Source organism: Artibeus jamaicensis, unplaced genomic scaffold (assembly GCF_021234435.1).
Source record: "Artibeus jamaicensis isolate MK-2021 breed Jamaican fruit bat unplaced genomic scaffold, CSHL_Jam_final contig_332, whole genome shotgun sequence".
NCBI lineage: Eukaryota > Metazoa > Chordata > Mammalia > Chiroptera > Phyllostomidae > Artibeus > Artibeus jamaicensis.
Genome location: NW_026521788.1, coordinates 11,339,935 through 11,412,023, shown reverse-complemented (window position 1 = coordinate 11,412,023; position 72,089 = coordinate 11,339,935).

The window sequence follows — 72,089 nt, the reverse complement described above, 5'->3', positions numbered from 1 at the left end:
TCACTTTAGGTGGTTACCTTTTGCAGAAAATAAAGGAGAGGATGTTGCTAATTACATCACATAAGAAGGATATTTGCAAATGTAAAGGGAAAAGTGGTTGAACTGGTTACACTCATCCTAGGGAGGTTTAGCATAGATTTTAGGCAGTTACTTTAAAGATATGCAGTAAATGTTTGCTACCTCAATTCAAGGTGAGGAAGTTTTAGCAAAAAGCAAGTTTCAAAGTTTCTTAGGTACAATGCAGGCCTAATTCCCCATGGGAGAACTTATCCATGAGCGTGGGTCCTGTGTACTGGACCTCACTTTCCACTGGCCTTTCCAAGTGGGAGCTGGGGCCACACCATGCAGAATGGTCTCCTATATGGGATGTTAAATGTTAAGACTAGTACAGGAAATGGAGAAGCCTGAGAACTTATATTCATGACCCATGGACATGAACTAAGCAGGGTGAGGGCCGATCGCTGGAGGGAGAGGGGTATTGGGCAGAGGGTGGCAAAGGGGGAAAATTGAAGCAACTCTAATAGCATAATCAATAAAATATACTTAAAAAAGAGTTCTTTGCTTAAACCTAATAATCATGGATGGCAACATAAACTCAAATTAAAATGATGTAGCAAAGAAGGGAAATAGCTCTTCAGTATTACTAACCATGAGTCCTGTAGAGTTGTGCTCATGTGAACACTGATTATAGAAGGGAGCTTTTCTATAAGAACTTAAAGGAAGGATAATTGGGATGAATCATTTTGTTAGTAGATATTTGGAATCTAGATAATTCGTTTCCCCTTCTTTCTTAATAAATTACATATTTTATTAAAATATTAACTGTATAATATCTAATATGCAATCTATATTTAAAAAAATTTGTATCTAAAACTGTTCGCGAGTGCTTTTGCTAAGACCCGCCACTGTAATCTAAATACAGAGCGCTGATAAACAAAATATGAATAGATAAAATTTAAAAGGTAGACATAAAAAAAAACCAAAGTAAGTATCTCCATGGGCCAGAAACTAAAAGATATAAAATGCTAAAGCCAAAGTCTTTTCTCTAATTTATACATGGAAAGGCAACCTTCTCATGTATGGAACATTATACAAACACAAGCAGTAATCTCCGATATTTATAAGGCCTCTATTTGCAAGTAAGAGAGACTTCTGTAAGGTCCTGTAGAGTAAAAATGCCTCATTCTACACAGTAGACCTGACCTGGCTTGCTTCCTGAAATGGAACTCCAGCTCACAATTTGAAACAGCAAGCAGTAGTGTGGACTGAAGTGCCCATTTGCTTAAATATTGTCTTTTTCCTTGACACAGTATCCAGGCTGCCTATACAATTTGCAGGGCCTAGAGTAAAATGAAACTCTGGGCCCCTAGTTCAAAACTCATGAAAAAGGTGTCATTAAATACACTAAAATATAAACCTTTTCTTTTCATGTGTGGTCTGTTTCTTATTTTATATTTTCTTTCTATTTATAATACTATATCGTATAGAAAAATTCAAAATCTAAATTTTTGGAATAATTTTTATGTTCATCTTTATGCAGTAAAATGACAATTTAAATGCAAATATGAAAGTATTTAACTCATACACAAAATCACAATTATATAATTCATATTTTATAATATATCCATGCATTATAGATTTTATTACCAACAGAGTAAATGCTGCACCAAACTAAGTCAATGATTATATTTAATTTATCGGTGTGTACACTTCCTACTAAAACTCTCTATCCTCACTAACTAATGGGTAAAGAAGGACTAAAAGGAAAAGGAACAGTAAGTTGCCTCTCTTCCCTTTCCTTCTGCATCTTCATTTTCAGCAAGTTGGCCAATACAGAGAAATAACATCTCAGTAAGAAAGGATCTGAGGGGTTCCCTGGTTATTCAGGTTTTTTACATAAAATTATTAAGAACTTTAAGACTGGGAGAGCATAGCATTAACGCAAGGGAAGGGCCCTTCTGAGTGAGTGGCTCTGTGCAACTTCAGTTACTTGTCTAAGAAGCCCGCCTGCCACTCCCGCCTTGGGCTACCCTTTCTGGGCTATCAGCATGAGAGTCGAAGGGTAGAGGAAGCTGCATTACTACTAATAGAAGGGGAAGGCTGAGTAAATGGGTCTCAAGATCAATATGGACTGGGAACCAACCATTTCAGATATGTGAAAAACAAAGGAACTTATCCAATGACCATTATGGAAATTAATTTACTCAGGAAAGATGAAGACAATAGTAGAACTTTAAAAATATGTTTAAAATAATTATAAGCTCTCAGAACATAAGAGAAACAATTTTGTAGATAGGCGGGAATAAGAATTACAAATGAGGCCCTGGCTGGTGTAGCTCAGTGGATTGAGTGCAGGCTTGGAACCAAAGTGTTGTGGGTGCGATTTCCAGTCAGGGTACATGCCTGGGTTGTGGGCCAGGTTCCCAGTGGGGAAAGGCAACCACATATTGATGTTTCTCCCTCCCTTGCCCTCTCTCTACAAATAAATAAATAAAATCTTAAGAAAAAGCATTACAAATGGAAAAACAAAGTACCCAAACAAAAATAGATACATATAAAAAACAAGCAATTGGAAATTAAAAAGACAAAATAAAAAATCATTTTGAAAAATGCAGCTATGACATAACACTTTAATAGAAATAATTGAAGCATAAATTAGTGGTTAGGATTCTAACATGGAGAAATACATCAGTCTAAAGTATTATATAACTTATAAACACCTATATATAAGTACATAGATTTTAGGTACTTATAAATAAATAAATATATATATATATGCATATATATATATTTATCTCCAAAACATTAACAGAATTTATCATACTGATTCAGACTGGCATTTTTATGAGGTAGTATTATACATGGTATTCCAGTTAAATTTTGACAGTTGTAGTTAATAATGACACTGAGTTAAAGTCTTTGTGTAAAGAAAGAAATTGCTAGCAAAATTATTAAGACATAATTTCATTAAAAAACACAATGTATTTTTAAAGTTTAATTTATTACAAATAAAATAAAAAATACTGGGAATATCTGTTGCTTATTCTACTTTCAATTTTTACATGAGAGTAGATTTACTTAATAATCTCCATCCATAATTCATCTTAATTCTGTGATTCTCAAAAGGAAATCCCATTGTGATAAATGTATCTCCACATATTTAATTCTCAGTAGGCAGTAAAATATTTTCTCTCATTAGCTGTTCTCACTAGCAAAATAATTCTTGTGGTGATGCATAGCTAGCAAATCTCTTCATCTTGTTTGGGGTGTGATGCCTTTTGTATGGAAGAATAAGAAGCAGTAATAATGATGATGTACACTGTCCTGTAGGTTTAGATGACATCTGTGTGTTTACGGGGCCATCTTGTTCTCTCCATTATCTTACCATCTGGAAGTTAAATTAGTGTAGCCCTCTGGGGGCCCCATTAGGGGTTCCAAGTTTTTAAACTAGTATCCAAAATTTTAGAAAACAACCAGTCAGGACACATGATGGTACATCACCAATTATTTATAAATTTGCTGAACACTCTTCTAATCTCTGCCCATGAGACTCCAGGTAAGTGGTTACTAGGACTAATTTACCTAAACCTGGAGGCTGTGGTCTGCAGGAGGCAACATCCGGCGAAACTGGAATGTGGTTTTTGTGGAGGATAACATGGAATATGACTTTTAACCTGATATGTTGGTAATATGTTTCTACCTCAGGTCAGAAGACAATCAGTTTGTATTATTGTCTCCTTATAATTATTAATTGGAGACCCCAGAATAATGATTCAGAAATTCCATTTTGGGTTACATTTAAAGTCCAGGCTTTTTTTCTTCACCTATTGTAGATGGTATTGGACTCAAAATTCTGACCTTACTTCACATGAACTTGTGCCTATTAGCACTTATGATCTATAAATTCTAATTTTGACATCTATGCAATCGCATAATTTCACTTCATTGACATTTGAAAAGACTTGTTTCAGAACATCTGTTGGCACCCATTTCATGCTTTGAACTAAATAAAAAAAAGGTATTTTTAATCCAGACTGGTGTGGCTCAGTGGATTCAATGCTGGCCTGAGAAACAAAGGGTTGCTTGTTTGATTCCCAGTCAGGGCACTTGCCTGGGTTGCAGGCCAGGTCTCCAATAGGGTGTGCACAAGAGGCAACCATACACTGATGTTTCTTTCTCTCTCTTTCACCCTCCTTTCTCCTCTTTCTAAAAGTGAATAAATAAGATCTTTGAAAAATAAATAAGAGGTTTTAAAAAGTTTTGTTTATATTTAAATTTCTTATAACATATTTAAGGCAAAAATAGAAGAAAAACATAGTGAGCAGTCATGTATGTACCATCCAGATTAAGAATAAAAGAGACTTGAAGTCCTCTATGTACTTCACTAAGGCTTCCATCTCTTTCCCAAAAATACAACCACTACTTTTTGTAGGAATTATTTTATTTGTTAAACAGATTATATGTGGTACTAGAGATGGCAAATGGTAAACAGATTGATGTGTAAGGTAAAAAATTTTATATAATTGAAAAATCATGAGATATGTTCTGAATAAAATTTGAGTATAAAGCAAGTCTCAGTTTCTTACAGATTATGAGGCTCTTCACACACTCTGTCTTCTCAAATATTCAGGATGTTTTTTCATCAAAAATCTTGCTGAATGTGGCTGGAACAGTATGTATTTACAAATGTGAAACATTTAATTGTCACTCTATAAATATTTGTCAAGCGAAGAAATTAAGAAGTTCCAAGCTAAGAAGTTTGCATCATTTCCTTAAACCACGAACTCACTGAGATTGTAAATGGCAAATTGTTTAGTATTTATTTTCTACTTTGATATTCAAAGAAATGGATTTTTCCCTTAAAGTTCGGGTAGCTTCCCACACTGGTCTCAAGGTGACTTCTCAGTTCCCAATATCACTTAGAGACCAAAGCTGTGGAGAGGGCTCTCCTCCTCTCAGGTTTTCTATACATGAGGTGCTTCCTACAATATCTCTTTTTCATATGTATTTCTCTCACAGTCTCTTGAGTCAGAGCCGTTCAAAACTAATCACTGTCAAGATGAATTGCATCACAATATATATTTTAAATTTTTTATTTTAAAATATAACGCTTTAATTTTTTTTATTTTGAAATAATCAGAATTCACAGGAAGTTACAAAAATACTGCCATTTTGTAAATTTTGGATGTTAACCTCTTGTCAGATATAACATAGGTGAATATGTCCTTCCATTCAGTGGGTTGTCTTTTCATTTTGCTGAGGATTTCTTTGCTGTACAAAAACTTTTTAGTTTTGCCCTGGCTGGTGTAGCTCAGTGGATGAGCGTGGGCCTGCGAACCACACGATCGTGGTTCGATTCCCAGTCAGGGCACATGCCTGGGTTGCAAGCCGGTTCCCAGCAGGGGACTCATGAGAGTCAACCATACATTGATGTTTCTCTCCTTCTCTCCTTCTCCCCTTCCCTTCCTCTCTAAAGATAAATAAATAAAATATTTAAAAAAAACTTTTTAGTTTGATGTAGTCCCACTTGTTTATTTTTTCTTTTGTTTCCTTTGCTCAAAGAGATATTTCAGAAAAACATATTGGTATGAGAAATATTCAAAATTTTACTGCCTATCTTTTGGGAATGCCATATAAATGGAATCATATAGTATGTGGCCTTTTGCTAATTTTCCCCACTCAGCATAACATCCTTGAGGTCATTTCCAGTAGTGTATATTAACAGTTAATTTTTTTTCATGCTGAGTAGTGTTCTATAATAAGAATGCACTGCAGTTTGCATAGCCATTCACCTGTTGACGGGCCCTTGGGTTGTTTCTGGCGTTTGGCTGTAAGACATAGTTTTGCGAACAGGGTTTTCTATGGATGGGTGATACTACGTGACAAATGCTTGTGTGGGTGAAAGCACATAGGGAAGGCCTACCACCTGGGGTCATGAGCACTCAGGAGGAGTCTTCAACTTTATCATGGGCAGTAGAAGGTAACGTTTTTAAAAAAAAGATTTTATTTATTTATTTTTAGACAGAGGGGAGGGGCAGGAGAAAGAGAGGGAAACATCAATGTGTGGTTGCCTCTCGTGTGTCCCCTACTAGGGACCTGGCCTGCAACCCAGGCATGTGCCCTGACTGGGAATTGAACCGGTTCAGTTTACAGGCCAGCACTCAATCCACTGAGCCACACTAGCCAGGGCAGAAGGTAACATTTTAAAAGGAAAATGATGATTATTCATAATGACAGTGAAGCCAAAGAATAAATAGTTCAAATGAAGGTGAATAGTCCAGTTGGGCTCGTTAGAAAAGGTGATTAGCACCTTATAATGGATGGTTTTCTAGTACATTTGGGAAAGGGATCTGACTTTGTTTTGCCTTTCTAGCTTGTGTCCTAAGGCCTACATTGTTTCTTTAATTACTTGATCTGATAAGGGAAGCACAGCCATAATCTAAGCTGTCCCTGGGAGGCAGATGTCTTTTAACCTTGACACCAGCAGGGTCTTTCAAGTAGCTTATAAACCAGTCCCATTACATAATAATAATTATTATTATTACTTTATATTTTAGATTGACCTTCTGATAGAACTCTGATTTAATGCTTTGAACCTCATTTAATGCTTTTCCATTGCTTTCCTAATGCTTGCATCAAGGGACCTCTGATTTACTACTGCTCTGTGCACATGTAAATTCAGGAACACAGGTCAGACGCTGAGCATTATTTAAAAGTGTTCTCTCCTGCGTGAATGCACAGGTATCAGAGATGAGATAGAGGCAGGAATGCTATTCAGTGAAGAGGAATCATTTTTACATGAATAAAACTATGACATTAAAATCTGTCACTGAAATAAATAAATTAAATGGAATTAAGCATTAAAAGAACTCATTTGTGTTCAGACAATAGCGTCAAAGACAAACAAAAATGTTACTCTGAAAATCTAAGACTGTAGTAAAATGAATGCAGTTTCTCAGCTGAAAGGGTGAAAGAATAACTCCTTATAGTTTTTCTTAGTTAATTTCTATGCTCAAAATTTCTTTATCTTAATAACATAAAGGATTTTTATGGAGTATGTCATGATTTATATAATCATTTAAATTTTCCAGTTCATTTTAGTAAACATTTTGATTGAATGCTGGTAGCATTGTACCTGTTGTAGTAGGTATGTGTTTTGCTCTCTATGTGCAGATACACATTTGCCAAAATCTTCTGTAGGTATAGACAGCTAGCAGGCATCCTTGATTTTTTTTTCTTTACCCCCAGTATCTCATCAATCCCAAACCTGATAGGGATAGTTCTGCCTCAAAAATATTTCTCAAGTTCACTCATTTATTTCCCTTTCCACTTACAACATCCTTCCATAATCTACAATTATGTCTCACCCAAACTACTGGAACTCTCCACACTAATCACTGATGTTGCGAAAAATGGCCCTGCCAGCAAATAGACTATATTTGGTGGAACTTAGAATTGAACTTAACCACAACTTGTAAAAGATTACTAAGAGTCACAAAGTGGATTAACTGTACCAAAGCAGAACATGTGAGGCACACCAAATACAAATCCTTCTTAATTCACACGTTCACTGATAAGACCTCAGCCCACCAATGTAATAGTAATTTAGCATGAGATCTTGCATTCTAGAGCTATTTACTTTCTTAACTCTCCCCTTTAGAGAAGCACATGGTTCTGCTATGCAGCTTTCTATTTTGCTGAAACAAGCTAATGAAACTAACTTTACCTTGCTTCCAGTGTGTTCCTGGTGGTCTTTCTGCAGTGGGCTTCAACAAGTAGAGGATATGATAAAATTTGGCAAGATATCCTGTGTATCAGGAAACTCCTGATAGTATAAACTCCTTAATAGTTTATATATCTGAAAGTAATTGAAATTTTTTCCTTGCAGCCATTGTGATTATGACTATGAGGAGTGACTATGATGGTCTAAACTATAATAAGATAAGGTAATAAAACATGGCTAAAAATTATTGAACACTTGATATGCCAAACTCTCCCTTAGGGACTTTGCGTGTATACCATTTAACCCACACAATGACCCTAAGGGCAGATATTAAAACTAACCCTGTTTTACAGTAAAAGGAAATGGAGGCACAAAGAAATTAAGCAACTTGCTCAAGGTCATAAATTACTCCATCTTTTATTTTCAAGAGATACAATTGTTCATAACTCCATGAGCATGGGATTTAAAGCCTTATTGATCTGACCTTATGTCATGCTCCACCTCTTGGCACAGTTGTGTTTATCAGAGTATTTTGTACATGGCAGAAAAATGGCAACTAAAATCAGCTTATAGCTTTTATAAAAAAACAAACAAAATAATTATCTTTCTACTCTGAAAACATTCTGGAAAATGGAAGTTTGACAAGCAACAAATGGATATATACATGGATGGATGGATTAATAATTGAAAGTCATCTTTTTTTTTCAATTTTGGTTGGTGTATAAGACATCTAAATGCCTCAGCAAGTATTTTAAAGAATCTTTTTGGGAGGCACAATGTATTTGGAAATAGTAAATAATCACTAACCTTTCATTTCAACCATCAAAGTTCACATGGAGACTCTGCAGCTGAAAAGTGTGGTACAAAGACTGACCTGAGTTCTTATTTCCTGTTTTCCCTCTCTTTTTATCTCTCTCCAATTACTTTTAAAATAGAACTTTTATTTTATGTGCATTTTCTATAAATTGCTACTATATTTTATACTTTAGCGTAGAATAGCATGGAAAATTGAATTCCATGAATATTACTAATCCTAAGTAACTATGTTAACAGATTTCATTTGGACTGTGTTTTAAAATATTTTAAATGCTATTATTGAATTTAGACATATAACATATTATATCTTTGATCACTATCAGTGTGAAAACAGAGAAGTGAAATGTTAATAATTAGCTTATCCTCTGTAGAACATGTCTGTACCTATGTTATAATCCAGATGTACATTTTTTTTTGGCCTTAATAAAAATTGTTAATAGGTTAAAGAATGTGAAATTAACAAAAGAGCATGAAAAAATATATAAAGAGCATATAACCTCTTCTCTTAAATTTATATGTGTCCTGGTTTCATACATTAAGTCCTTTATAGATTTGGGGCTATTGCTTGGGGATTGTGTCTGCCCATTGCAGAGAGCTGCCATAATTTATTTCCCCAGTCCACCCCACAAATGGCTTTTATTTTCCTTTGTGCACCATCAGCAGTTTTTTAAAGTTCTGATGCTAAATTTTATAGTGGCAATGTGCAGAACTTAATTTAATTTTGAGTTCCCAGGCTGACTAGTAATGCTAGTGGGGTTTTAGTATTACTTTATTTTTTAAAAATGCACTACTATTTGAAAATAGGAAGTATCCAAAACAGCAACTTATTTCAGGTGAATGGAGTTGGAGAAAGTACAAAAGAAAGTCGAAAATGGTAATTCAAAGTAATTTTGTTTTTTTCATTTTTGAAGTACAGAGTGTCTGTAGATGTCCTGAATAAGTAATGGGATAATATTAAGGTATTAAATCTCCATACTACGTAAATGAATCAGACTAAGTTATTTTCTTTAACTTTTTCCTTTGTTCTTGCTCTGCAAGGTTTTGGGAAGTTTAGCCTTTTACTTGCTTTTTACATCCTAAAATTATTAGGATGCAAAATCAACAACAACAATAAATAAGGCAGAAATACAATTCTCTTTAAAAAAATACAGGAGAAAGAATTGAAGAAACATATAGTATAATGGAATCAAATTACCTATCCTATGACTATCAAAAATCTGTCTTCATGGTAATGAAGTCACATTATATACTTTTATTCTCAATATAAGGCACAGAAAATGAGTTCTCTTATTAAAATTTGAGACACAGGAAAACTAAGAAGCATGATTAGTTTATTCTTAACAGGTAGCCAAATGTGTTGGCTAAATTAATGGCCACTAAAGGGCCCTGCTGCTTGCTTCAAGAGGTCCAGTCTCATCCTTGGGAGCTCGGTTATCTGATGGCATTCAGGATGCCCCATAACAATCATAAAGTCAGGCTTTATTAGAAACCTTAGCACCCAATCCAAACTTCAAAGTGATATTGCATACATTATTCGATTTCTATGCTTATTGACTTCTCCTAAAAAGGCAGCTTTGTAGCTTGGTCTGGAAAATGGTTTCTCTAGTACAATCCATCTGACTTCAGAGAGAGACAGAGACAGAGAGAGACAGAGACAGAGAGAGACAGAATCCCATGTCATACTAAAGGCTGAAAGGTCTGATATCCTTCCAGGTTAATGATAATTATGCTTTAGCTGTTGACTTTTATTTTGTAATTTTTATAACAACTAAGTCTTTAGGAGATAATTTATCTTTTGTTGCTCACATAACATTTACTAAGTGAGTAATCATGTTTTATTTGAGCAAACATGTTATTTGATCATGAAATTTAAGAGTTAAAGGTAAATACAGACTTTTGAATCTGAATATAGCTTTCTATTTGAGACCAAGGATTCCTTTGTAATGATTTGATTTCAGTGAAATTGTTCAAGTATCATTCTGAAGTAATCTTGCAAGACACTTTACATAACCAATCATCGTCACCTTGTGAACTAAATGAAACATTGACTAGTTTTTCCCACATAAAAATTTTTTTTATTGCAGCTACATTTAAAAAAATGCATTATTTTTATTTCTTTAATAATTTTCTTTATCTGATAGAATGAAAAGACACAGGACCAATTATGTAAAGCTTGATCTTATGTTGAAATAAATAATAAAAATAAAATATAAGAAACATAATATTTTTATTTGAATATAAGAACATTCCAGCTTGCAGTCTATGTACAGAAATTTAGATATAGGTAAATGACCTTTAAACAATCATCATAAAGGCCTAGCTGGTGGGAAGAAATTAATTAGCAAATACTAAGGCCATTGACAAATGCATTAATCTTAATAGTACTATATAAAATGATAAGATTTTGCTCTTTTAGTCAAATATTTTTAAACTTATAATATAAATATTCTTAAACTTATAATGAAAACTTTAAAACTGATATTATCAATACATGCTTTCATAAAAGAGAAAAATGACCAATCAATTTTTTGTGAATTCTAGATAGTCTAGAAAAATTAGATATTTTCAAAGAGCATAATATTTTTACTGGCTCCTGGAATATTACAGAATATATGATGTCAGTAGTGATGCACACAGATAAATTTAATGTAGAAACACAAACCATAAAACAAAGCAAGCAAAAAATGTGGAAGGTCATGCTTCAAGGTGCTGTGGAGTGATTAAAATAAAAAACCTGACATGAAGCCTGTTAATACAAGTTTTTATTTGATTTTGGAGAAGATAGATTAACATGTGAAAAGCTAAATATGGGTAAAAATAAATATACTAGATATAAGATAAGGAATACATTATTTTGGTTTGGAACAGAATCATTTAAAATAATATTAACACATTAATATATTTTTCTATATATAGTATATTTAAAAACTCATTTAATGACAATGTGTTTCTCCCTGAAATAATAATTCCTGAGCATCTGCTACTAAACTTAGTCACCAAAGAAGATTACACATGATAATGGCAAGTGGTCTTTAGGATATTTTGTCATTTCATTTTTATTTACTTGCTTTAAAATTTGGCTCCTATTTATTAAAATACATGTAAATAACCATGAGTAATAGAAAAGATGGGTGTTATCATTCTTGTCATAACACCAATCCATATATACTTTACCAGTTATATGTAATTTATATCTGGTACACTGCCATCAACTAAACTCCACACTTTACTTGATCTCATTAGTTTTCCCCTAATGCCCTTTCCATGCTACAGACTTTCATGTAGGGCACCACAGGGCATTTGGGGGTCATGTCTCCCTAGGCTTCTATTGACTATGACAATTTCTCAGACTTGCTTTGTTTCCTATGACTTTGACAGTTTTCAAGATTACCTGAAGTTATTTTGTAGAATGTCAGTTGGGTTCTGTTTCCTATTTTTCATGATTAGACAGGAGTTGTGGCTTTGGGGAGGAAGTCCACAGCAGTAAAGTGTCATCTTCATCATATTTTACCAAAAGCACAGGGTGCCAATCTGACATCACTGGTTATGGTAACGTGATCACCGGGTCATGGAATGTTTTCCAGGTTCTTAGTTGTCAAGTATTTTTTCCCTCATCGTTTCTATGCTCTATTCTTTGGAAGTAAGTCACTAAGCATGCTACAACCTCGAAAGGTGGGCAGTGAGTTCTATCTCCTTGAGGGAGGGATATCTGAATAAATTTAGGATCAAGCATTTGGTATCATTATTTATTAGATTCTAGCTAGTCAAATAACTGTTTAGTAACCATATGCTATGTGTATGTGTGTGTGTGTACACTTACACATATATCTACTTATCTGAATATAAAGTATGTCTAACAATTTACTTAAATTTAGACTATAAAAATCATTAACAATTCTATGTGGTTTTTATTTTTTTACAATTAAAATGTGTCATTTAAAATTAGCTCTATTTTAAAAAAGAAACTAAAATATGAGAAAAATATAAATATTTTGTTAACACACTTCATCGCATATTAATATTAATCTATTTAAAATTGTAGGTGTGTGGTAGATTGTATTCTTCAGCTTCCTTCTTCACAGCTCATTGCCATATAAGATTCTTGTGGCATTTCATTCTGACAATGGTGCCAGCCATGTGCTTTGCTTGGGGCCGTCAGATGTTCACAGGTGTGGCACAAGAACTGGCTTAGAAAAGCCAAATCATTTGCATATTTCTAACTATACTCTTATCTTCTGTCGTGGCCATAATCACAAGCCTGGTAGCAGGTGGAAAACATGCCCGGAGTCCCTTCTAGAGTCGGTTATAGCACGGTCCAGTGCAGCAGGGCCAACTTGCCCTCTGCTGCAGCCTCATAGATTAGTTTCCAGACAGGTGACTTCCAGATGTGTATGTAAACAAGCTCTCTGGGACTGGTTGACTTCAGCCTAGGTTAGCTGAACCTCACAAAGAAATGAACTAATTAAACATTTGTTGTTGTAGGGCACTAATTTTTGTTTAAATGTTGCACAGCATTATTATGGTAATAAATAACGAATATAAAGCCCTTTTACTAATGTTGAGAAAATGTAGCTTTGAATCACATTAGATTTTCCTGTGTATGTGACATTTCAAACATATAAAGAAATTAACATTAATTACGTGAAAATGTGTCTGTTCAGAAATGACCTTTAAGTGTCATTTAGTTTAATTTCCCACCAGTATAGAGTCACACATGCCATAATCATTTCAGGTGCTCACTCTGACATCGTACGTTAGAATTCCCCAGCGAGAACTTGGCCCCAGGTCTCTGCTCAGACTGAGGGAAGACAGTGTAGTTGCTCCACCTGTCTTCTGTGCTGGATCTTGGGTATATGATTTCCCTTCAAATCCTGTACTTTGCCAAGATATTTGCCCCCACATATATTCACTTCATACATTCTCAATGCAACCGATATAAACCTTCAGATATTTCCTCTGTTTATCTCCATTGGAAAATTTTGTCACATTATGGATTGGAGCAAAAGCAGGTTTACACTTGTATGTATGGAAAATAATACAATCATTAATAAATAACAATACAAGGATAATCTATGTGGTTTTAAATTTTATTTTCTTTATTATTATTATTACTATTATTATTATTATTTTATTTTAATTGTTAAAGTACTGTTTTCTGTCTTTTACTCCCATCCCAGGCCACCTACCCATCCCTCTCCTCCTCCCTCCCATTTCCACCCCCCCTCAGTTTTCCTCCATGTGTCTTTTATACTTGTTCCTATAAATCCTTCCCCTTTTCCCCTGAAATTCCCTTCCCTCGCCCCTCTGGACACTGTCAGCCTGTACTCTATTTCAGTGTCTTTGGTTATACTTTGCTTGTTTAATTGTTTTGTTGTCTGAACAATTTCTGTTAAAGGTGAGATCATGTGGTGTTTGCATGGATGGAACTGGAAAGCATTATGCTAAGCGAAATAAGCCAGGTATTGAAAGACAAATAAACTCTGTGTTTTGCTTACTCACAACTGTAAACCTACTTTTTTCCACTCTGTAACTGACAGACTCTTTGTTCTGAAAATCAGTGAGAGAGCATTACGCTGTCATATTTTAAGTATGCTTTTCAAGGATAATTTCTGAATTTTAGGAGATAAGTCTATACCTCTCACCCTCTTCCTTTGCTATTGAGCTAATAATAGAAGTCATGGTGATTTTGTCAATGATGTCATCATGCTTTTGCATGTAGAAAAAAAATTTTTGCACTGTTTTCCTACCTGAAAGCCATTCTGAAAATGTAAAGTATTTTTTCTCAGTATAATAGAAACCATGTATCGTGTTTTCATTTATACTAATTTTCTACTAACATATCTGATACTAAACCATTTCTTTGGTGTTCTGCTGTATAATTTTTATGGTTTTGATGGAAAGGAGGATAGGCAGCAAAGCATGACAGCTGAGCTAATTTTGTAGCACTCCTACTTTCTCTGATAAAGTTATCAACACGTTCTCAATCTAGGAAGACTAGGTATTGAAGTCTTTTCTCAAAGACTAGCATCATAAATAACAACCTGGATCCTCATATACAGGAAAGGGGCAAGTATTTCTCTTGGGGAGTAGTACATTTAACATCTATCTACATTCTCTTTATTTTGAATTTTTACCCCTATAGAATTGTAGGTCCCCAAGTCATAGCTTAGCCGTAAGTGATAACAAGATCATACTGTGCCCCAAACATTTTTATTATGTGAAAATTTTGAAAAAATAATGATTGATAAACAAGGAGGCAATATCTCAAAATATTATATTTTGTTCTATTTTTTAAACCACATTGTGTGTCTTACTTTAGCCTCAGTCTTAGAAGGGCAACCAGAAAATTTTGGTTGATGACTATCTCTACTCTTTACTTCTCAATGTGGCCTTATAAACCCACATAATAACATTAGTATTCAAAACTAAATTGATTTGCAAACCAGGATGTGCTAGCAGGACAGATGGCATAAAGTGCATACTGCATAATAGGTGTGGAAAACAGTAGACTGAGCAACAGCCTACTTTACTCCTGAGGAGCCTTAGATGAGGCGGTTTGGTCTTTGAGTTCGGTATGAAGTGATAATCCTAGAGGAAGACAATGGGTAAATTCATTTGCAGCATCATGGTGCTAGTTCTAAATGTTGAAAAGTTATATGTCAAGCAAGCAAACTAACTTAAAACTATATACTAACTTTCACAAAACTAACTTTTCAACCACATGGGTGTCCAGATTCACATTAATAATGCTCAGACATCTCGGTGTTTTTCTTAAAAATGGAACTGTTGGGCTGACCAGACCTCACTGTTTGGCCTGCAGTCCTGCCTCGGTTCTCACTCGAGCCTTTGTTCTGCACTGCAGCAACCGTATACTGGTGAACAGCAAAGCCTCTACTCAGTCTCCATCCACAGTCCCAGGAAATAGCCCTTTCTTGGTCACCCCCAAGAAAAGGCCCAAGCAGAGCCTGGATATAGCTTCAGTTTGGCAGGACCATTTGGGTTCTGGATAGCTGGAGAATGGTCTAGAAAGGTTAGTTTAAGATACAGGTTAGCCCATGAACATTTTGTCTTCAGAGAGGGACATGGAAGGAGCAGGACCTGAGTGAGAACCTCTCAAACACAGGACACATCCCTTTCTCTCCATCTCCGTCTCTTTCTCTCTCTGGCCATGCCACGTTCTAAAATCTGGTCTTTCAGACAGACCAGAGTGCTGTGATGTGATTCAAGGCATTCCCGGAGTAGAGGGGCAGAGCCAGTTTACCCTAGGATCAGCAGAGAATCCATATCAGCTGCTGTCATTGTCATTTTCTCCAATCAATAACTAAATTGTACTTGGATTGTTCAGCAAGCATGAAGCCTGCCTGCAGCCAGAGATTCAGTCACTTTGAACTCTCCTGAAAGAGAAAATAAGTCCCTGAGAATTAGGAGTTTACTGTTAATGCTATTGAAAGTAAAACTGTGATAACCTGGACTTTAGTTGAAAAAGACAGTGCTTAAAATATATGCTTATTCACACACAAAACCATGTGCAAATACATGTATGGAAACAGTCATAAGAAACAGGTAAAATCTTAGTTACTTTGTGGAAAATATCTCCTTTTATGTTAGAAAGAGAAAAAAAAATGAAAGGACCAGCGAGCACTCTGGGAATAGTCATGAGAAACAGGTCAAATCTTTCTTATCCTGGGAACAATGTCTTCTTTTATGTTAGAAAGAGAAAAATGAAAAGATGGGAGAGCTAAGAAAGACTATAAAGATCATTTAATTTAGGGGTCTTCAGCACCAAGGGCCTGGGATACCCCAGAGTTTATATAAAATATCACATGTATATGGGTACATACATTGTTTTCTACCATATTCTCCAGATGATCTACAAGCTCAAAAAGAGTCTTGTTGCTTCCACTGCACAAAGGAAGAACCTAAGGAGCAGATAGGCTGGGGACTTGCCCATGGTGGCACAGCTTCTCAACTGTAGGTCAGTGTACTTGAAACTGTGTGGTAGCAGCTGTCTACTTCTTCCTGCTTGGAGTTGAGCTCCACACCACTCTGCTTTCACTCTCCCAGGCATAATGAGTTGCCTGCCTGCATCATCAACCAACTGTCTGGGCCTTTTGTTTTGACTCTTTTATTACTAGGGATTACCATCTTAGTCACACTGATCAACAACGTTCCACCTGGGCTATGCTCGGAGCTTGCATTTTCAGACAACTGCACACACAGCAAATCTGGTTTTTGAGATGTATGCATGGAAACAGTTTTTATGAACCATTCGATTTAGCTGTTTTCTTGCACTGTGTAGTTTTATAAGAAGAACATTTTATGGGCATGTCCACAGCCATCTTGGCCTAATAAAGGCTTTTAGTAAGCAGCAAACAGGGTGTATTTTCTCATCATAATCTTATTCAGTAAATGGCACATTTAAGATTATGTATTCAAGGAGATTTTCACCTCGTTTTTTGTTTTTGTTTTTTCCTTTCCCCATGATGAAATTCAGGTACAGAATTTCTTTGTATTATCTTTTAAATGATGCCAATGCAGTGTTATTTTATTCATTTCTAGAAAATATATATACATATATTTATTTTGGATGCTATATATATTCATTTCTACTTTATCTATAGATATTTGAGAGAGAAAGATATTTGTCTATAAACGCTATGTAGAAAATATGGCCAGCCTCATCAAAATAACAACTGTAAGTAAACTCAAAATGTCTGCTTATTTAACAATTAAGATTGAAGTATTGAATTCAGAGCTGTATTCAAATCATCATCCACTGCTTAATATCTTCATTGTTTCAACCAGTCCTGTACTTTTTCTTAGTTCTCAGCATCTTCATATATAAAATGTGGTAACCACCTCATAAGGATGTTGAGAGTGTTAGATAAGATGGGCTTTGCAAAGCAAGTATTACAGTGTCTGAAATAGAAGAACTCTGGCCAAGTTAGTTATTATTAATAATTAAAAATTTTATTATTGATTAATATGTTTCTAGGAAGAAGTGCTTCTAACTCCTTAAGAACTCTACTACCTTTTGTTCCTTGTGGAAGAAGTTCAAGGAACATAAGATGACTAATCTTTAATGAGAAGAATACTAATGACCTTTTGATACACTTCAGTCTCAGGACAAAGCCAAGTTTTCTTTCTGATCTTTCATTTCCAGACACAGACTCTGTGAGGGGCTTGCTGCCTGAAGTGTGAAGATGAGTTGAGCTCAGTAGGAGCTCAGTGTTTTTTTCTTTTCCATATCCATTTCTCTGAGGCCCCTTTGTTTGAAAAGGAGGAAACATCTCTAGTAGCTGAATAAGCTGCCTTTTGGAAATTCTGGGATAAATGTAACAGCCTCTAAGCTTTTTAATTTCTTTATTGCTAACTTTTCCCCTTACATAATTATTGGAAGCCATATGAGTTTCTGTAACTTTATCTACCAAAAGTTCTAAACAATTATATTTAGTCTGAAAGTGCTTTGAAATCTTCAGACTTCTTTCTATGTGGAATTATAGATTTGCTTTTTCAAAGATTAAAAAAGAGTAACTTCAACGCTCTCCCATTGGCCAAATGTTGAAAATCTGTAACTTAGATTGGATTTGTGTTGGGGTGTTTTCTAAATTTTTGCTCACATTTGTGTTCATACTTCTCCTGTGTCTTATTCACAATGGAATCTGTTATCAGCTAGACATCTAATTTCACACCGTGCTGTCATTTTCAGTTCCCACTTTAATAATGTCTGGAATACTGAAATAATGGATCCTTGATGTTGACACAAGAAAAATAGAAAGCAGTGGTTAATGGGAGGAGATTCGTTCTAACACCCCCCAAATTATCTTGTGTGAATGATCAACATGTCTAATTACTCCTGCTGTCAGCTCTTCTATGCACAATATCAGCTGTTTTATCACAACTTTTTCCTGCTTGCTATACTGCATTGCACAGGAAACAAACTGGAATATCATTACCAACACATATATGTGTGCCTTTGTGCAGATTACTTAACATCTCCTGGACTCAATTTTGTTCTCTGAAAGATGGCAGTAAATTTCTCCTCTGAAATTGTTTGTTGTAAGGACTTAATCAGGAATATATATGATGTATCACAGTATCTGCAATAATATGTCAAGTATTCAAAATGGAATTATATGGTAGTATATTATCATCATCTTGTTTAAGATGAAAAAATGATGGTCCAGAGAGTTTTAACATTTACCTACAGAATAAATTTATTGGAAAAAATAGACTAGCATTTAGGCATTTTCACTTCCAAGACAATAATAATATATTGATAATAAGAAATCCTAAAAATAAACTAAAAGGGTGTAATGGATTCTAGTCATCCTGAGGCATTTTAATAATGTTAAAAATAATGTTCAGGAAAGAAATTAATTTGATTGATATATTGAAGATTAGAAAAATATTTACTAATTTTTAGGCTATCGATCACCATTTTCCCCCTCTTATACAGATATAATTAGTAATATATAATTACCTCTGACTTCTGATATAAAAATTTTCCCAGGAATTCTGTATTTTAGTTTATATTATTTGTATTAATGGTGTTAAATAATAAATATAGATGGAAATAATTGGCAGAAAATACAGTTGCCTCTTGAACAACATGGGGGTAGCAGCACTGAGCCCTGGGCAGTCCCAAACCACATATAACTTTTGACTTTCTGAAAACTACTGATAACCTGCGGTTGACTGGAAGCCTTACTGATAATATAAACTTTCAAATAATGCATATTTTGAATGTTATATGTATTATACTATAATGTATTCTTATGATAAAGTAAGCTAGAGAAAAGGAAATGTTATTGAGGAAATCAGTAACATTTTGTGTAAAGAAAGTGTGTAAAGAGAAAATACAGTTACAGTATTTATTGAAAATACCCATACCTGGGTAAACCTGTGCAGTTCTAACCTGTGTCATTCAAGGGTCAACTCTAATTCAAGAAACTCTAACACAGGAGTCAGTTTCTTTTTTTATCCCCTTTGTGCGTTTTTTTATAGTTGTTTTTTTTAAATATAGAAACATACCTTAAATGTGAGCAGTGTTTGGGAGGTTGGGAGCAATCCCGCCCTCCCACGGCCTTTTTTCCCCCTCTGTTTGGTACATACCTTGTTTCCCAACCTTGCCATGTTTTAGTTTCTTTATGGGTTTATCTCGTGGGTACAGACTATACTAAGACTGATAATCTACATTCTTTCTGTTGACTAAAAAGCTGCCTATATGTAGTTTGTCTTTGGAATGTGTACATTTTACAAAACTTGATGGCATTAAATATTTGTATATTCTTCAGTTTACTAAAGACACCCTAGATAAGGAACCAGAAATATTTAACAGTGTAATATTATCTCAAAAGCCTTCCCTAAAGCCAAATTTTCCCTATTTCCTATCTTGTCATTTTTCTGCTCTGTATTTTGTGAGACTGCATTTACAACAGCTTCTATCAATTTTATCATCACCTTTTCATCTTCATCATCTTCAACAACCATATCATCTTCATCATCCTCATTATTATCATCATCCTTTTTTAAATGTCATATTTTTGACAGAGCATTTAATTTTTAAATCACTATATCCTTCTTTCTGTGTATATTTTCAGTTTGCTATTGAGGTTATTGAGGGGAGTGACTTCTCTATCTCATATTAGATCCATGTGGAATTTCTGTAGCCAGCTTCTGTATTTCTTAAATTTATCCTTATTTTCTGTGTTTTTCCCCTACAGTTGGAAGTTTCTATTAATTTGTCTCCTAGATACCTTTTTAATCATTCTATTTTTCCTACAAAATATGCTTTCTAATAAAAATATCTTTTATTCCTCTAAATTTTTAAAAATGTTTCCTTTTAAAATAGTATCCTGGGGTTTGCTTTAGAGAAACAGTATATTCTTTCTAGCACTATCTTTCTAGCCACAAATTTGAATTTACAAAGAGCTTGAAATTTTTTCCATTTATAAATGGTGAGAGTCAGTGAAGAAATATGAGACTAAAATAAATAGCACAGTGCCCTGTAAGTCAAGTGAGTTAGGTGATTAATTTTGAGAAGGAGGTTTGAGTAGACAGCGAAGTGGTAGAATAACTCTGGAATCGAATAAATGAGGCATAGAATAAAAACAAATGAAAGAACTGATGGGGAGCAAAAGGACTTGGCTTAGATTGATGACTATCCATTGCAAATGTTATCAATGCAAAGCTTAACTCTTCTGGGAAATAGTGTTTGCTATAACATTCTCTTTGTCTAAGTTTGAAGAATGCAACAGACTATGAAGATAGGTTGTATATTTTTATCCAAATATTTCTAATACTGAGTAAGAGTTCAATAGAGTCTCTCTTGCTAGGCAAAGCTAATTTCAGGAAACAAAAAGAATGTAATATATTTATCTACCTGTGTATTTTTAAATTTATTCTGCTTCATGCCAAGAATTTAAAATTCCAACTATAACTAAGGTACAAGTTTTGGTATGGTATTTTCAAAGTCAGTAGTACATGATATTTTGATTTAGTATAGTTTTTAAAAATATCATTTCTAGCATTAACTAAATATACCCATGTATTTTAGGTGATATTCTTATAAATGCCATCAAGAAAAATCTGTCAGTTGTCTGCTGTTAAATTAGCAATGCATAATGCATCACTCTGAAACTCAGTGACTTGAAACAATAAGCATTTATTTGGCTCCAGGTCTGAGAATTAGTGGTTTAGGTTGAGCTTCACTGGTTGGTTCTCCTTGTTGTGGTTTGGATCACTATGCAGTTGGCCGGTTGTCAGCTGGAACAAGGACAGTCTTCCTGTATCTCATCTTCTCATCAGCTAGCCTGGGTATGATCTTATTACATGAACAGGGAGAAAGCATTGCCAACACCAAGTAGGCAAGGTCTTTCAAACCTCTGCTTGATACTTTTAAAAAATATGTATTTTTAGAGAGAAGGGAAGGGAGGGCGGAAGAGAGGGAGAGAAACATTGATATGAATGAGAAATATCAGTTGGTTGCCTCTTCCGCAGGCCTGGACTGGGACTGAACCTGCAGCCCAGGCATGTGCCCTGACAGGGAACTGAATCAGTGACCCTTCACTTTGTGGGATGATGCCCAGCCATAAATCCACACCAGTCATGGCTCTGCTTAGTCACTTTTGCTAACACTCCACTGACCAAAGGAAAGCATATGGCTAAACTCAGAGTTAAAGAGAGGAAAATATGTACCACCCTTGTTGGTGGGAACTGCAAAGTCATGTAAACACAGGGAGGGCCCTTACCACACTCTACCTGCAGCATGAACTTACCTTTAATTGATTGCATATGTATGAATTACATTTTCAACCAAATATTTTTACTTATCCTTTCTTGATGGGAATATCTTACCTTTTGTAAGATCTTTTGATATTTCTTGATATACATCTGTATGTGTGCATACTTGCATGTATGTGCATGCACATTTAGGATCTGCTTTAACTTGGCATGTATGGTGGGCGGTGGGAAATGCCATGAAATTATCATGAGGATTTTAGGGTTAGAGTGTAAAAGAACAGACAGTAGGGAGAAGAAGGGTTAGAGCACAGCATGGGATCTGTCTTGGTGATTAGTAGACTGGTGATTCTACAAGAATTTTGCAACATTTTGTGTTGGCTTCTTTTTTTTCTTTAAGTTGTATAAATTTTGGGATGAAATGCCTAGGCCTTGCAATATCATGCTTTGGAAATAATGCTGTCAATGAATCAATCTCATCTTTCTGAGCTTATTCGTTTCTTTGTTTTATTTTTCATGACAAATGACCAAGGCTCATTAGCCAGCAATTCAGGATTTCTGAGGTTCTCTATGAACCATAGGAAAACTTGTGCTATGTATATATGTTTTTTTAAAATGAATGCCTTCAGGCCTCTATTGAGAAAGATCCGTCTGTGGGATCTTTCCCACTCCTACCTCTACACTCTTAGAAGGAGATCTACTAGTCCTATTGCTCAGGTTGTGGATCACAGACCTAGAACCTGAGAGGAGAGATTTGACATAGCTGATTATAGGGGTCAAGGTGAAAGATTATATGAGAGTACCATTTGTGTATGTGTTTTCTCCCAGGCTGATGATGAGTTAAGGTGGGCATGGAATTCCGTGAGTGACCTTGGCGTGCTCTGCTCTAGGCTTTTGGGTATATTTTCTCATTCTATGGCCGAAATTTCTTAGTTGGCTTCTTTTTTCCCCACAGCTTGCCTTACTGTCCAATCTAATTGTTGAAATCTGAAAGCTGAGTGAAAGTTTAGGTTAAATGGTCAAATAATACCACTCATTGCACGTGTTTTCTCTGTCTTAGGGTTACATCAGTCCTGGGCAAATTGAGTCCTCTGGTGTTTAAGAATCTGGCAGTGCTTTTTTACATTTATACATTAAGAATGTTAATTGGTATTCATGGAGTCAAGACTCACAGTTTCATGACCTAGTAAATCAGGCTCCATTAATAAATGGGATAAAATTATATAATACTATGCTCACTTCAGTGTATCAACATACTGGAATTTTGACTTAATATATATATATATAACAAGTTAAAATACCCAAAAGTAGTTTTTGTGAGACAATAAAATTAAGATATTTCAAATCCTTACAGACAAACTTGTTAAAGTCACTGGTAATGAGTGCTCTTTTCACTGTTAGTGTTACTCTGACTGCTTGGGAACCCTGCAGGTCAGACCTCTGTGCCGCCTCTCAGGGCCGTCTGTAATCACGCTAACTGTGAAACGGGACAGAAAACTTCCACGGCACCTTCCTTTGGGACATATTCTCTTGAACATTTCATAAATGGCTTATTATGTACATAGTTCTGAACTCTTTATATCAAATTTTTTTCCTTGCTGACCAAATTTATCGTTATTGTAAATGGTTATAGTTTCTACAGTAAATATTCCACTTTGTTTCCGTTTCAGTAGTCTTAAAATATTTTTTACCCATTTATAGGAAAGTAAATATTTTTTGTGTGTTCTCAAAGTCCCAGTAAGAGTGTGAAACTTATGTATATCATTAAGAGAACTTAATGTCAAATAAATATAAAATGTATTCAGAAAGATTCAAAATTGTAGATGCACTTGTAATTCAATATATATAGCACAGTATTTTTCCAGTTTACTTTTATTTTAATCCAATTTATATATTCATGTAGCTTAAGTGTCACATGGTTCCTGTGTTTTTTTCTCAGCCCATTTCCTGATGCACAGATGGAATCACTTTCAAATGTATTAGCTGATTCTTTTTGAGAGCCCTCTATTTCTCTAAATAACATGCTTATATTGCTATTTCCTGATTTTTTTTATTAATGGGCTTTATCTATTGGCTTCCCACTGTGGAAGATGAGAATTTAGTGCCTTCCTCTTCTGGGCCCTAACACACACGTGCACACTTTTGATCTCTCATCCTCTTGAAATAATATATCATGATTCTGATTAAATGAATATTCATGTTTATCATATTATCACCAAATGAAAGCATTCAGAGCTCAGTCATGCACCATACAAGGGTCACTTTATTTTTTCTTGCAACATTTTGTTTTCTCTTGTTTGAATAATGGCCTATTTTCATTTATTTATGATTTTTTTGTACCTAACATGAATTCAGTGTTTCCCACTTGTATAATGCATATCTTAATATTTACAGGAATTTTATATATTCTGAAAATTCTACCTTCTCCAGGAGATCTCTCTCAGAGCTCAGTGAACAGGTCCCACTAACTAGAAGGTGGGTCCTACCTTCTATCTCCCAAATTATGGAAAGGTTTTCCAGTGGGAACCCCCAACAGCTTGCTTCTATATACTCGTTGCAGTTGGGGGGCCCTGTGGACCAGTGCCTAAGTCACACCAGAGAAATAAAAAGAACAGCTTGTGCCAGAGGACTGTCGGGACATTAACTGCCACTCAACAATGTCAGGGGAAGGAGTGCATGTCACATGTTGACCAGATTTGGATTATACAGAAAACAGGAAGCTGAAGTCATTATTTTTTTAAGGGGGCATTAGGATCCAAGTCTTAAATATCATACTTGTACATTATGGTATGAAAGGTGTTAGGGGAGGTTTTTTTTGTTTGTTTTATTTTAGTTTTAAATCACCCTTTGCCTATTTATTTTTTAAAGAGAGGAAGCAAAAGAAGGAAGTCTGAGGGTTTCCACTCCTTCCTTACCTACTTTTAAGGCTGTATAACAATTGGCAGATCTCTTCCCAATTCCACAGGGAAAAACAGCTACCCCTTCAGGGCAGTGTGAGTCTTCTGTGGTCCAGAGGAGGACCGACTGGGCCTTGGTGCTCCCCTCTCAGCTCTGTATTCCCATTGTGTTGCCAAGGAGAAGAATGGAGATGGTCACTGACTTTGTGAGATTGTTCTGCAAGCACAATTGAATACTGTTTTATTTCCAGAGGTTGCATTAGATTTAGTTACTGGAATTAGTCACTTTCTTGACAATGTCCTTTAAGCTCTCATGGTGGGGTCGCATCACCCTCCCAGAAAGGGCCACTTCAGTAAGATTTCTTTATTGTTGTGCCCACTGATTTTGTCCTCTAATTTTCTAACTTTTGTTTTCTCAATTTCCAACTCTTTCATGGGCTCTAAATTTGGGGTGAGTTGCTCATATTTATCTTCTGACACTTCACTTTATTGTTTTACATATGCTTTATAATTAAATTCCAAAAACTACTTTAATAATAAATATACTTTTGATTTAATCAGTTTCTATAAAAAGAAGAATTTTAGAAACCTCTGTTTGGACAGTCTAAGCTTCAGATGATTATTACATGTTAATAATTCTCGATTTTCATATTTATATTGACCTTATGAAAGAGAATTCTCATAAGTATTCTCATAAGTGCAGGAAACAAACACTGAGTGTTCAGGAGTAATGGGGCACAAATCTTCAATTCACTATGAAATGATTCTGGAAAATAAGTTTTGTTTTCAATGTCTTTACACTATCAATACATTTGAAATTACTTCAGAGAAAAAGCACACATCTCAAGGTTTTCAATTATTAGCAAATAATGGTTCAAAAGGATCTGAGATCTGAAATAAAATTTTATTTTTGTGAGTTTTAGCTGTAACAATGAAATTGAGAAGGAATAGAAAAGAGAGCGTATTCACAGTATAGCTTGCTGAGAACAATAGTTTCTCATGGACAATTTTACTTATCAATGTGTTTTTTTAAAAGTAAAGGAGGTAGGAGTAGACAGAACTTCCTTCTATCACAATTGGTTGTGGAAGTTGGAGTTTATCACCATTTATTGGACTAAGGTTCTGGATTTTCAATTTGAAAATGTGGGGGAAGGCCCAGCTTGCTTTAGTTCTTAACACTGAGTAGACATGAATAAATGTTTGTGAATAACTAAATATTACATGCAAAGTTCTTAGCACAGTATTTTTGCCTTCTCATGTACTAAATACTAGAAGATGTCACACATAATTTTTTAAGATAAAGAAAAAGAACTATCTATAAACAATGGATATTATTCAGCCATTAAAAGGGAAGGAAATCCTACCATTTGTAAGAACATGGGTGAAACCGGAGGGCATTATGTAAAGTGAAATAAGCCAGACAAAAAAGACATGTACTGTGTGGTGTTACTTACATGTAAAATCTAAAATATTTGTACTCATAGAAACAGAGTAGAATAGAGGTTGACAGGGGATGGGATTTGGGAAAAATTAGGGGGATTTGGGAAAAATTGGGAGAATCTGGCCAGAGGATACAAAGTTATAAGATAAATAAGTTCTGAGAATCTAATATAGCGCATGGTGACTGTAGTTAATAACACTGCATTATCTGGTCAAGATGCAGAGTTCACCTCCACACACAACCACATAATAAATTACAACTAAACTACAAAACAACTATCATCCAGAATTGTCAGAAAATCTATCTGTGTGGAAGTCCACCAACCAAGGAATTAAAGAACTCAGGTTCATTCAGAAGGGTAGGAGGGGCAGAGATGTGACATGGGAACACCCATGTGTGGTGGGTAAAAATCAGGGAGGATGTCTTGAGAGCAAAGGAGTCCTGCCCAACACCTGGCCCCACCTAGCTCAGGGCTTCAGTGCCAGGAAAATAAGTCCCCATAAATCCTGGCTGTAAAAATCAGTAGGCATTGGAAGTAGGGGTGGTGGAAGAAACTCCAGGATTCTCAAGTGTCTCTTCTTAAATGGTCGACAACAAACTAGGACTTAACACAGATTTACTCCTTCTGGGCTCTAGTACCAGGGCAGCAGCTTGAAGGGCACCAGAGGCACATGGGAAGAAACTGAGGTATTTGGCGTCAGGGTGAGTGCTGGGACAGCTCCCTCCTGTACAAAATTCTGGAGGCCAGGGTGCAGCCATTGTCCCTTTTCTGAGCCCTCCCCCACACAGAGTCACAAGTGGCAGCGCCATATCTGAGACTCCATCAATCTGGTTTACACCAGTAGTTTTGCTCAGGTGATACTTAAGGCTCCACCCCATCCAATTTATGGGTATACTTTTTTATATTAGGCCTCACTACTAAGGGAGCCAAAGGAGCTCTACCTAGAACATAGAAACAAATACAGAGAGGCTATCAAAATGAGGAGACAAAAAAATGTGGTCTAAATGAAAAAGCAGATAAAAACTCCAGAAGAAGAGCTAAGTGAAATGGAGATAAACAATCTATTGGATGCAGAGTTCAGAACATTTGTTATTAGGATGCTCAGGGAACTTCAAAAGCATAAAAAAGACCCAGGCAGAAGTAAAGGTTACACTAAGTGAAATGAAAAATTTACAAGAAATCAACAATGGAGTGGATAAAGCTAAGAATCAAACTAATAATTTGGAACACAAGGAAGATAAATTCAATCAGAACAGTAAGAAAAAAAAGAATACAGAAAAATGAAGATAGGGTAAGTAGTCTCTGGCACAACTTCAAACATACCAACATTTGAATCATAGGGGTACCAGAAGGAGAGGAGGGAGAGTAAGAAATGGAAAACTTATTTGGAAAAATAATGAAAGGAATTTTTTAATTTGGTGAAAGAAATAGACATACAAGTGCAGGAAGCACAGAGAATCCCAGACAAGATGGACACAAAGAGGACTACACCAAGACACATCATAATAGAAATGCCAAAGGTTAAAAAATGAAGAGGAAATCTTGATGCTTAAAAGCAGCAGGAGAGCATTTACCCACAAAGAAATTCCCCTAAGATTGTGAGCTGACTTCTCAAAAGAAACCTTGCAGGCAAGAAGGGACTGGCAAGAGGTATTCAAAGTGATGAAAAACATGAACCCACAACCAAAGTTACTCTATCCAGCAAAGCCATCATTTAGAATGGAAAGGCAGATAAAGTGCTTCCCAGATAAGGTCAAGCTAACAGAGTTGATCATCACCAAGCCATTATTATATGGAATGTTAAAGGGATTTACTTTAGAAAAAGATCAAAACTATGAACATTAAAATGGCTATAAATTCACAACTATCAAAAAATGAATCTAAAAAACAAACTAAGCAAATAAGCAAAAACAGAGAGAGTCATAGTTATGGAGATCATTTGGATGGTTACCAGTTGTGAGAGGGGAGGGGAGAATGGGGGGAAAGTTGCAGAGATTAAGAAATACAAGTTGGTAGGTACAGAATAGGCAATATTGGAAATACAGAAGACAAAGAACTTATATGCATGGCCCTTGGACATGAACTAAGTGGGGTAACTGTGGGAGGGAATGGGGTGTACTGGGTGGAAGGGTGCAAAGGGGGAAAATGGGAACAACAGTAATAGTATAATCAATAAAATAGATTGAAAATAATACTGTCTTATATGCTTGAAATTTACTAAGTGAGTAGAAATCAAATTTTCATTACACTGAAAAATGATAATCCTGTGAAGCGATAGCTGTTTTAATTAGCTTGGATAAGCTAATGTGATAATTTCATGATATATACATATCAAATCATTGTTGTATACATCTTAAATATATACAACTTTATTTGTCAATTATTCATCAAAGCAGGGGAGAAGATAATATTAAAATATCCAAACTATTAGTAAATATCCTGTATAATGAGGAGATCAATTGTATTTAAAAATCTGACTTACTAAGATATTTGAATGATAAATGTTTCAATTAATTAACTTATGGAATAAAGTAGGAAGTAATTCAACTGTGGACCTCTGTATGGCAATGACCTTGCCTATTCAATTTTTTTTTTGCCACAGAACCTAGAGATTGTGCCTGGGATACAAAAGGCACACAGTAAATGTTTATTGAATGAAGAACTGCAGTGTAGAAGGGTGTACATGTGTCCATAAAAATGTATACAGTACTTACCTACCCAGGAGGAGACAGAGCCTGAACCTGAGAAAAAACTACTATAAGCACATTTAAGTCCTCTTATTTGTAGCCATTTATTAACCTGGAGAGAAGATTAAACCACTTATTCACTTTGTCTTTTATTGCCATTGTACACCCAGAACCCAACAACCCGTCAATATTGTTTATGCCAACATGATTTAAATAGTACAAACAAATAAGAGCAATGATAACAAGATGCTGAAACCCTTCAAAAAATTACCATGCACTTTTTATTTGATTCTTCTATATTGTAAATGTTTAATCTGGATATTATTGATACACAAAGGTTGCAAATCTTAGATCCTGTTGTTGACAATATCCTCCTGGCACTTTGCGCGTGATCACCAGCAGTGATGGACCCAACACTGTGGAGTGCTGACAGCATCAGAGAGCCTGAGATAGGTCTGACTCATCACCTCGTGTGTCTTGTTGTGTCTTAGTCAATAGGTGATGGCAGGATGCAATGTCAAACTGAATTTTGCTGTGTGTACGTATAGTGAAAAACTTATTTGAATGAAGCACTGACTATATCTATGTTTCATTCTGTATAAACCTTCTTGGAATGATTGTGTAGAATAAAAGGCCAGCTGGCGTGGCATCCTTTTTTCAAAATAGTAATGCTAAAGACCCACAGAGAATCATATCCTAATGCACATGAGATCAAAATTAGCAGACAAATTTCATTCTAGGACATGTTTTGGGGTTCTTTTAACCACCCCGGCATGCCCAAACCCTTTTTATGATGAAAGGACCCATTCATTCAGTTTCATTTGACTGCATTATTTTTCCCCACCTCTGAGTATCTTTTCCACCTTCTCACCACTCAGATCTCAGTTTAAATGTCAGCTGCAAGGAAGTTACCACTCTATCTGAAGTAGCCTACTCATTTTTACTACTCTCTACATGCTGGCATGTTTATTCCTTTCAAAATATTTATTACATTCTAAGAAAATACTTTCTTTGTCTCTGTTGATTTGTAATAACTACAAACACCAAAATATAAGCTCAGTAAATGCAGAGGTCTGATCATTCTTATCCCTATTGTATCTCTATCTCTACTGTGTGAAACAGCACCTTGTACATAAAATGCTAAGAAAACAAATGCATTGTTAAAGGATTGTTTAAGACATCCAAATAAATTACAAACTATGAGCAATAAGTGGTAGAAAATTGTGGTCGCAGAGTGGGTAAAGTGGGCGAAAGAGGCAATCTAGGCATATTTAGAACACACAAAATTACAAAACATTTTTAAAACCCAGGTTATTGCAAACATTACTCCTCCTAACAATTATCACAAATTTTCAAAAAACAGTTCTTAATTCCTCTAAACAAATACCACATCATTTTGAGATCATTGAAATATAGTGATCTGATTTAAGCTGAGCCATTTTTTACCAGCACAAACCTAGATAATTTTATGTAAAGTGAATTATGTGAAACTAGGAACCATGTTTATAATATTCTTTTTTCTTCTTTTTGATCTCTGGCAGATATCCCAATGTCTGAAACATAATATTTGATTAGTAAATATTTGTTTAATTTATGGAAATTATCAAGAAATTATTTAGCCAAGTATAACTCTAGTGACAACCTTCACAGTCAGTGCTTCAGATGCTGGCTCATTCTGGTTGGAATGCTGTCCACATGGACTGACCATTTTCCCAATGGTTTAGTAAGTAATGTATAAATTGTAAATTCTGTTCCAGCAAAAAAAAGGTATAAATCATTTTATCTGACAGTCTCCCCAGGGCTGGCCTAAAGTCAAACAAGTTGGATTCTAGCTCTGTGGGCTGGGACTTTGCAGGGGTTCTCTCTGGGTTCCTGTACCCCATAAATCTTACATAGACTTAAGGTCTCCTTTCACCTCAAACAGCTAATATCCCATAAGTTCTAACTAATGTGGCTTCAAGTATGACTACCCTGAAATGTACCTTACAAGATTTTGAAAACAAAATAAGCAAAAGAAATAATCAAGGCCCAAAGCAGAGATGAATGATTATGGTGGTTACTTAGACTTGAGATACAAATGTGGAAGGACTTAGAGACCAAGAAGGTCCACTGTATTTCTAAAGAAGGATATCATTTAAATGATAATTTATTTCACCCATATGTAAATCAGGCTTTGGCTTGGGAAATGGTTGGGAACTGAAAGGCTTAAATGGACATCTAATACTTTGGATTACTCTTTCTTTTTTATTCATCTAATTAATAAATTCATACATTTTGAAAAATTAGTCAAGCCAATACTACTACTTAGTACTACAAACTTGCTGTTGAGTAGATTTCCTGATGTGACATCATGCCTTTAAAAGATCAAATGATTGACTCAAATATCTCTTTCCTCACCAACCAACTCTTTGCTGTAAAGGAAAAAAAGTGCTTTCACAAAAAAGCTAATGATAGGTATAGTTAGACAGAACATGATTTCATTTTAATAATCCAGTGATACATGAACCAAATAAAGACATTTTACATTTCTTGAGAATATGAAAAATATATGCTGTAAATCTATTCTAAATATCCCTGGTGAGACTTATAAAACTGTTCCTTTTAGTCAAGTAAAAATTGCTGAAATTCACTGTATATACTTTAATCTTTATATATTTGTAGCTGGTTTAAATACAAAAAAGTAGAATTTTTAGACAAAAATTTATTTAATATGAAAACAAATTATTAGGCTGTGAATATAATCAATATAACAATTTCAGCCAATTAGTATTTGCAAATAGCACTTGGCTGAAATTGTTACAGCCTAATAATTGATCAGTAGTATTTACTGATCAGCAAGTAATAATTTATTGCAAACAATAAGTGATGTGACAACAGTAAGCTTTTATTAATAACTATTTAATTTGGATTAATGGGGAGGGTTTTGCAGTGAGCAGTGAAGATTAAGTAAAGTTGGAAGACTCAATTTATTTCTGTGTTTCTAATGTACTCCAAATAAAGGTTCAAATAAATAATTTGGATGTTTGAATAGCCAAGTGAAAAAGAAGGAATATACCTCAAGTGGGCTATTTTAATCAACTTTGTTGGAGTTGATTTCTTTACAATAAGGGATCCTATTTTAAGTGCACTGTTGCTAAGTTCTGGAAACATGGAGCACTGTCTGACCACCACAGTGAAGACACAGCAAATGTTCATCACCTACAGCATTACTCTTTTCCTTCAAACTCAGTGGCAAGACTAGGGCCACTTTAATGTCACACTATTCACTAGGTGGACTGAAGATCAATATGTGCGAGGTCAAACAATATGACTTCCAGAAGATAACATAGGAAAATGTTTTTATGACTTTTCAATAGGCAAGGGTTTCTTAAAACACAAAAACCAGAAACCAGAAAGAAAAAATGACAAATTAGATTTTTTTTTCAAATTAAGAACTCCAATTCATTAAAATACATCTCTAAGAGAATAAAAAGACAAGCTGGAGTCTATCAGAAAGTGTGTCTACATATATAATTGTTTGCTGCCTAATGAAAATCTTAAAGTAAAAAATATATAGTGAATTTTTTAGCTATATAAAGATATATTTCAGAGAATAGAATCATAAAGTATTGTATTAAACTATCAAATAAAGGTCAAGATCCAATTCAATGTTTAAATATATACTGAGCTTTGAGGAAAAATATAGAGTGTATTCCCATTCTGAATGGACAATGAGTCCATAAACGAGTTATTATACTCACCCATAATCCCAGAGCTTTCTCCTCAGGCCACGAGGGCTTCTTGTGTGCCTGGTGTTGTGATCTCCTTCTTAAGTGACTCCTTCCACCCCAACTTGAGACATTCCTCAATTTTCACCAGATCCTTCTGTAGATCTGGACCTCGTCTGAGTAATCTGGAGGTGGGTGCTTCAAAACTTACATAGACGTCCAAGTCGGAAACCACAAAGTTAAATACTGGCAGATCTGAATTCAAAAACAATTGAAAAATACCAACACGGAATGGTGAGAGTACTAAAAGAGTTTAATATATATTATAGTTAAGGTTTAATATGGTCTATATAAATAATTGTGATGCATTTACAGCAAAGATGTGAATATCCCAGTAGGAAGACAGAAATAGGCATGGTGATTCACAAGATAATAAACACAGATGGCCAAAAGGCATAAGATAGGTTGAAAATTGCTAATGAATACAAACTACAAATTAAAATACTGCTGTATTTTTCTCTATCAGATTGTCAGTCTCAAAGACAATTATTGTTCTATGTAGACAATTATGTGAATAAGAGGTGGAAAGAAATATTAATCTGTGCATCCATAAGGATTATCAAGCAACATATGTATCAAAATGTGTATATGTTGGAGCCCCCAAATCAGTACTCACAACCTATCTTAAGGACATTGTAAAACAAATGAACAAAAACCTCTGTGCAAGGATGTTCATTAAAGTATATTACATGTCAGGAAAATATCGAAATCGATTAGATGACTCAGAGATGCTATGTGGTCACATAATTTTCTAAGAAATAGTATGTGAATATTATATTGTTTAACACTGAAAAAGACTAGGGAAAATTTTAAAAGTTCTGTAAACTGTGTGCATGGTAAAATGCCATTTCTATTGTATATGTGTAATTATTCAAGCCTATCTCTGAACACACCCAGCGTTCATTCATTTATCCATTGATGGGCTATGAAAGGGTCAAGGCTAATGGCTGTATGATGAGTCAAAGAGAGTGTTCAATAGATGCGCCTCCAAAAGCCTGCAATAACTTGGCCTTTCAAGTGTGTGGTCTCTGTTGTCTCCAGATGAGATCACTTTAGAGTAGAGAGTTTTTAGAGTACAAGCATTAGTAATCTCTTGGATAGGGACCCAGACGAATATGGACTTTTGAATTCTGCTCTGAGTTTAGAGATACAGTGATGCATGCTGACTTTCTACAGGCAAAAGAGGGGTATATCCCATGGAATTTGCCGTGGGCACCAGTGGCTTATAGAAAACTATTTCTCTGAATACCCTGCCGAAATTTCTGTCCCTGACTCATTTTGCTTTATCTTTGTATATCTGAAATGCAGGATGGAATCTCGGCAGTGCTGAGATACTAGTGAGTAGTTTAGTCTGGGAAATAAGTAGAAACAGTTTTTTATAACACACTAATGAAGACCAAAGTTGACATTTCAAAGATTGAATTCTTACTGTTGTTTTTGGTGAACATCATGGAAACATGAATTTATATTAGATTTTTCAGATATTCTCTCATAGACAATTATTTCAAACAGCAAAAATATTAAATGTTATTAGAATGGATCAGTGCCTTGTATGACTGTGTTAATATTTATTCTATAGGAAATTTAATGTTACTAACTTTATATTGTTAGGCCTCACCAAACTGTAAGTTAGAACAAATTGGTCACATTAAAAGGAATTCCCCAAATTTCTATGTCCATATAAGATCTCAGCACCTCTGTTTCTTCTGTATTTCCACCTAGAGTTTCAGGACATTCCTGTCATGTCAGAGCAGATTTGGGGGGAATGAGGGATTGCTTATTATTGTAGCACAGTTGAGACTATCCTGATTGTTACAATAGATCTTAAATTCAGCCAAACCCAAATTCAAATTCTACAAAGACCATGACAAATGTGATCTTGAAAGTATTTATTCACCCTTTCTAAACCTCAATTAATTTATGTTCAATAAAGGGATAAAAATATTTATTTATAGATCTTCCTGGGAGAGAATTAGGGGTTAACATATACCAGGTAACTATGACATAAGATATCCTCATCAAATACTAATATCCTTTACTAATTAAAACATACACCCATATGCACGTATGCATGGTGTATGTGGGTGACACAATGGCAGATTCACTGGCGACAGCAGAGATGTGGGAAAGGCAGACTGGCTCCAGGTAATGCCATAATGCTGAAAGTTTTGAAAGAATTAGAGTGTTCTTAATTAGAATATTTCTCTTCCAGCATCCAAGAAACTAAAGAAAACCAATCTAAGCATCTCTTAATGACAATATAAAGTGGATATTCAGAGACTGGCAGCATATTCAGGTTCCAGTTATAGCCATTTTTATTATTATTGGTAGGATCACTGCATTTACTTAATGTATTTAAACAGAATGACACATTCTCTTATAGATACGGAAAGGACTTACATGTAAATGCATTTTTTAAGATTGAGTAGGTATGAAGAGGTAAAGCAAAGAGAATAGTATGAACCATGGTTGAATAGAGGCCCATACAAATTTGTTGATGGCTCTTCCTGGAGAAAGCTAGGGTCTATTTAATTTTAAATTTGGACTAGGCTGTGACATTAGACCTTAGAGTAGGACATAAGTAATTACATGCCAAATTGAGCCCTAACTTTTAAGAGGCAGTTTCTGCTTTCTGTCACTTGGAGCTCTGATCACCAGATGAGAAGTCCAACTACTTTGCTGTAGAGACCAGGTAGAGACACCTTGGAGCTACAGTGAAAGTGAGAGGGCCATTGTGAACCCAGTCTTCCAGCTGTCCCCACTGCTGTACCAGATGTGCACATAATAAAGCCCTTTTAGACCTGAATCCCCTGTTTTCAGTTATTCCAATTCACAGCACATGAGTCAGAAACATGGCCTAGCCAAGCTATTATTTTTTTGAGAGTACGTTTATTTATTTTTATAGAGGAGAAGAGAAGGAGAAAGAGAGGGAGAGAAACATCAATGTGTGCTTGCTTCTCGTGTGTTCCCCACTGGGAACCTGGCCCACAACCCAGGCATATGCCCTAGACTGAGAATTGTACCTGCAACCCTTTGATTTGCAGGCTGGCACTCAATCCATGAGTTTGGCTCAACCCAGCCAAACTTTTCTTAATACAATTATGAACAACCTAAGATAATATTCTAAACCAGTAAAGTTTGGGGTAGTTTGTAATAAAGCAGTAGATGCCCAAAACATGCTTTTCAGATATGTAATAACTATAAAATTATATATTTAAAATAACACTCTAGTTATCCACACTCTGCCTTTATTCTTCTTTGCTGTAGGTAACTTAGGTATATATATATACACCTGCTATACCCTTACTATATCCTTCAAGTATTTTTACTCTATTGAGTTATTTTCTCATAGACAAAAGGAGAAATGTAAGTATAGCATAAAAGTGGAAACTCTAGGAATTATAAATATAATTATATTTAATTGTGCCACTAGAAGCTTAAGTAATTTAAAGTTAACTGAAAAGCACATGTAAGAATTCTGATTAGAATTATGTCATATTCAAAATATTTCTTAGATACCTATTATAAAAAGATAAAATAAATTATGAAATATTCTAATAAATACTTTGTTCCTGATAATTATGTGAAAGGGAAAAATCAAGATGCAATTAGAATCCTATGTAATTTAAAATCTGTGAACATAATTCAACTCAAACTAACATGATCATTTAAATTATTCATACATGATTATTTTCTTCACAGTTAATCACTCCACTGGATTTTTCAAAATGGTCAGAACTCTAAGATGTTCCTCATGTTAAAAATTTCAAATCTTAGGATTTTTCTAGACCAAGGAGGAGGACTCTATTATAAAGCCGTCTCTCATCTTTAAAAGAAAGAACGATGCCCTGGGGCATATCTCTTCTCGTTAAGATCAGGGAATTTAAAACCATTCATTTAAGTCTCTCTTTTCCATTTGAAATAAAGTTTCAGTTGTTCAATCAACTCTGGTTTTGAGTTTTTAATATTCCAAGTCAATTTTATATTTAAGCTTAAGGTATTTTTAAAAAGTACTGGTTTACATGAAAAAATTTTTTAAGTAGTCTTACTCTAAATATCTATTTTTAACATAAAGAGAACAATAGCCAATAGAATGTGGCAAGCACTCCAGTAATTATAAAGATGCAAATTAATAAAACTCAAGATACTTGAACAGTCACCAGTTACTGATTTGTATGTTCCAATTATAACTAGTATGCATTTAATTTTTGAATATAAAATCATGCTAATTATAAAATTAAACACAGTCTGAAGGATAAAATTGTCATTTCTTTTTCAAAGCACTCTTTTCTAAAGTTATAAGAAGTGCCATTTTATTCTTATATATTTTTGTTAACTATGTATTAAAAACACAGATGCAGTGACTTATAATTTAATCTTTGGATAAGTAATACATAACCTTAAAATATCTTAGCATAGTTTACTAGTTTCTAATAATAATTTCCAAATTTCTTTTGCTATCTTATATTGCATGAGGGTTACTGGATGCAAGAGTAAAGAGCTAGAAGCACCTTCTCTTCATATGCCAATGTTTTTAAACAGACTATTTGTTATAATTTTGAATATTTTTTACTGTATTTGTATTACCTGGTGGGAGGAAAAGTACCTTTCCAAGTATACATAGTTTATGTGGTTATAAACAGTATTATGTTGTATGAGAAAAATCCGTAGGTCAACATTTCATACAAATAAATGGATGTAAAATTATTAGTAATTCTCATAAAAAGCTGTTGAGGAGAAAAATGAGGAGAGAGAGAGGATGGGAGAGAAATAGCGAGAGGAAGAAGGAAGAGGAGGAGGAAGGTGAAGAGAGAAAGAAAAAAGAAGGGGGAAGAGAAGAGGTATGAAAAGGTAGAAGTGGAATCCTGGCTGGTGTAGCTCAGTGGATTGAGAGCGGGCCTGTTAACCAGAGAATACCGGTTCGATTCCCAGTCAGGGCACATGCCTGGGTTGCAGGCCAGTTCCCAGCAGGGGATGCATGAGAGGCAACCACACATTGATATTTCTCTCCCCTCTCTCTTTCGCTTCCCCTCTAAAGATAAATAAATAAAACCTTTAAAAAAAGGTGGAAGTGGGCAAAGAAGGGAAGGGTGAGAAATGGAGGTCAGTGACAATGGTAGAAGAAATCTATAAAACTCATAATAGAAAAAAATTATCTTGACTAACCAAACCTCAAATCACTTGTTTCTTTAGAATATGGTTGCATAAAATCTGTATAACAGAGCCTGTTTTCTATAGACTTTACAAAAGCTTTTCCTTAATTAACCTAACCACCAGCTTTGGTTATCACCTCTCTCTAAATCGTCCCGTACTGCATTTCCTTATTCAGGCCCAAGCACAACAGCTTTGAAGAAATGTCCATGCAAAAGAGAAGAAAACTATGACCAAAGCCAGAATTGTCTTTAGAATTCAGGAGATAGATAATATTCCTAAATATTAGCATAATACTTTCTGTTATATAAAACTTTCCTTGTTTAAACTTCTATTACTTCTCTAAGAGACTCCTTTTATTTATGGTTTTGTATCTCTGGTTGCTTGCCTTATTTTTAGGGGTATACAGGATTTTCCTGACACCATCTCTCACATTATTTTCAAGAAAAAAATCATTGTTGTTAATCCTGGCTGGTGGGGTGCAGTGGATTGAGTACTGGCCTGCAAACTTAAAAATCGCAGCCTGGATTCCCTGCCAGGGCACATGCCTGGGTTGCAGGCCAGGTCCCCCGTTGCAGGTGCAACTGATTGATGTTTCTCTCTCACAGTGATGGTTCTCTCCCCTTCTTCGCTCTCTAAAAATAAGTAAATAAAATCTTTAAAAATATTGTTATTAAAAGCATAAAAGCTATTAGTGACATACATCTCTCTCCTCTCTCTGTATGTTTAAGGGGTTGAATATTCAGCATACTATCACTATATTTTAAAACAATAATGCCAAAATAAGGTTGAAATTTAAGAACATTTCCTTTAGGTAAATGTGCTTTTCTTTTCATTGCTTGATATTAAGGCATATTTAATAGTTGTATCTAAATAAAACCAAAGACTTGCATCTAAATAAGACCTAAAGACTTACCACCTGAAATACAGGCCAAATATCCACAAAGCAAAGACAAGAGATTATGCCTGTGTCGTCTGGACACTGAGGGTATGTGATGCTTTGTAAATCATCCAAACCTGTTGCCAGTGTCTGTTCATGGTATCTGTGTGGTTGAAAAAACTGGAATGTTTTATGCAAATATTTATATGATATCAGGTAAATGAGTCTAGGGTAGTCAAACATGGTTATTGGGGCCTTTAAATTTTTCAGAGTTAGTGTGGCAGAGGTAACATGTATTTTATACTGGAGTATTTTATACTGGAGTGTAAAAATCAGTCTACTTTCAAAGATTACAAGCTATAGAAATTATCTCCAAAGGAGGGGACTTGATGCCCAGCACTGGAATAATGCCATGGAATAAACTGATTAGTGGGGGGAAATTCTATTCATTATAATCTAAAAGCATGTATAATCTTATCTCCCTCTGAACCAGTAGGTTTTAATCATTCATTTGCTATTATTAGACAAATGTCTGTGAAACCCATGATGACAGCACCTTTACAGCCGCAAGAACATGTGGGAGGAGTTTTGGAAAAAAATGAGGAGCCAGTGAAAATAATTTCCCATCATTCTAATAGATGTAGCTCTTGGTGAACTAGTCTCTGTTTTCTTCAGGGTGATCGGGACAATAGTTTAGATCAGATCATAACCGGCCAAGTTGAAGTGGAGAAAGACAGAGCAAAGCAGGTGAAAGAGCCAGAGAGGACTTTGTGATTATCGAGATCCATTATGCTGATGACTCTTAATTAGGACAGAAGCATCAAAATTTATGTTGAGTGGACAATTAAGATGATATGCACACTAGTAAGAAGACTTCTTAAGGTTGCTGTCTACAGATTTAAAACTGTAGTAGTATCGAGTAGATACTACCAGGAGAGGGAATGTAGGCAGAGAAGCACATTTGGAGAAATGACCATAGGAGGAGTTCCGTTTTAGATACATGGCAATTAACACCCCCAGGGAACACTCAGCACCCAGGCCACTGGCAAAGGGGAGACAAAAATATATTAGCATATATAACATCATTTGCCAAATGTGTGAAACGATACATTTTGTAAAAGAAAAAAGTGATTTTGTTTCAGTTTGCTGATCATTAGGGGGAGCCCCAGCACTTTTAATGCTTGTTTAGTTTATATCTAGATCAGAAGAAACCTTGCCACTCTTTCAGGGGAAAAAATGTTCTTTTACGCACAAAGTTAGCATTTTGTAAGAATTGGCTGAACAGCAGTGACTCAAATGTGCTTGCAGTGTTTGTGAGATAGGCTCAGTGTGCTTTTCAAACACCAGTTGCCTGTATTTTTTCCTTTTCCTAAAGTATATAATAGCAAGTAGGTGTCTTGACAATATCAAATGCACTGCATCTCTCTTGAAATACCGTGTGCCCTCTTAAAATATAAATCAAAGAATAAAAAATATCTCCAATGTCATCATCTCCCTACCTACTCCAGTATGAAAAAGAAACATCTCAGGTTAACAAAAGGAAGTATCTGCCCATTGTTCTCTTCACTGCTTTGGCTTAGAATTGTTTGAATCTAACAGCAGCATGAAATGCTTAGCAATCCCTCATTTATCCTAATATCCAAGCCATAGTTTTGACATGATTTTCTACCCCCTTAGTAACTAAAATTCTGTAACAGCATGTGCTATAGTGATTTGAAGGTTGAGCTTTTTATTATAAATTATCTGTAGGCAAAAATATCAGTTTCCACCTGGATATCTGCCAGTTCCCAAAAGCACAGTTGTGCATTGGGGAATGCATAGACTGCTGCATAGTTCCCTACACTTTTAATGATCTCTTTGATGTGCTGGTGATCAAATCTAGTGGGTATGACCAAAGTCTTGGACAGTTGCCAAACAGTATACCCTAGAAAGAACCATGAATGGAAAGTCAGCTTGGTACAGTGAGTTGGATAGCTGTGCAAGAGGACAGCTAAAAAACTTTCAGAGAGATACATGCGGTTGTGTAATACAGATCTCTGCTCACATCCAATCTCTGCTTTTGTTATCTGTCAAGAGACAGTTAGAAAGGAGATTTGGAGTAAACAGGGCCAAGGTGAAACTTTGATTAGTCATTTCAGAGAAGCAAGTCCAGGGGGAAAGTGGATGTTGGCAACTTTACAAGCTCTGTTAGATCCGAGATGCACAGCCAGATTATGACTGCTGCTTCTGTCATGGCAATCATTGCCTTCTGCCTGGTTTCAGAGGGTTTTTTTTGCTCGTGAGTAGATGTATCCATTTGCTAGGGCTGCCCTAACAAAATACTATGGCCTGGGTGGCTTAAACACAGAAATTTATTTTCTCACAGTCCTGGAGGCTAGAAGTCCAAGATCAAGGTGTCAACAGTTTTTATTTTCCCTAAGGGAAATAAAACTTACAGTTGGTTGCCTTTTTCCTGGGTCCCCATATGAGTTTTTCTGTATGCATTACATCCTTGGTGTTTCATTTGTCCAAATTTCTTCTTCTTATAAGGACACCATTCAGAATGAATTATAGTCCAATAACACGGCCTGTGTTCACCTTAGTTACTTGTTGAATGGCCCCATCTCCAAACACAGTCACATTCTAAAGCAGTGGGTGTGATGGCTTCCACACCTGAAGTTCTGCGAGGCACAGTTAGGTCCACGTCAGTGGGTGAGGCTGGCCTGACCATGGCAGGAAGGAGGGCAGCTCACCTTCTTTCCAGCCATGGAAGCAAATGGGGGCAAAAGCTTCATGATTCAAAAATATTAAATGCTCTGAGAAAGCTGTTTTAATTGTAATTATTAAAATATTTTTGTAAATATTTACATGTTTATTTTGAAAATGGAATTATAGAAAGCATAAGAAATAGGCTTTTTAAATTTTGGTTTAGCAGCCTTGATTTTTATTTTTTTAAATTTTATTTAGTTATTTTTCAAGTACAGTTTTCTGTCTATTTCTCCCATCCCAGCCCACCCCATCCCGTGCTCCCCACCTCCCTCCCATTTCCACCCCCCTTAGTTCTTGTCCTTGTGTCCTTCCTATTTGTTCCTCCAAATCCCTCCCCTTTGTTCCCCTGAAATTCCCTCCCTTCTCCCCTCTGGTCACTGTCCCCTTGTTCTCTATTTCAGTGTCTTTGTTTTTATTCTGCTTGCTTGTTTGTTTTGTTGTTTAGCTTCCTGTTAAAGGTGAGATCATATGGTATTTGTCTTTTTATGCGAACGTGATTTCATCATGAAGATATTGAAGAAAAGGGCATTTAGAGAGGATGGGGGAGGCTGATTAAACTGAGACAATGAATTGACCATATCTACATGATTATAAAACAGAAATTTAAGTAAAAGTAATTTTAACTTTTTAACTATAGAGTTTGGCTTATGCATTCTTAATAAATATTGACTGTATAAAAAACAATACATTTTAAAGGGTCATATAATTCATTGAGATTCATGCTAATCACTTCTGTGGATTTTCTGTATTTATTTGTAAGTGTATTTCTATGCTTACCATTAGATCAGAAAGCAGCATAGGGTATTGGACCATAATTTAGGAGCATTGAATTTATCTGTAGCTAATCTTTGCAGACTCTGTGCAAGGTTTTGATCTTCTTTAATTCTGAATTTCACTGGCCAAAGAGCTTTTACTGTATAAAAAGTTTTGAAAACACACAGTGATTCACAAATATAATATTAGTAGTACTATAATGATCATTCCATTTTTATAATCCCAGCAGTGGGATCATTGGATCAAAAGGCAGTTTCATTTTTAGTTTTCTAAGGAAATTACATATTGTTTTCCATAGTGGCTGCACCAGTCTGCATTCCCACCAACAGCGCATTATAATTCCCATTTTCCCACAATTTTGGGAAGTTTGTATTTCCCCACTTGTTGTTTGTTGACTTGTTAATGATGGCCTTTTTGACCAGTGTGAAGTGGTGTCTCATTGTGGTTTTAATTTGCATCTCTCTGATAGCTAGCTATGTTAGGCATTCTTTCATATATCTCTGGGCCCTCTGTATGTCCTCCTTAGAGACCTGTCTGTTGAAGTGCTTTGCCCATTTTTTAATTGGGTTGTTTGTTTTCCTGGTGTGGAGTCACATGAATTCTTTGTATATTTTGGAGATCAAACTCTTGTCTGAGGTGTCATCATTGGCAAATGTATTTTCCTATATGGTTTGTTCCCTTTTTATTTTGATGCTTTCTTTGGCCATGCAGAAGCTTTTTGATTTCATGTAGTCTGATTTATTTATTCTTTCCTTTATATCCAATTTTATTTGAACATCAAAATTCTCCTCAAAATTTTTAATTCCCTCACATTTTTAATGATAATTCAAGAAAAGGAAAATGACCAATTGAGGTACAAATAAAATCTTTTTTATTAAAAAAATAAAATACAGTTTCTTATTGTTTTCCATGCAACCTGAATTAACATGCTCTGTCATTCATTGCTTTCTATTTATTGCTTCTTGACTTATGTAAATTGTCTCATTCTTCATTTTCCCAGTATTTTATTAAGACCATGTATATGTATGTATGTATTATGTGTATATATATCACACACATGCATGTATATATGTGGCATACATGCATGTATATGATATTGATGGCTGCTGAGCTCCTAACTGATCAGTGTGGTGTTTGCTGAAGGTTGGGCAGTGGTGGCTGTTTTCTAAATTAAGGGAACAATGAAGTTTGATGCATCAATTGACTCTTATTTTCATAAATGGTTTTTCTAGAGCATGTGATGCTGTTTGATAGCATTTAACTCCCAGTGGAACTTCTTCAAAATTAAAATCCATCATAAAGCCTGCCACTGCTCGATCAACTAAGTTTTGTGATAGTCTAAATCCTTTGTGGTCACTTCAATGATCTTCACAGCATTGTCATCAGGAGCTTTTCAATTCACTTTGTGCAGAACCATCAGAGGAATCACTACTTACGGCAGCTATAGACATACAAAATGTATCTTTCAAATAACAAATTACAAAACAACAAAATGTATTTTTTCAATAACAAAGAGTAAATCAAAATTACTCTTTGACCTAAGCAGGGATGTCAAACTCATTTTCACTGGGGGCCACATCAACCTTGAAGTTGCCTTCAGAGAGCTGAATGTAATTTTAGGACTGTATAAATGTAACTACTCCTTAACTAGGGACACAGAGCTCGGTGCTGCCACCAGGTATAAACCAAATGTCACCGGATAAAACAAGGTAGAGGGGTGGATTCAGCCCATGGGCCTTGTGTTTGCCACCTGTGGCTTAAGGGAATGTTGTTTCTGCTTTGACCTTATAGCCAGACCACTAAAACTTTCTTCATACCAGCAGTGAAGTTGTTTTGCTTTCTTAGCTTTCATGTATTCACTGGATTAGCACTTTTAATTTCCTTTAAGAACTTTTCCTTTGCCTTCACAATGTGTCTAAATGTTCGGCAGACATGCCTTTATTTTTGGCCTGTCTTGGCTTTCATGACCTGATTTGATTGCTAAACTTAATCGTATCTGGCTTTTGACTTAGAGTGAGAAATGTGTGACTCTTTCACTTGAACACTTAGAGGCCATTGTAGCTTATTAATTAGTCTAATTTCAATATTGTTGTAGCTCAGTGAATACAGAGGCCCAAGAAGAGGGAAAAAGAAAGGGGGCAGTTGGTTAAGTGGCTCTGTATCGACATGGGCATGGTTCATGGCATCCTAAAAAATTACAATAGTATCATCCAAGACCACGGATCACAGATCACAATAAAAATATAATGCAATTAAAATGTTTGAAATATTGTGAGAATAACCAATGTGACACAGAGATACGCAGTGAGCAGATGCTTTTAGGAAAAGAGTACCGATGGACTTACTTGAAATAGGGTTGCCATAAACTTTTGATTTGTAGAAAACCCAGTATCTGTGAAAGGGGATAAAGCAAAGAGCAATACAATGAGGTATGCCTGTGCTATTTATGAAATATATAAATATGTATTTATTAGTAAAATATAGATACATGCAATTAATCATATAGATGATTATAAATTATGGTAAGTACTATAAATAGAGTTCTACCCTGGATGTTAACAGGGAGGAACCAACTCTACATAGGATCATCCAAGAAAGGTGTTACTTAAGTTATTGATGGAAGTTATTCACATGATTTATGCCAATGCACACACGCCATGATTACAGTTGTATATTTTACAGTGCATTCTGCTTTCTTGGAGACATTGGGTAGGTGTGAAGGAAAACTAGAAAATGTTAACTATATTTTTAGAAGCTATCATAATTATCCATTGACAAAGTGATGGCGACCAAGAAATGTGGAGATGTAAAAAAGAAATTTGGAGTGTTTTGGAGGGTTAACACATTAAAATAATCACCAAATAGTTCTTTTCTCTGGCTGCTTCATACATTTGAAATTCATTAAATGCTACTCTGTAAATGAAAAAATATAATAAGTAAAATTTACTAAATTACAGCACCGATTAAAAGCAAAATGTGTAATAAACTCGTGCCTACCTGCTAGAAAAGTTTAGTAAAATATGTAATCAAAGCTAACAATCTAGGTAGTTGAACCCCATGATGTCAAATAACACTGACATTTGGTCACCAGATCGAATAACACTGACATTTGAATTCTAATGCTTTATGCAGGTACAACAACTGTTTCAATCCAAACTCCCACCTCGAACCCTTTGTCTTCCCTGTCATTTCCTTTCAGTCTGCTGCGTCTTTGTGTTTGTAGTAGGTATATCAGAAGCATTTTTCTATTTCTGATTATCTGTTAGACACATACAGATAATACTATATTATCCTGAGAGAACAACAGTCATGCTGGCCTATTGAGCTTGAAATTCTCTTAGAAGGAACACGGGAAAATGGAAGAATAGATGATATTTTCACCAGAACACTAAATCAGCTTCCTTTCTCAGACTCAGTTTGTGGTCCCTTTATACTCTTTGTCCTCTACTTGCATCTTTGTTCTATGTGGGCAAAAGGAATAAAGATAACAGCAAGATCAAAGTTATTTTGGAAAAGAAATATAACTGCGCTATCTCAGATTAGTGGAGTGTTTTTGTCTCTTAAACGAAGGTGCCAAACCAAATACAATAAACCACTTTTTATTGTCATACTACTGATAGAATAAGTGTCTGCTTCTGTTTCTATTTAAAAACCATGGTAACCCAAGGAGAAAAATCTAAGAAATTACAGTTGTGAAAAAATTGATTTCTTTTCTCTCCAAAGCCAAATCCTAATAGAGACTTTCTTTTCTACATTTCTTGTAACATGAATAAATGGGCTGAGGGATGCTACATGAATGTTTCTTCTGAGACCAATAACTGGCTTTAAGTAAAGATTGCATTAATCCCAAGGATATATTATATGAAATCACAATCTGAAGAAAAACTTAATATTGGTTATAAAAGTTTACTTTCCATGTTCTCATTCTAGAACAAATATTTTTGCCTGTCTAGACCTACAGAGCCTGTCAAATACTGTTTTCTTCCTTTAAAACATTTAAGAATGAGCTTACAAAATAAAGATTTAAAAAATGAGACCTGGGGCATAATGGGAACAAAATAATTTATCAATATGATGGTGAACTAGTCTCCCTATTGCAAAATCATCAGCCCCGTTGGCTGCATTTACTATTCTGATATTAAAATTATCAGAGACAAGAATGTTTGGTAAGTTACTTGGCTTGCACATCCCTCCACTCATAAAATATAACAAGTAAAATTTTAAAAATTCAATTGAAATTGGCAGACAGCCTACAGATAATTTTGATTCTCAGTAATATTTATAACATTCATTGAACACTGAAGAGGTTAGTGTTGGAAGCACTCGCTACTCTAAGCACTGACCCTCAGTTTCCAGGGGCTGCACAAAGGTAAACTTAGGGTAAGTTTCCGGCACTTGGGGAAGGGCCTTACCTGAGTGTGCTCTGCCAATGGCAGCTCACTGGATAAAACCCCACAGCCAATCATCGCACACCTCATCCCTCAGGCTTTTACTTTATAATGAAAACATTGAGTTTCTTGTGAGAAAGGTACCTGTGGCCAACCAAGCCCACCGCTTTCTGCTCTGTGATTGTCCATTGCCACGATGCAGGAGGACTCCGCACTGCCCATCCACCTCCGAGCTCAGGGAGGAAGGAAGGTTCACAAAAATTGCAGTCGTCAGTGTTGAAACAGTGTGGAGCATATAAAATATACTTAACACGTTATGTAGCCTGTCCTAGAGGCGTTTACACAATGAACTATTTTTGTTTAATGCGCTATTTTTTTCTATTCTACTTTTTATCTAAACATATTTATGATATGTTTTGAATCATACGCAAATTCACCTTATAAAATACAGATAAGATAATGTGCCCCATTTTTTAAATGGTAGTTAAAGCATGTGGTTAGATTTTTGTGATTTCAACTATCTCGGTGTATATTTTGTCTTACAACATATATTCAGTGTATTTTAACTTTTAAAATAAAATTCTATCTCAGAATCACATTTTAAATGATCTCTTAAGGTAAAATATAATGTGTCCTATAATAAGGGTTTATACTATAAAGCCACTAGTCAATATATAGTAATAATTTTTAAAAATAGTTAGTGAAAGACTAAGCTTGGGGTCTGTTGCAATTCAGGAGGTTTCTTTTTTTTCAGATAGGCGCTAAGATTTCTCTAGAATACATATTTACAAGGATGATGCCTACTGAATTAACTAATAATAGTTGGTTCATCCATAGGGATGGTCTCTTTGGCAATCTCTTACAGAAGTTTTGGAAGACCCTCTTTAAACCTTCTTTGCACAATATGATATTCATGGTTTTAATCAAATGTGAGAGGCAAACTGTGAATAAAACTCTCATTCCAGTTTCATATTTGTGGAAACATTTACACAGACCCAGAGGAGGCCAAAGGATTGGTGCTGGCGCTCATGGGCACGGGACACAAAACCAGAGCAGAGCATTTCACCTTCCCTCCTGGGATAGACTGTGCTACTTGTGACAAAGATTCCACAGGCCGTTCTACACAAATACTTCCTGTGTCTTGTAAGTGCATCCACAGAGTGGAACGGATGAAAAGGCCACCACAGTTTGCTGACACAGGCCATTAGGGTCAGGTAATGAATTTGTTTCTGATTTTATAAACCCTATTCCTGATTATTTGACTTTCCATTGAAACTCTACAACAAAGACAGACTAATAATCTACATCATTTTATAGTTAGCATTTCTCATCTTGCGTTCATTCATAGGTTGGCGTTCATTTGTATGTGTGTGGTTTGTGTCCATTTCTGTCAGTATGTTCATTACTATTTTTTTATTTCTTAAAGATTTTATTTATTGATTTTTAGAGAGGAGAGTGAGGGAGCAATAGAGGGAGAGAAACATTAATATGTGGTTGCCTCATGCAGCCCCCACTGGTAACTTGGCCTGCAACCCACACATGTGTCCGAGACTGGGAATCGAACCAGTGACCCTTTGGTTTGCAGGCAGGTACTCAATCCACTGAGCCACACCAACCAGGCCAAGTATGTTCATTTTTAGATTTAACAATAAGTACATTTATGAAAACAAAAGAAATATAAATAAATGAATACTATAGATTCTTTCGTCTCATTAATGGACAAAAGATATTCTTTTTTTGCTGTTAAATTTTGGCCAATATTTACCTTTCTGGTGTCCAGATGATAAAACCAAAGAAGAAAAAATAAAAGTTGTATCAATTTTAGCCATTAACCCGCAAACTTTTATGCATAATTTTATGGTGGTAATGTTGGGGGAATGATCACTTTACATATTATTCATTTATTATTTCTCTCTCTCCACCTGGAGAGTACAATGTAGCAATAGAATCCAGACATTTATTTTTTTATTGCATTATGAAGGTATACCAGCTTGCACTGTAGATATTCCTTTCTCTTATAAGCCATGCTTTTATGCAGTAAGTCTCAGAAGAAATTACTTGTCTACTTGAAATGGACACACCTCTTGTCTACTCTCTAATAGCTCTTCGAAAGTCTACTTTTAAGGGATTGATATATAGGGAAAGGCCTTTCTCCAGAAACCACTGAGAGGCAGAATGGAACAAGTGCCTATCTCTCTGTTCTTAGGATGTAATTGCCCCGACTCAGTTCAAAGGAGGAGAAAGGCTTGTGTAGTTGAGTGTACACAAATATCAAAATGCATCACAGGATATGACACCAGAAGCACAAGCAACAAAAGAGAAATATTATTTACTTTGTTAAAACTTTTGTTTTTCAAAGGACATTTTCAACAAAGTGAAAAGACAGTCTACAGAATGGGAGAAAATATTTGCAAATAAAAAATATGATAAGGAATTAATATCCAGAATATATAAGGAACTCTTTCAACTCAACAGCAAAAATCAAACAGCCCAATTCAAAAATAGGCAAAGACAGGTAGAATTCTCTAAAGAAGATGTATGAATGGCCAATAAGCATGTGTAAAGATGTTCAATATTACTATATATTGGGGAGATTCATATCAAAACTACAATGAGGTACCACTTCATACCCATTAGGATGTCTACTATCAACAAAGGAAAAAGAAAAAAATAACAAGTTTTGGTGAGAATCCAGAGAAATTGAAACACTGGTGAGTTGCTGGTGAGAATGTCTGCATTCTCAAATGGTGCAATCTCTATGGAAAATAGTATGGTAGCTCATCAGAAAATTAAACATAGAATTACCACATGATCCAGTATTCAGCTTTTAGGTATATACCTAAAAGAACTGGAAGCAGGAACTCAAACAGATACTTGTATATCAATATTCTTAGCATCATTCTTTACAATAGTCAGAAGGTAGAAACAACCCAAATGTTCACTGACTTATAAATAGGTAAATAAAATATGTTATATATATAAAACAAAATACCATTCAGCTTTAAAAAGGAATGAAATTCTGTTACATGCTATGACATGGATAGACCTTGAAAACTTTGTGCTAAATGAAAGAAACCAGATGCTAAAGTGCAAATATTATATGACCCATTCATATGAGGCATGTAGGGTGAACAAATTCATATAGACATAAAGCTTAATCATAATAGAGACAGCCAGAGAAGGGAGACAAGGAAGTGTTTGTTTAATGGATATAGAGCTTGTGTTTGGAATGATAAAAAATTCTGGAAATAGGTGGTGGTGTTCACTGCACAGTATTGTGAATATACTATTTGGCACTTAATTGAACACTTAAAATGGTTAAAATGGTAAGTGTTAGTTTATATATATTCTCCACACTAAAAAATAAAATGCATATTTTCCATACTAAAAAATAAAATAAGCTCCATATTATTTTACCCCATATTAATTTGTTTTGTCAGTGGAAACTTCTACCTGCCTTGAATTTCTATGGATGCACACACAGGTATTTTATCAAACAATTACATTAGGATCCTTGATGATCCTCTTTGATCAGACCTGCTTATCACTTATTTATAATTTCAGATTTCATTTTTATATTAAGCTCTCGGAGCCAAAGGAATCTGACAGGTGAAAATAAATGCCTCATAAATTAACAAATGATATGAATTTTTCACATGCCCACAGTACTGTACAAAGTAATACTGCTTTTCTGTTGATTTTTGCTGCAAGGTATACAGATGTGTAAATTTGCTGTAGGATATATTTTGTACACCTTGTTTTAGAGGGAGATTGTCTAAACAAGATGAGCATAATTCAGTATTTTCAATGCATGTTTTCACTTTTTTATTTTATTCAGATTTGAAAAAGTTGCATGGAAAACAATCAGACTGTACTTTTTAAAAAAACATTTTATTTATTTATTTTTAGAGAGAGGGGGTGGGAAGGAGAAAGAGTGGGAGAGAAGTATCAATGTGTGGTGTCTCTCTCATGTCTCCCCTACTGGGGACCTGGCCTGCAACCCAGGCATGTGCCCTGACTGGGAATCGAACTGGCGACCCTTTGCTTCACAGGTCCGTGCTCAATCCACTGAACTACACCAGCCAGGGCCAGACTGTACTTTTTATAAATTAACTCCAACTGCTTTAGAGATATGTATATCATGTATGTCATCTCCATTAACAAAAATTGTAAACTTGCTTTCAAATTGGAATGTATTGGTGTACAAAGGAAAGAAAGCTAGATTCTAAGACTTGTGTTCTGTCACTGACTTGGCCATAATTTTGAGTTAATGTTTTAACCTGTTTGGGTCTTTTTTTCTCATTGGAAAATCAAGACTCATTGTACTAGATGTCTTATAAGGTCATTTACATAAATAAACATGGTTGTGATTCACAAAATTTTATTAACAAAAAAGTGAACAGGTTAGATTGGGCTAACTTCTGATTTAGATGATTGCTAATATTTTGAAGTTACTATACCATCATGTAATCAAAGAGAATACTGGGGAAATTGTTTTTAAATAAAACTGAATTAGAAATAATGAAAGAGTAGTACTGTTGTGCTTTTCTACTTTAGATGTTGGACTAATTTTTAAAAAATTCTACAGAAAAGGACCCTATTTAATTTCCAGTGGAGCTCTTAAAATCTATTATACACCAAGTTTGTGTGTGTAAAGAAGTATATGCTTAACTAAGAAACAATTTATTCAAATTGGGAAAAATGAACATCTGATTTCTACTAAGTAGGAAAAAATAGAATATTTTTTAAAATGTAGGTTTGCTGGACTAAACTATATCTTCAACAGTTGTAGCTCTTTTCTTTGCCTAAGCCACACTTTATCAATTTAAGCAGTAAAATCACGCAGAAATATTTACTATGGGCCAGATTGTGTTAGAAGAGTCATATATATCATAGTATTTAATTAACACAGTAACAACAGTACAAAGTTTGTGATAATATTTATTTTGCAAATGAGGAAACTGTAGTTCAGATAGTTCAGTTAATAAATGTGTATAATCAGTTTCAAAACTGTGTAACTTCAAAGGCTCATCACTATTTCTCCCTGAGACACGTCAGTCTCATTTATTGTTTTACTTAGTTGACCAAATGTGAATATTGAGGAAAAAATACAGCACCGTCTAATCATGTTTTCACAACCTACACACACAAAAAATACTAGAAATAATTCAAATGAATCATAGGTAAAAGCCCTTTTGGATTTTCTTTCTTTTTTTTTTGTATGTAGGTATGTATGTATTTATTTATCTTTATTTTATTGTTGTTCAAATACAGTTGTCTGCATTTCCCCCCACCCCAGCCATCCCCTCACTTTCTATTAAAGTTCTGAATCTTCATTAGATATGAGGCACCATCCTTTTGATCAAGCATTGATTGGCCTTGTGGTGGTTTCCCGGATAATGAAAGCCTGTATTGGCTTTTGCTTCCTCCTTTCTCATTCTAACCACTTTCTCACCTATGCTCTCTGGGATTGCCTCCCAGATAAACTACCTGTACATAAGTCTGTGCTTCAGGATCCATTCTTGAGGAAAAATCAAGCTAAGACACAACTCTTTGAAGGTAGCACCCTCTAACTACTCAATCTCCACACTGTCTCTGATGTCCCTCCTGCCTATTCCTAAAGCACCCAGGGCTCTGTTAATAAAAACCTGAGATCAATATACATATTTCAAACTTAACTAGAAACCGATTGCTGTCATAAAGTATTCTACAACTATTATACTTTCATTAGGTTTTTTTTGACATTTTACTGTATACACTGACTACACAATAGATTGGAACACTCTACCTATTTCCTGTCCCTTGATCTTTTCATCTGTCTTTGCTTTGCCTTCCCAAATAATTAGCAGGGTATGGAAGGATTGGGGCATACTAGGCTCATTTTTTATTTCTAATATTTAATACAAAGTGACTGTATGTCATTAGATACTGACTCAGTGATATTTCATAGTTCTTTAGGAAGCTACATATTTTTTGACAGTGAATGCACATTTTCAGTTTGGGATTAAAACAGGAAGTTCCCCTTTATGGCATATGGAGAAACTTCTCCTTTGAAGTCATGTCATGACACAGAATGATGTTCGGAACAAAGTATATAACCTTAAAAGAACAGGTATGGCAGCACACATCTATTTCCACTGACAAGTTCACTGAGAGGCTGTTGCTATTTTGCATTGTATTGTGGTCAGAAGAAGTGTTCTATTGAAGTTAATTGATGTAAAGCTCAACACTTAATGTGGTAGTAAAGACTAAGAGCTCACTTTTTATTTTGCCCTGAAGCAGCATTCTACTTGGACATTATGTGTAAATTAAAGAAGGAAGAAGCAAGCAGATTCCCAGTACTTTCAGAAAATAAAGGTAAGTCATTGTATATATCAGGCTGTCACAAATGAAAGCACATGGAGAATGCAGAGCCTTTGCCTCATGAATTATGTACAGGAGCTTAGTGAGAACAGTAAACTCAGCTATACTGAGACAATGGCAGAGTCAGGTAGGATGCTCAGGCACACAGTATAATCACAGTAGATAATTCATAGACACTGGGAGAATTGCTAATATCTAAAAATAATTACTTAGAAATTTTGTAAACTCAGTACATTTTGTTTTTAGTTGTTTAATTTTTAAATGTTTTCTTCCCGATTTCAAATGTTCAAAACTGTCGAAGGGATAAAAAAGAATGACAACAAAGCCTCATATATTTCTGTCAGAATGCACTATGTTTGCTCTAGCTTTCAATTGTGCGAAGAGTTTTTACTGAATGAACAGTTTGTATAAAGAACAGTTAAAATCTGAAGAATTCAAAGTATGCTTTTATAAATGGGATATCTGTATCTATATCTATATAGGTACTATATAGATAAATTATAGTGAAAACTATGGGTACATTATATTATCTATATAATTTTTCCACCCAGAAATAATTGGTCAAACATAATTTTGTTTAAGAGACATTGGTTTTGGGGAATGAATAAAAGTTGTTCTTTGGAATTTCAAATGTAAGAAGCAGTTAGAAAAGCCATCCTTAGCCTTTACTTCTACCATCACATATATTGTGATAGTCACATGAGTGAGCATCTCCATAGGCAGATTAAATTTTGCCACACATTTTAACTAAATATTAGTCATAACCATAACCTTCAAGATAAATAAGATTGGTTGTACTGTCATCCTATTTTTCATACTGGAGAAGACAGATTAGAAATGAGAATAAACAATTCATACTTTCTTTTTGCTTTTTTAACTTTTTTTTGCCCATGAAAAGGATCAATGTTTTGCCTCTCCAACACATGCCTTGTGGAGTACTGATTTTAAGTAGGTAAACAAGAAACAAGAACCAACCTTTAACCCTCCTTTTTTTGACCTAAGAGGTTAATATGGACATGCCTGCACCATAACATATTCACCTTAGTATTAGTAGGAAGGATCTAAACAGGAGTGGTTAGCTAGTTTTCCCTCTGAGTCCCATTGTTCCTGGGTTGCCTAACAGGAATTTGTTTCCATTTCTTTCCTGGCTACCTGTTAATTGCTTATTTCCCTTTCAATGTCCCAGAACCCTCCCTTCCTTTCTTTCTCCTTTGTCCAAAATGACATATAAACCTCAACTTCCTGATGCCTCTTTGCAGCCATGCGTCATTCTTATGGAGCACTGAGTGTGCATTGACATAATACACTTTGGACATTTTCTCTTATCTGTTAATTTGATTTTTAGCTCAGATAGAAGAACTTAGAAGATGAGAGGAAGATAATTTTTTTTAGCACTCACACAACATCCAAATTCACACTACTGTACCATGAAGCTTGTTAATACAGACAATGATTATTTGGGAGAATTAATCCACAATGAAAAGCACCATAGAATTTTCACAGTAATAATGTGAGGGCAAGGATAATTCCACACTGTATTGGCTTAACACAAAATGGCATTTAAAAAAGCAATGTAAAAAACAAATAAAATGTAATTTAAAAGGTGAAAAATACAGTCTTTTAATAACAATTTCTCACTGATAATTAAGAAAAGAAATGACATCTATGCTAGAAGATTGTGATAAATACCTTCCGTTCCTGGAACAAATGCTTTTGCAAGTATTGATTACTAAGCTTATTAGCTATTACTTAAACTAAAATTTTCCAACTCTTAAGTCCCTTGTCACAGAAAAGTCACTTTCTTGGGACTTGTGCCTTTCCTGGACTTCACCACAATCCAGTGCCACAGGGCACGTGTTTTCCTGGACTATTAGAGGGGAGACTGGACAACTGTTTGCACAGCCGGTTTAAGATAAGGAAATACCGTACGGTCTCACCTTTAACAGGAACCTAAACAACAAAACAAACAAGCAAGCAAAATATAACCAAAGACACTGAAATAGAGAACAGGTGGACAGTGACCAGAGGGGAGAGGGGAAAGAATTTAAGGGGAAAAGGGGAGGGATTCACAGGAACAAGTATAAAGGACACATGGACAAAAATTAAGGGGAGGTGGAAATGGGAGGGAGGTGGGGAGCACTGGGGGGGGGGTGGGCTGGCATGGGAGTAAAAGACAGAAAACTGTACTTGAACAATAATTAAATTAAAATGCTTAAAAAATAAAAAAACAGATAAGGAAATGGGAAACTGTTGTGCTTGGTTTTGGAGTGTAGCCTGGTGGGGAGCAAAGGAATTATTGGGTCTCATGGGAGCACAGAGCTCTGAGCAGAAGTGCTCTCAGCCCTCGCCCCAAGGATTCACCACATAAATAAAAACCTGTTTCTTCCAAAGCTAATCATTGCATGCATCATTGCATGATGAGTCATGCATCAAGGTGCCACATGCATGGGCTCCCCTTTGGTCAGGCACAGTGACTTAGGAGTTCATGCTCAAACACTCTGAAATCTTATTTAGGAGAAAGTTCAAGAACATTGACAACGACAAATTTATAATACAAGACAAACAAAAGTACAAATTAAAGCTGAAGAAAGATAGCAAAGGGAAATATGAACAATAGATTTACTCAATAATTTTATGTTCCTCTTTTCAGAAATGCATCAGCTGCTTCTTAGAGGCACTCTGAAGGGATCTCCTTTAGCAGATCCACAATTCCATAGCAAGGGAAGTCTTTCACAATGTATATATGTACCAAATCAACATGATGTACACTTTAAATACCTAATAATTTTGTTTGCCAATTAATCCTCAATAAAATTCTATTTTAAATAGATTAAAGAAATTTAAATTATAACTTAAAAATTATACACCATGATCAAGTGGTATTTATTCTTGGGATTCAAAGATGGTTCAACCTATGTAAATCATGAATGTGATATACCACATTGACTAAATATAGCATAAACATCATATGATCATCTCAATAGATGTCCCAATTTTCTAGCATCATCTTAGCAGCATTTTACAATCATTTTCTGTGCTTTTTGCCAAATTATCAAATTCTGTGTTGCAGGAGAGCGCTCTCATTTTATTAAACTCTTTTTCAAACAGTTTTATGTGCCTTGGTCCCCTGATCCAATATGTCCAAGATGCAGTTCCCTTACATATGTTTACCAGTCCCTGCAGTTTCTTCAAGGTATAGTTTCTAAGTATTGATCTGGTGGCCAGGAGGGAAGGTAGGGGCAAATTGGTGGGAAGTCCAGGTTGTGTTGCCAGGAGGGTGTCTGCACCATCTTCAAAGGGAGGAGCACTAACCTTTGAGGGGGAAGCATGGACCACTTTCAGAAACTCTGTGTGGTGAGGAGTCTGAACATTTAACGTTCTCAGTTTCACCAAGTGCAACCAATAGGCAAGTGTCTCTCTCTCTCTTTTTTTAAAATCTAATCGGAGCCTCAGTTAGCATAGCAGATATGACTAAATTGAGAATTCAACTTTCTCCTGGGTTCTGCTACTTTTATGATAAAATTCTAGGCCTGATTCTCAACGTTCTCTGCCATCTGCTGCTGTATAGAAGAGCACTTTTATATGCTGTAAAGGAGGCACAATTGTGTTCACATTCGGTTTTTAATCAATGAGTTATGACTTGTAGCCTTTCATTTAATTTCTCTAGAGCATCACTTGCCACTACAGCTGTCCAATTTTACTGCCATTATAATCACTATTTTCCTTACATATCTTACATGCCTCTTAACTTTCATCACTAGTTGCATTTTTTTCTACTAGTATACCACATAGTTCACCACCAGTTAAAATTTTAATGATTATACTATTGCCCATGACCAAGATTATCCATGCTCCACCTACTGCTACAGTGGGCTCTTAGACTGTATGTTCCTATGGAGTGTACATACTTTATGTACATACTTCAATGTACATACATTGTCTTACACTTAAATTAACTCTACATAGTGCTATATTATGAATTTTAAACATTTGCCTTTAAGTAGAAAGTTATACCGTAGATAATTTTATTAAAATATTGTAAAGTTTCTCTGGAAGCTGCTGATCTTTTTTAATTTACCTACTTGCTATAAATAGAAGAAATAGAATTTCAAATACAAAGATAGTCCATGATACCAAAATGTATTTTATGGGTCAATTTAAGACAATGAGTTATAACTTCTTTGGTTTTTAATAATTGCTGTCTTAAATATTTGGGGAGCCATGATTAAATGAGGATAAAATACTTAAAATTATAATAAAATAATGATTTCCCTTTTTTGGTGAGCACACATGGAATATACAGATAATATATTATAAGATTACACACCTAAAACTTATAAAATGTTATTAACCAACGTTACCTCAATAAATTTAATTTTTTAAAAAATATATTAGTATTTTCCCTGGCTGACGTGGCTCAGTGGATTGAGCACCAGTCTGTGAACAAAGGGATCATGAGTTTGATTCCCAGTCAAGGCACATGCCTGGGTTGCAGGCCAGGTCCTGAGTATGGGGTGCGTGAGAGGCAACCACACATTGATGTTTCTCTGCTTGTCTTTCTCCTTCTCTTCCCCTCTCTCTAAAAACAAATACATAAAATCTTTAAAAATATATTAGTATTGGATTTCAAAACTAATCACATACCTCAAATAAATATAGACTTTCTCAAATAAACTTGGACACACGAGAGATTTTAATTCTTTAAGAGCAGTAATTATACTTACTACTAATTAAATATTTTAGCTTAGTTTGTTTAAATGCAGGAAGCAGGTGATACCTCTATTTATAATTTGATATTCGTACTAACTCTTAAAATACCTTTGAGTTCAATATTTTTTGTTAAAACTAACTTCAAATCTACTGCTACTTTCCTTGACCATGACTGAGAAATTATCATTTTTTTTTATTGTTGTTCAAGTAAAGTTAACTCCATTTTTGCCCCACCATGCTCCCTCACCCCACCCATCCCTGCCTCCCACCCTTGAACTTTGGCTTCGTCCATGTGTCCTTTATACATGTTCCTTGGTTGCCCTTCTCTTATTATCCCTCTCCCCACTCCTCTCTGGTTGCTGTCCATTTGTTCTTTTTTTAAAAAATATTTTATTTATTTATTTATTTATAGAGGGGAAGGGAAGGAGAAACAGTGGTAAAGAAACATCAATGTGTGGTTGCCTCTCATGCATCCCCCACTGGGGACCTGGCCTGCAACCCAGGCATGTGCCCTGGACTGGGAATTGAATTGACAACCTCTTGCTTCACAGGCCCACGCTCAATCCACTGAGCTACACCAGCCAGGGCCCATTTGTTCTTTATTTCAATGTCTCTGATTGTATATTGCTGCTTGTTTGTCGTGTAGGTTCTACTTAAATGTGAACATATGGTATTTGTCTTTCACTGCCTGGCTTATTTCACTTAGCATAATTCTCTCTAGTTCCATCCATGCTGTCATGAAGGGTAGGAGCTCCTTCTTTCTTTCTGCTGTGTAATATTCCATTATGTAAATGTATAACAGTTTTTTTATCCACTCATTTACTGATAGGCATTTAGGTTGGTTCCACCATTTGGCTATTGTATATTGTGCTACTGCGAACATTGGGGTACATAGGTTCTTTTGGATTGGTGTTTCAGGATCCTTATGTCCCCTGGAGCAAGGGACATAAAGGAAAGAATAAAAAAATAGGATGTCATCAAAATAAAAAGCTTCTGCATAGCTAAAGAAAAATGGCATGAAAATGAAAAGAGAACCAGCCATATGGGAAAACATATTTGCAAATGGTACTTCAGACAAGGATTTGATCTCAAAATATACAAAGAACTCATAGGACTCATTACCAGGAACACAAAAAATTCATTTAAAAATGGGCAAAAGACCTTGAACAGACACTTCTCCAAGGAAGACATACAAAGGGCCCATAGGCATATGAAAGGATGTTCAACATCCCTAGCCATTAGAGAGATGCAGATTAAAATTACAATGAAATACCACTTCACAGCAGTCAGAATGGCCATCATAACAAATCAACAAATGAGTAGTGCTGGTGAGAGGAACCCTAGAAAACTGTTGGTGGGATGCAGATTGGTGCAGACACTATAGAAAACAGTATGAAATTTCCTCAGAAAACGAAAAATGGCACTGCCTTTTGACCTAGCAATACCACTGCTGGGATGATACCCCTAGAAATTATCATTCTTATGAGGTTCTATGACATAAGTTGTCCTTCACTTTCCAAAATCACATCCCTTACATTAAAAAAATTGTTCTGTATTATTTAAAAATAGTTTAATACTCTTCCACAGTGTATTGTTTTTATTTCAGCGAGTCAATATCTCCTGTTATTTAAAAATTAGAGACGTACCTGTTCTAAGAAATTGCCATTAGTTAGGAACTGACACCATGTAAGAGAAGTCTTGCCTTTAAATTTGCTTAAATAATTCAACTTAACTGCACAAATGTAAGACTATTGTAATTTTGACATTATATCATGTCAGTTTTAAGGCACCAGACACACTGGCATTTGCCAACACATTAAATGTTATCTCTTTAGGGAATTGCTCTGCTTCAAACCACTCCAGTATTTCTTTTAAATGAGGATCATCAACTTGATCCGAAGTATACTCATATTTAGTTTTGTTAAGATAGTTATCAGATTGAATTTAAAGTTTAATGTTCATCTTAGAATTTGAGGAAACCTGAAGCAATCTGTTGTCCTCTATACAAGATCAGTTTTGAAAATGTTACACAAAGTGAAAGAGAAATAATATCATTGGAGCGGTGCCATTTAAAAGGATGTCTTTTATTCCAATTCAGAAGAAAGATAATAACAAAGCTTATTTCTTGACTCTTCTTTTTTTACTGTTGTTCAATTACAGTTGTCCCCATTTTCCACCCATTCTTTCCCCTGCCCTACCCAGGCCCCACCTTCCATCTTCAATCCTCCCCCTGTCCCTGTTGTCTTTGTCCATGGGTCCTTTATACATGCTCCGTGACTTGACCCTTCCCCTTCTTTCCCCCATTATCTCCCTTCCCCCTCTCCTCTGGTCACTGTCAGTTTGTTCTTTATTTCCATGTCTCTGCTAAAGTACCCATAAGTCACAGCAAAGAAAGGTCTGAATTTACTCCAACTATGAACAGAAGAGAGGCAATTCCACAGAGAACCTGGAGGGCTCACCAAAAACTCCCAAAAGCCTCATTGTATTCACCTTGAGGAAACAGGTGGCCAAACCTGCCTTATATGGGTAAAAGAAATCATATACATGTAAATACATACTATATATAATACATACATGTATACATGTAATACGTATATAAACACACACATACACACATATAAAATACCCAATAAAATGTATCAATCTCATCCTGCCGAGTGTGTGGCTCAGTTGGTCAGAGCTTCATCCACTAAACTAAAGACGGGTTTGAATCCCAGTCAGGGCACATGCCCAGGTTGTGGGTTCAATCTCCAGTCAGGGCAGGTGCAAAGGCCAGTCAATCAATGTTGCTCTCCCTCTCTCTCCCTCCATTCCCTTCTCTCTACAATCGGTAAGTATGCCCTCAGTTGAGGATTAAAAAAATGCACCAGTCTCTTTCAGAATGATTTTGAGGAAGCTCAAAAGCAGAGTATAAAATCTTTGAAAGGGGAAAATGATTACCGCCACCCCTGAAAGAGTAAATGCAGTCAGTCACCCAGCATAAATAGGGTGAGTTGTTTTCATGAACAGAAGTTTTGCAATTTTGTTCTTATTAAGAATATTAGTTATAAATCTGTCTAATACAAGTTGCATGCACTGTCCCTGGTAGTAGTGGTAACAGAAATTGTTGTAGTAATAGTTTCTATTAGCACACACTACTAATGAAGATATTGTTAATCTTTCCAAGGACACAATGATGTTGATGATATCGTCTATATTTTAGAGTTGAAGATGTTTATCCTTTAACTGGTTATAAATTGGCCAAGTTCCAAATTCAAGATGAAGTTAAAGCCAAATTAGAACTTAGATTTGTATTCAAAGTCTGTGCCCATCCACATTTTCTCCTCCTTACAAAGTGTTTTGAATGAATTTCAGCTTTTACTTATTGCAGTCTTAATTGTGAATATGTCTCTAGTATTGATATTGTCCTTTAATCATATTGAAGATTATTTATCTCCTAACTAAAAAGCCCAAGACTTATGCTTTGAATTCTTATGTTTTCCTGTATGCAGAAAGGCTTTTAAAGTATACTGTAAAAGGTAAATATGGTTATATCAATTTAACCTCATGTTTTCTAAAACAGACACATATACACAGAATCACAGAATTGACTTTTTTGCTTTTCTCTCTCTCCCTTATCTTTCTGTCTTTTCTGTGAAAACATCCAACTACACATTGAGAAATGTTTTCCTTGTATATTAGCATCACCCACTGCTTGATTCTAAAGTTAAAGAAAGACTCAGAATTCAAACTATGGGTTTAAGATTATGAATTATATGTACTCAGAAAGCATATTATCATAACAATAATACATTTAAATTTTGTGGCTTCCAGTATGCCTTGATATGAAGGAGTTAAAAACAGATGTTAAAAACATTTATTTTAAAGAAATTACTTTGCAGTATTTTGGAACCCATACATAGCTTCCATTTTTTTGTCTATCTAAAGGTTAATTTATGGGGACAGATTATTTATGCCTTAGATGCAAGAGCAGATTTATTTGACCTGTCTATTATCCTACCAGCTTCTAGACAGGATTCTGTTTTAACTTGCATTTGTGATCTACCAAGGCTTTACTTAATTTGCTGATGTTCTGTACAAACAAGATCATTTGCTTAAAAAAATAGAATTGTAAAAATTAAAACATCATAAAATATAGAGCTGAAGAAAATGTATGCTATTGGGTCAAATCTTAAAGTTTCTTAGTGTGTGTGTGTGTGTGTGTGTGTGTACATGTGTAAATGAGAGAGAAGCTCAAAGAGTTAAACTGACCATTTAGTCTCCTTAGATTGGACTGCAGTGTCCTAAATACTTATCATTCTAAGTCACCTTTAGTACTTCTGGGAAACACTGAAGATAAGTGGGAAATTCAAATATAAACCTGTTTGGAAAACACACTTTTGTTCATATTTTCCTCACAAAATTTATAAGAATAAAATCAAATGGTATTCTAAAAATGAAAAGACTGTTAAAACTATAAACTATTAAACATATATTTTTGTAAATATTTAATTTTCTGATATAAAATTGCCTTGTGTTAATTACAATGGCATGCATGAATTTTTTCCCCGACTCTCTTATAATAAGCTGGTAAGTGACAGTCTATTTATTAAATCTGGGCAAGTAAACAATATGATGCAAAGATATAACCACAACCCCAACCCTTTGTCAACAAGCTCCCTCTCTGCTTCAAAACAAAATAAAATGATCATATGCTTCTTAATATTTCAGATCACTTCTCCATTTTGTACTGTGCAGAAATCGAGACTTTTACATTGAAGGAAAGAATTGTTACATAATTATTTTTCTTCTTTTGTAGCTTTCATTTGAGGATTGACTTTCCTTATTTAGGGCGATATTTTCATGCACCAGCTACAGTGACATGTTTGCCAATCTGGTTTACTGGTTTTTATTAAGAGCGAGCACTTCTTTATGTTCATAGAAATGCTCTCAATAACCCAGCACACCGCTCTCTATGCCATCAGTGTCTTGGTAAATTGAAAGGGCAGAGCCAGGAATAAATGTCAACTCCTGAGCAAACAAAGAAGAATAAAGAAGGATTTAAATGCAGGAACTAGTATAAAGGACACATGGACAACAACTAAGGGGGGTGGAAAGGGGAGGGAGGTGGGGGGCACGGGGGGTGGGCCGGGAAGGGAGTAAAAGAAAGAATACCGTAGTTGAAAAATAATTTAAAAAATAAATTAATTAATTTTAAAAAAGAAGGATTTAAATACTAGACTAATTCACTGTTCACAGAATGTTAAGTGCTTTTGAGAGAGACACTATCTGCTCTCTGCAAATGTCAAAACAACTAGCTGCTGCTTCTTGATAAAGAGTATTGCTTATAAAATTAAGGCTGTTTGTTTATAGAACCTCACACTTCTCCTTTTAGAGTCTGTCTCCTCAAGCTATCTCCCTACTCCATCAGGAGCTTGTATGATACCATCTTCCAAACATCACAAGTTACACGACATGAAGCTAGTCATTTAACAAAAGAGTTGAGCGGACACTATGAAAGTGTGTGTGTGTGTGTGTGTGTGTGTGTGATATGAGTGTAAGAAATGTTGGAGTGTGTGTGTGCATCTGCTTGAAGCACTGACTCATTCCTCAGGTACTTCTAATTATTGCCATAACTAATTGTGGACTCTAGAAATACCATACAAATCAGAATTTTTATTGGGAATCCCTTGATTTCTAAATGTTAGTTTCCATTACGGGCTGAAGTATGTCTCTCTCTCAAATTCATATGTTGAAGTTCAAATTCCCAATAACCCAGTATGTGACTATATTTTGAGGTAGAGTTTGTTAACTGGTAATTAAGGTGAAATGAGGTCATATTGGTGAACCATAATCTAATATAACTGGTGTCCATGTATGAAGAGCAGATTAGGACACAGATGTTGTATGGACCAAGGGGCAACCATATTAGAACACAATGAGAAGGCAACCATTTGTAAGGCCATAAGGTCTTAAAAGAAACCTAATCTTTCAACACCTTGATCTTTGGTTTTTAGCCCCCAGAATTGTAAGAAAACAAATTTCTGTTGTTTAAGCCACCCTGTCTAAGGTATTTTGTTATGGTAGCCTTAGCAAACTGATGCAGCCTCCTTTTTAAAAATATATGCATGGTCAAATGAAACATGCTCATGTTACTTTTTTTTTCAAAATCTGCTAAATATAACCTTTTCTTTATTTACTCATTGAATCAAAGTTTCCTGCACTAGCTCTATAATTTGCTGTTAATTGGTCAAATCATACAGTTTAACCCATTACCTATTCTTTCTTCTTAATTGTTTTTAAAAAAATAATTGTAAATTTACATGCAGATATAAGAAATAATAAGAGAAATCTTGTGTATGCCTTACAGAGTTTCCCGCAGTGACAACAATACAATATATGTTACATCAGGGTATCGGCATTAATAGACTCAAAACAGAGAACATTTCAATCACATTTTCATGTTGCCCTTTCACAGTTACACCCAGTTCCCTCCCACCACTACTTCCTAAAATCTCTAATGTGTTCTCTATTTCTATAATTTTGTCATTTCACTAATGGTCTATCAATGGAATCATATTATATGTAATTTTGGGGGATTGGCTTTCACTCAGCATAATTTTCTGGCATTTCGTCAAGGTTGTTGTGTTTATTAGTAGTTTATTCCTTTACATAGCTGAGTTGTATTTCAAGGTATAGATGTACCCTAATTTGTTTACCACTCAGATGTTGAGGAACAACTACATAATTTTCAGTTTCGGGTTACTATGAATAGAGTTTCTGTAAACACTGAAGTATAGATTTTTGTGTGAATAAAGTCTTTATTTAAAATTTATTCTGTTATTATTTCTTTGGTTTTATACTTAATTATTAAAGATAACACTTCAAATTATTCAGTGATAAATTTTAACTGGAAATTAATCTAATTCTTAATTAGTCTTTAATACATTTTAAAACTAGGTATTTAATCTTCAATATCAGGAAAAGAAAAAGATGAAGGAGGACCAAAATTTACAGAATTGATAAATTTAATATTTTCAAGAAATTTAGCACTAATCGCTCTATCCAGCAACTCTCGAATATCAGTGGCTTAACATATTGAAAGTTATTTTCCTTTAAAATCACTGTCACATGAATTTTGGACCATTTCCTTTGGCCTCCCCCACAAATAGTGACTGAAGGATTCAGGCCCTTTTCCAATATGGACATACATTTTCATCTTAAATAGAGTCCCTGCATTGTAAGTAAAAAAAAAAGGACTGGAGAAATATGCAGAATATTCTGAGGGTTCAGTCTGAAAGATTTTTACACAGCTTTCTAATGCCTTCCATTCTTTCAGACTCAATCAATTTGCCCCCAGCTTCACTGCACGTGGGGCTTGGAAAATAGTATTTTTGTGACCAGTAAGAGGAAACAGTTTGTAGAAAATACAGTGCTTTGCTTTCGCTGCCATATTTTCTTCTTAAGGTAATATAATGAATGAAATATTGTAGATTTAAGTACTGTGATGTATAAGAGGAGGCTGGATGAGGTGACTATACTCATTTCAGTTCTTATGGCATAAGCTTTCACTTTGGGAAAGTTGACTGCCCTCTGTGGATATCAATTTCTTCTCTTTAAAACAAGGTTGATGATCACTATCTTATATATGTTTATTGTGATGGTTAAACATTAAAATGTATACAAAAGTGAGTTGCAAGTTAAAGCTTAATAATACTTAAATATTTGCAATAGTTATTGACATTATCATCATTATTCACTCTAAATCTATGAACCTTTCCAAGATAAAGTGGGTTGTTCTACCTAAGCTATGCTCTTTCTTGTTAACTTTATTCCATTTGTGCTATTTTATATACTAGTTTCCTTTATAAAAATTTATTCTCTTACTAGAATATTTCTTTTAAAGGGCATAGGTAAGCCAAACTATGAAATAGCTTAGGAGGAGAAAAAATGAGGAAAAGCATCATAAATTGAAGACAATATTAAATATTAAGGTGGAGCCCTGGCTGGTGTGGCTCAGTGGATTGAGCACTAGTCTGTGAACCAAAGGGTCACTGGTTTGATTCCTAGTCAGGGCACATGCCTGGGTTGCAGGGCCAGGTCCCTAGATGGGGATGCATGAGAGGCAACCATACATTGTTTCTCTCTCTTCCTCTTTCCCTCCCTTCCCCCCTGTCTAAAAATAAATTAAATCTTAAAGAAATATTAAGGTGGAAAGATACCTAAATGTATATTTTAAGTACTAGAATAATACCCACAATTATTTCTTTAGGCCAATACTTTTTCAAAGTATTCTGAGTAAGATGAAGCAGTTTCTTAATGGTTGTTCAGATAAGGAATGTCATCTTCAAATAATACTGAAATATTCTCTGAATGAAATTGAATGTATTTCTTTATTTCATGATTTTATGGAAACTTTAATAACCTTAAGTATACTGATGTGGATTGCAAAATTTTATGTAGAGTTTTCCAAAATCATTTCATAAGCAAACACCTTTTAAATGAAGTATTTCATAGTAAAGTTCGGAAAACACTAATTTAAAGCAACCATACATCTAAATATGAAGATAAATATTTTACAAATTCTACTGAGTCCAGACTAATTTAAAGTAGAATTCCAGCTTAACTGAATGGAACTACCCCTTTATCACAAATCAACAGTTGACCCCATAGATTATTTATTAAAATATTTTTGACCAGACCCATTATAAAATGTGATCACAAATAGTACAATAAAGATATTCAATAGAAACTAGCAGCAGTTACTGGTAAATAGAATTCCTCATTTAACTACATGTTCCATTATCAATTTCCTGGTAAAGCATGAGAATCTTTAGGAAGGTAAAAGAGATACTAATTTTTACTTATATCACATGATTGTTTCTTAAATTAAAATTTTTACTTTTCAATTACAGTTCACTTTCAACATTATTTTGTATTGGTTTCAGGTGTATAGCATATTGTTTAGATAATCATATACTTTACAGAGTATTCCTCCTTATATTTCCAGTACCCAAATGACACCATAAATACTTACTACTGTGTTATTGCCTGTACGCGCTATGCTGTACTTTACATCTCCATTTCATTTGTGCTTTAGTTTTTGATCATTGCAATAATGGACTAAGCAATTATTATTTTTAGAAAAAGGAGACAATTAAATGATATTTTATGTAGCCATTGAAATATTTAAATAATTGTTATGTATAAGAAAACAATAATTTGTAATAAAATAACATTAAATAATAGACCTAGATATAATATCAATAATGTAATACACAAAATGATAAAATGTGAACATATAAGAATATATAAATTGTCATAGTGTAAGAATATGTACATGTTAGATAAATGTAGAGAAATGATAAAAATTTCTAATTTATAATAATATATTCATGTACTCAATATGAATATAAATATATAATCATAGTGCGGGATACATGTATTTTATATAGATATTTAATAGAAAAAGATTGAAAAATCCAAATTATCATTAATAGCCATCACTGTTTTGTTGAATTTGTAGACTTTGTGCCACATTTGATATTTCTCAAATTCTCTACATGAACCATTAATTAATTCCATGATTAGAAATAGAAATTTATTTTTCCTCTTATTTTATTGTTTTTATGTATGTACAACTTACTGTGTTCAATTAGAATGAAATTCCAGCTCACCCATATACAATCAATACAAGGTTTATTGAAATGCTAAATGTATACCTATATACACATATATGATAAAATTCACTCATATTTTTAAGCTTAGAGTATGAAAGAGGCACTTAATTTTCTATGTGATTGGTTTATACGGATGGAGACTTTATCACGTAATCACAGATTCTCAGGAGTATAACTGCTTTCTTTATCCCCATAATACACTGTATCTGGAGGCAAAGTAAACTGCCCCAAGTCATCTGTGAAGAGCCCACAAGGTAAAACAGTGTGGTGCTGCATAATTTTTTTGTTTAAGGTGTTTTGCAAGTACTTCTAAAGAATTACTGAAGTATTTTTTATTTGCTCCCAAGACTTTTTATGTAAAAAAGGAAATATTTTGATTAGTAGTTGTATAATTTTGAGCTTTAAAATGTAGTATTTTCCATGAAAAAAATTTATAACCATTATCATGGCATACCAGTGTTATTATTACATTTAGCCAATATATACTTTTTATACTCATATTTTCTGAGTAGAGGTCTTCATAAAAGGGACAATGTTAGGTATGGATCAAAATGAAGAATTATGAATATAATATAAAGATGTCAAATATCTTTGACATAAAAAGCTTATTTTTATAACAAAATAAAATTGTTCAAGATTTTGATGCACTAGAAGGTGATGCCTTTACCTTTAGTTCTTTACTGAAGTTGGTATAGCCTCTGAGTCAATGTTGAATTAAAAGTTGAGCATCCCATGTAATTCTTGATTGGAAATGAAATTGTTTTGGAAATTGAAATAGTAATCAATCATTTCTAATACCTATTGTAGTAATATTTTTCATTATGTTATTTTTGATGTAACTGTTTACATTGACAAATATGTTTATTTTCGCATCATTGGAATAAAACAAATTTGGCCATAAATCATTTAAATATACTCTTATTTTATCAGAAAATAACATAATATTTAGAATTTTTGTTTCTGTATTTATTAGGAAGTTTATAACTTCCTAACAGAAGTTTTCCTCCTGTGTGGCACATTTATCAATAGTTTATAGTCAATTGATCTTGGTTTTACAAAATTAATGGGTGAATTTCCATCCTTTTCTATGGACTCATTTATACAACATCAAAATTATATACTTTTTAGAGAAGCTGATAAGTTTGTCTTATTTTTTGTATTTAAAAAAAGTCTGCACAAAGATACAGAAGGTGAACTGTGCAATACTAAATGATCTCATAAAAGAGCTGAAGTGTCATAAGCAGCAGAAATTGGGAGCATTTAATTTCAACAGTGCATGAATCATTCACATATTCCTTCTAAATAAACATTGATGAGCAGAAGGGCAAGTTGCCCTTGGCCTACTTTAGTTGAAATTTCTCTGCATTGCTACTGTATCCTTCTGCCAAGTTTTTGTTTTCTAATGTGCATTCGGATTCAGTAATTCGGGGTCAAACTAACCAGTTGGAAATAAAGGAAGTGAGCCAGTATCTAAATATATAACTTTTATGTGATTTACTTAAGCAGAAGCAAGACAAACCTATCTATTGCCAAGTGGAAATGCATCACAAAAAATTCTCAAGTGTGCTAAATCCCAGTGATGATTAAATTTTGAGTAAGGGAATCACATTAACTGTGTTAGATCACTAGGGCACAAAATCCAACCTAAGGCAATGGTTTTCTAACTTTCAGCCTGGTGACCCATTAGAAGTAATGACATATTCCAAAAATTGCTTATTTTCTTCATGCAAATTCAAAGGAATATCGGCTGGGTAATTATCTAAATTGCATCAGATGACAGTAGTAGCATAAGGGAGGAAAGTTCCTTGAGAGATTAGGGAGAAATAATTAATTGTATATTAGATTGATTGAGTGTATCTTTTTAAAAAATCTCCATATGATAGCTCCTCAATACAGATAACTTATCCAAGATCACATAAATTGTGATATCAGAGTTATATGGGTGAAATATTCACATATAACTTTAATGAAAGAGTTTTAAGTAGAATGTGATTGATTGGATTTGACCTATAATACAATATAACAATTTAAAATATAATTTTAGGGGAAGCAGCAACAAGATTAAAGCTTACTTATTAGAAACCCACATATTAACGATACTGAATAAGTACCTCAACCAAGATAAAGGAAAATGATAAATATTTAAAAGAATCTTAATATTCTTAATTATGAATATTTTAAATAATTAATGCTGGTTGCTGTAAGCACCAATCCTAGCCATGACCTATCAAGGCCTCCCATTATTGTATCCGTTTTTTAATTTTTAAAAAAGATTTTATGTATTTATTTTTAGAGAGAGGGGAAGGAAGAGATAAAGAGAGGGAGAGAAACATCGATGTGCCAGCGATGCATCAGTACATCAGTTTGTTCCCTCATGCAAGCCCCCAACCGGGGACCAAGCCCACAACCCAGGTGGTGTGCCCTGACTGGGGATCGAAACAGCAACCTTTTGGTTCGAAGACCAGCACTCAGTCCACTGAATCACACCAGCCAGGGCCCATTCCTGCGTCCATTCTTACCAACATATGAGTGAGCCATTACAACTTCTTTTTTACTTTATTGAGTTGTAGCAGTTCCTCATCTATTTTGGAAATTAATCTCTCATCAGATATATAGTTTGTAAATATTTTATTTAATTTTATATGTAGCTTTTTTTTACTTTTGATTATTTCCTACGGCATGCAGAAGATTTTTGTTGGACATAATCCCACTTGTCTTTTTGCTTTTGTTGCCTGTACTTTGGCATTCTGGTCAAATATTGGTTTCCTGCCTATGAGGGGAGACCCAGATATAACCTGAAATTTATTTATAAAATATTGTGTATTTATTCTTACGTGTTTAAACTTCAGTCACCTTCAAAGTACTCTCCATTTGATGCAATAGACCTATTGAGATGTTTTTTTCCACTGCTCAAAACAGTTTGGTACTCTTTAATTTTGATGCGTTTTAGTACTTCTGCCATATTTTGTTTCACGTCTTTCACATTGGCAAAACTTTTCATTTGGGGGGCTTTTTTCTTTTTTTTTTTTTTAAGATTTTATTTATTTATTTTTAGAGAGAGGGGAATGGAAGGAGAAAGAGCAGGAGAGAAATACCAGTGTGTGGTTGCCTCTCACACGCCTCCTACTGGAGACCTGGCCCACAACCCAGGCATGTGCCCTGACTGGGAATTGAACCAGCAACCCTTTGGTTCAGGGGCCCACTCTCAATCCACTGAACTACACCAGCCATGCCTGTGGGGACTTTTTTTTCATTTGGGAAAACAAAAAAAGTCACTTAGGTGAGAACAGGTGAATAGGGAGGGTGACATATGGGGTCATGACATTTTTAGTTAAAAACTGCTGAACACTCAGTGCAGTGTGGGTGGGAGTGCTTATAAATCACCCATCATGGACTGGACAAACACGTTGAAAGAGTCTTCAAAAAAATTCTTTGAAGCCAAACACAGCCTCTCAGAACAATGCAACTGATACACTGATATAAATGGGTTCCTAGAACACTCACCAGTGGTGGAAGCTTGTAACCTTTACACGGGACCTACCCTTCGGAAGATAATTCCATTTTTTGGACCCCCCCTCATATGTGTGAGCTTATTTATGAGCTCGCAGATATCTTCCGTTGAGCTATATGCCTGTCTTTGTGTTAATATCATACCATTTTAATCACTATAGCTTTGTAATATATTGAAGTCAGGAGGTGTGATGCCTCCAGCTTTGTTCTTTATCAATATTGCTTTGGCTATTCTGGATATATTGCAGTTCTCCATATGAATTTTAGATTTTTTTTTACTTCTGTAACAAGTGCTATTGAGATTTTAATGTTATTAGTATTGACTCTGTAGATCACTTTTGGTATTATGGATATTTTAACAACATTAATTCTTCCAATCCATGAAAATGGGATGTCTTTCTATTTATCTGTGTTCCCTTGAACTTATTTTTGTTCAATAGAATTCAGTGTACAAGTCTTTCACTCCTTGGCAAAGTTTATTCCTAAGTATTTTGGTCTTTTTGATGCCATTATGAATGGGATTGTTTTCTTTTTTTAATAAGGTCTGTAATTGATATAGAATGTAATTATATAGAACTGCAATTAATTTTTTAATTTGGTTTTCTATCCTTTTACTTTACTGAATTATTTGGTTCTAGTTGTGTGTGTGTGTGTGTGTGTGTGAGTGTATGGGTAGCCTTTAGGGTTTTCTTTATAAAATACGTTTCCTGCAAATAGAGACAGTTTTACTTCTATGTATCTGTCTATCTAAACATATGATAACTATAGCACATAAAGCAGAAAGGCATTAATAAAAATAAACTACTTTATATGAATTCCATGTGAAGAAATTATAAAATAATTGCATTAGCCATCAATAGATCAAGAATTCAAGTTCCAATTTCTTAGCATAAAAAATAAAATATTAGTGAAAGAATGTGTAACTGAGTTAACAGAGCACAAAATGTAAAAACAATTAAAAATCAAATAAAGAGATAAAAATAAACATAGAAATAGAAAACAACCAGAAAATAAATTAAGGATCACATCAATTCACAAGTCAATAATCATATTAAGAGTAAACAGATCATGTGGACAGATTGAGATGTTTTAATAAGGATCTCAGCAAATTCTATCCCCAAAGGCAATAATAAAACTGACTTATATTTCAGGAACAATCATTAGGACTCTGGAAAGCTTATTGTTAATGTCCCCGTAATTACATGAGGAAGTGGACAAGACTAGTATGGCTTTTCAGGGCTCAGTTTAAGGCAGGTGTTGCATCACCTTTGTGTTGTACCAACTGGTTCAAACCCAAATGTAGCCACACTGAAGGGAATCCGCTCAGTCTAT